Source organism: Miniopterus schreibersii, assembly GCF_964146895.1.
Source record: "Miniopterus schreibersii genome assembly, chromosome: 14".
Classification (NCBI taxonomy): domain Eukaryota; kingdom Metazoa; phylum Chordata; class Mammalia; order Chiroptera; family Miniopteridae; genus Miniopterus; species Miniopterus schreibersii.
Window position 1 is genome coordinate 1,611,682 of NC_138114.1, and position 72,089 is coordinate 1,683,770.

The 72,089-nt window shown below is 44.8% G+C and overlaps 1 protein-coding gene across 1 annotated transcript; it reads left to right on the forward strand.

The window, feature by feature from the left end:
• The first annotated feature begins 32,971 nt into the window (after nucleotides 1-32,971).
• GHITM (growth hormone inducible transmembrane protein) lies at nucleotides 32,972-50,909 on the forward strand. The gene is made up of 9 exons (XM_081158438.1): nucleotides 32,972-33,095; nucleotides 34,331-34,493; nucleotides 35,465-35,564; nucleotides 36,995-37,106; nucleotides 37,942-38,083; nucleotides 41,103-41,211; nucleotides 46,003-46,191; nucleotides 46,637-46,808; nucleotides 49,695-50,909. The coding sequence occupies exons 2-9, from the start codon at nucleotides 34,365-34,367 to the stop codon at nucleotides 49,777-49,779; spliced, it is 1,038 nt and encodes a 345-aa protein (XP_081014564.1). The 5' UTR covers nucleotides 32,972-33,095; nucleotides 34,331-34,364; the 3' UTR covers nucleotides 49,780-50,909.
• The last annotated feature ends 21,180 nt before the right edge of the window (nucleotides 50,910-72,089 follow it).

The window sequence follows — 72,089 nt, forward strand, 5'->3', positions numbered from 1 at the left end:
TCTGGCAATACTTCCAAATTCTTTCAAAAGGGGCTTCCTCTCATGAACTAACAAACTCTCGAGATAGCAGATGCCTCACGTGATACTTTCAAATTCTCTCGAAAGGGGCTTCCTTGCCCGGTACTGCCCAACTCTCAGGACACTGGCTGCCTCCCCCAGAACTGCCCAACTCTCAGGACACTGGCTGCCTCCCCCAGTACTGCCCAACTCTCAGGACACTGGCTGCCTCCCCCAGTACTGCCCAACTCTCAGGACACTGGCTGCCTCCCCCAGTACTGCCCAACTCTCAGGACACTGGCTGCCTCCCCCAGAACTGCCCAACTCTCAGGACACTGGCTGCCTCCCCCAGAACTGCCCAACTCTCAGGACACTGGCTGCCTCCCCCAGAACTGCCCAACTCTCAGGACACTGGCTGCCTCTCCCGGTACTGCCCAACTCTCAGGACACTGGCTGCCTCCCCCAGTACTGCCCAACTCTCAGGACACTGGCTGCCTCTCCCAGTACTGCCCAACTCTCAGGACACTGGCTGCCTCCCCCAGTACTGCCCAACTCTCGCAACAGCGGTCGCCTCTCGCGATACTAATGAGGTCTGGCCACAGCGGCTGCCTGTCTCTATATTGCCCTACTCATGCGATAGCGGCTGCCTCTCGTGATATTTTCCAACTCTCCGCGATAATAGCTGTGCCTCGCGATACTCCTCAAATCTCACGATAGTCGCGGTATATCGTGACACTCCCCAGCTCTCGTGACAGTCCCCCAACTCTCGCGATAGTGGCTGCCTCTGGCCACACTGGCAGCCTTTCCCAATAGTGCCTGCTTCTCCCAACATTTTCTTTTCAGGATCCTGCCAACCCTCACGGTGATGGCTGCCTCTCCCAGCAGTGCCCGCCTTTTCTGGCACGTTCTGCTCTCAGGATCCTGCCCAACTCTCCCAATACTGGGAACCTCGTCCAGTAGTGCCCACCTCTCAAAATAGTTCCTGCCACTTGTGATACTGGCCGACTCTAGGGACCCTGGCAGAATCTCAGGACAATGAATGCCTCTCACAACAGTACCTGCCTTTCGAGATACCGGTTCCCTCTCGAGCTGATGGCTGCTTCTTGATGCAGCGCCTGATTAGGAAGCACTCTCTCGAATAGTAGCTGATGCTTTCCATAGTAGCTGCCTCTTGTGACATTGCACAGCCCTATGACCTTTGTCCTTGGACCCTTGAACTCTGACCTCTGACCTAAGAACTCTCCCCTAAGACCCTGGAATCGTAGTGAGAGAGAAACGCACTTCACACTTAACACACACACAGCCAGGGAAGCACAAACATTTGGAGCTTGTGCAAGTTTGCCCTGGTACTTGTTGCCTCTCCAAGTACCTCCTGGGGAGGCCTGTACTGGATTAAGAATCAGAGTTTGCTGAGCACATTCATGTACACTGGGTGTCACTCATTTAAACAAGCATTTTTAGGATACTTGAGCATTGAATTTGAATACAATGATCTCTCTGCTAATTACAAAAGCATGACTTATTCATTAATATTAGGACTCTGCTTGGTCTGTGTGGTCTGAGAATGATTGTACTGCAAAGGAGGAAAGCTACTTCCGTGCAAAGAAAATTTCAAAAATTTTACCCATTCTGACTGGATTCTTCCCAGTCAGGGTAAACAAGTCAATCTCACCAAATCTTTTTTGGGCTTTCCTTTGTGTCCTGGTGTCATTCTGTCTTCCTTTGGATACAGCTTTGACAACCATGTGGGCCTGGGTACCAGAACACCAAAAACATTTGGATGAGGAATGTAAAGGCAATTCATTAATATCATGTTCAGTCCATCCTTCTTCTGGTCCCAGGGTTCAGGTTCCAAGCTTCTGAGAGGCAGTGGCCCTCACTGGCCTGGGTGTCCTTTCACCATCCCTGCAGGGTATGCCTAGAGGTAGCAAAGTCCCAGAATAGGCCTCTGGGTACCATCATATCAGTTATTTATCTCCTGTAAAATGCTTTGGGCAGGAAGATGGACCAAGAGAGGTCCATACAGGCCAATTTCCCTGTGTGAACCGCAAGGAGCATCCAGCTGGTCAGGAGGAATCAACACCCACAACTGATAGTGTGTTCGCTTCAGATATCACCTAGGAACTGCATGTGGGTTAACTCTTTAGTAATCTCTGCATTATGCATTTCCTAGTGTGAGCACATGCATTCACTACAGTGGATTGTCTAGATTTCACATCCTCAGTTAGAGCACTATTTCTGGACTCCTGAGATCCCAGGGGTGAATCTTCAGGTTACCCATTCATCCTCAGTTATGTAGAAGCATTCCTCTCTACAAAATTGAACCTGAATCACACAGCTTTTAAAGCTCCAGTCACCGAAATGTGATCTATCCTGTCAATCCAGGTGGACTGATGACGCCCTCTCTACCCAACCCGAGTCCCAGCAGGTGTTCTCTTATAACTCACCTGGAGTCTGCACTCGACCCCCACACCATGATCGCCTGTGGTCTTTGTTCTACCTGCCTCACTTCTGTCTGCTCTGATACTCACAGATAGGGGTGAAACCCCTGGTCCTCCACCTGATCTCTCTGTTTGGGAAACAGCTCTGCTGAGCTGGGCTTTGAAGACAGGAGCCCAGTGGCTCAGCATGATGTCATTATGAGGAGGTGTTTCCTTCATCCATTCATGTGAATTCATCCAGTAACTGGAGTGAGACCCTGGCAAGGTCCATTGTCCTACTCGACTGTGGGGATGAAATTCAGTATGTCTGAAAACACAGAGAATGTTTCCCATTCACAGGCTCAGCTCTGAAATGGGACATGTTCCTAGCAGCATGGGGCCTAAAAGCAAGCCAGTGGTGAACAGATTCAAGTTCAACCTCAGAGAACCATTAAATACCCTGCTTTTCATTCAACTGGTACCCTTCACATCTACTCTTCACCCTTGTGTACTCCACTCTATTGTAAAATAGGCTCCCCAGACTCCACTGGCCTCTAGAGTCCAGCTAAGTTTGTCCAACCAGACGTACTGGCAGGAGTCTGGGACGACATAGAAAGTTTCTTTCCCACTCTGCTTTAGAGGATTCTCTGGAAGCTTCTGGGCCCTCTTTGGTGTGCTTTGGTGGATTCTCTGGAAGGGGACCTGAAGCTTCCAGAGAATCCACCACACCTGCAGTGGCTCCTGCTTAGAGGAGAGGCTTCAGCTTCACCAAGTACAACACATCTTGTGCCTCCCTCAGTCCCTCCAGACCCAGGGTCACTAGCAATCCCTTCATTATGCAGATACAGTCACATCCTTTGTCTACTTTTCAGCTTTTTCCTCTCATGTACCATAACCTGTGCTGAATTTACTGTTGAAAACCACATAAAATGGCTGATATTGAATTGAACCTGTTTAACAAAAATTACAATCATGGCTGCTTTGGGCAGACATCCAGGGAGGTGGGGAGGGCTCTCTTTAAAAGAGGAAACAGGAGGCAAATCAAGTTCACTGTCATTTTGAGGTAGTGATTGTTTGAGAGATAGGAATGAAAGGTACACACTGGGTTTTGATAGCTGAAGTTTGGAAGCCCATGCAGAGCACGTCCCTGGAGATCTCCAGGAGACCCTGAGAACATGGGGTTTTGGCTTCAAGGCTAGATTTCCTGGGATCAATTCCCATCTCATCTTCCACTGTGACTTAGGGTAAAGTACTTGGCTTTCTCAGCTGCAGGTTTTCTGATCTGTAAGATGTGGCGGTTGGAAAGTTTCCATGGCTTGTTGGGGGATGAAACATAGAAGCCATGTAAAACAGCTTCGTGCCTGGTGCCAAAATTCTTTACTATCTGGTGTTTGTCATCATGGTTACTACAGCTGTCCTGAGTAAGTCACGTAAAATGTGAGGTGGGATTCTCCACTTTGCCCCCTAAATGTTCTCCTTATTCAGGTGTGCGGCAAATCCTCAGAAAAATGAGGGCAGGAAAACAATTCTCAGCAAAAGGATTTAAATGGTATATAAAATTTAACTACAAAATAAAAATCTAAGGCCCTGGGTGGATGTTCGATTGCTTAGAGCATCATCCCGCCACAGCAACGGTGCAAGTTGGATCCATGGTCAGGGCACATACAAGAATCAACCAGTGAGTGCGTATATAAGTGGAAAAACAAATGATGTTTCACTCTCTCTCCTTCTCTCCCTCTGTCTCTCTCCCTATATCTATCTTCCTCCCTAAAAATTAATGAAAACATATCCTCAGATGAGGATTAAAATAATAAATAAAATAAAAGCCTAAGAATAAAAGGGATTTTTGAGTAAAGAACTCGATGAAGGGTAAATGACAACTACTTTACGTTATTAACTTGTTGCTATACATTCAACTGATACATGAGCTAGAATGATTTCTACTCCATCACAGTGGTCCAGTCCTGAGAGAGTGCTTATAGACAGTTGTAAGTGATCATTGAGTTCAACAGTGTGCTCTTTGGGCCATCATGTTGAATTTTGAATAAATATTTTGAATACTGCAAGAAAGTCAAAATATTTCTGTAATTTTTTTGTGTGGTTTTATTTATTTATGAATTTATTTTGCATTCTTTCATGAAAGTATTATTGAGAAAGTCTAGCTACTATGTTCATTTGTATCATGACCTTTTTTCAATCAATGCTATTTTAATCTTCAGACCTTGGTGCATTTGTTCTTGTGCAAATACACACTTATTCTTAATAATTAATGTGCTCTTGCCTCAAAATGTATCTCTGTGTAATATGATAAATATTTGGCACCATGAAGTCCAAACCTCACATTTCTGTGCTTCCTCTCTACAAAGAGATAAATAGTGTGCTCTGACCTGCCATCTCCACTGAAAACAAATTATCTAATGGTGGTATAGGGAAAATAGCTATCTCAACAAGGGCCAAAATGGTACCCAGAGAGGCCTAACCCACAGATGTGCACTCTCTGCATCATCAACAGCATCTTGCTACCCAACAGAGATTTGGTGATGTGTGCTCTCTTGTCCTGCCTTGAGCATGTATATCAGTCAGCATCTGGTCAACCCAACAACTATGTCTGTCTTCTGTGGGGAGAGTGTGGGCCACCTTCCATTGTGTCCCAAGAGGGGTTCATATAGGCCACTGGCCTTGTGTGAGCCAACAGATGCCTCCAGTTGGTCAGGAGAACCCTCTCCCCACAACTGATAGTGTGTTCACTTCAGATAACACCTAGGAACTGCATGTGGGTTAACTCTTTAGTAATCTTTGTATTATACATTTCATAGTGTGAGCACATATAGTCACTACAGTGGATTGTCTAGATCTCACATCCTTAGTTAAAGCACTATTTCTGGTTTCCTGAGATCCCAGTGGTGAATCCTCTGGTTACCCATTCATCCTCAGTTATGTAGAAGCATTCCTCTCTACAAAATTGAACCTAAATCACACAGCTTTTAAAGCTCCAGTCACCGAAATGTGATCTATCCTGTCAATCCAGGTGGACTGATGACGCCCTCTCTACCCAACCCGAGTCCCAGCAGGTGTGCTCTTGTACTTCACCTGGAGTCTGTCCTGGAATCCCACACCATGATTTCCTGCAGTCTTTGTTCAACCTGCCTGACTTCTGTCTCCTCTGGTATCTACAGGTAGGTGTGCAACCCCCCTTCCACCTGCCAGCTACGTTGAGCCAGTGTGGAGACTGAGTGAGGTGGCTCATGGCATAGCTGACCTGCACATCTGGCCTAGCCACTGCACAGATGTAGATGGTAGCTTGCTTATGTCCAGGGCCCCAAGGCCATGTCTTAGTCAACCTGGGCTGCCATAACGAAAATGCCACTGAATGAGTGGCTTGAAGAAGAGAAATTTATTTCTCACAGTCTGGAGGCTGGCAGTTCAAGATCCAAATGCCAGCTGATTTGATTCCTTGTGAGAGCTGCCTTTCTGGTCTGCTGGTGCTACCTTCTAGCTGTGCCCTCACAGGACAGAGGGGAGAGGTCGTTTCTCTCCTGTCTCTCCTTATAAGGGCACTCAGCCCATTCCTGAGGGCTCCACCTTCATGACCCCTCCAGATGCCAGCACCTGGGGGCTGGGCACTGACGTGATGTGGAGGGCACAAGCATTCAGCTGTGACAGACTGTGTGGATGGCTGATAGAGGCTGTGTGCCACTCCTTAGAGACACACACCATGATGATGGAATACACTATACACTCCTAAACAGACACTACCTCAACAGACAGCCACTATCTTGAGAGGGAGCCAGTATCTGGAGAGGCAGCCAGTATCATGAGAGGTATTCATTATCCTGACATTCAGCCACTATCACGGAAGTAGGCCAGTATCGCAAGGGGCAGGCACTATTTTGAGGCAGGCACTATTGGGAGAGGTACCCAGTATTGGGGGAGTAGGCCCCTCTCGCAAGAGCCGGGACCTGTCTCGAGAGACAGGCACTATCACGTGAGGCAGCCAATATCTTGAGAGTCAGTAAGTATCAGAAGAGGCAGCCAGTATCACAACAAGCAAGCACTATTGTGAGAGGCACCCAGTATCCTGAGAGTAAGCCAGTATAGAGAAAGGCTGGCACTATGGGGAGAGGCCAGCATTATCGCAAGAGGCAGGCACTATCCCGAGAGTCACTCAGTACCACGAGAGTCAGCCAGTATCGAAAGGCCGGCACTATCGTTAGAGATGGCCAGGATCATGAAAGGCAGCCAGGATCTCGAGAGGTGCAAACTATCGCTAGGGTTGGCTAGTATTTGGAGAGGTAGCAAGTATCATGAAAGGCAGCCAGTATTGTGAGAAGCTGGCACTATTGGGAGAGGCAGCCAGTATCCTGAGTGGCAGGCACTTTTGAGAGAGGCATGCATTATCACAAGAGGCAGCCAATATCTCAAGAAGCAGCCAGCATCACAAGAGGCAGGCACAAAATATGGGCCTCCTTGAAACCTGGAGGAGTTGGAAACAGAGTCAGAGGCATCCAATCCAACTCATAGAGGCCAAGGAGTCCCCTGCCTAGCCCACACCTAACACATGGGCACCAAGCCTGTATGGGAGCTGCCTCAGGGATGGGAGCCTACTACCCACCAGTGACTCCTCATGCACCCAGCACACTCTGGGTATAGATAGCTCTGTTATTAGAAGGATCTTTATTCCATTGAGACTGAATGTAAGAAAACATTCAAACCTGTAAAGATTTTTGTGAGATTATTTCAACCAAATTGTCCACAAATATCAGGAAACAGAATCTCAATAAATTGAATTTATGACCAAAAGGGAACTCTATGAATAAAAGGGACCCAGTGCTAACCTGAAAAGCTCAGGCAAGGACTGCTTGACAGCCTCGTTAACACCAGAGATTCTGGCCCCCTCAATCCTAGTGCTGAAGCCACTCTGCCTTGCACTCAGCAGGAAGGGAGTGCAGAAGTGGGTGAGGACCACCCCCAAAAAACCAAACAAGCAGAGCCGATGGACTCCAAGCTTGTTGTAGCGAGGAGTCTGTGTTGAGGGGCTTCCTGTGTGCCCTGATGGGAGGCTGTGGGCCGGGGAAGCTCGAGGCAGGCTAACTGGAAGCAGGACACCCTATGTGCTTGGTGTGGGCACATTTGACCTCCTGTGGTTGATCCTGAGTTGAAAGCAGAGACATAAAAATAGGAGCACTGGCATCATTGACCAAGTCCTGCCCATCCTGGGGCAGTTGCTGAGAGGTTTCTGCTCAGGGTTCTGCTGTCCTGTTCGGTCTTGCTGCTGTCCATTCAAACACTCCGTCTCTTGAGAGCAAGTGGGAGCTGGGGCAGCACAGGTCTCTTCCTTGGGCTTGTATCTCTGTACGGTGAATGGTGCCTCCCAGGTTTATGCCAGTGCGGGGGGTTACTTTTGCTCATATTGCCCTTGAGTAGAACTCAGTCACTTGGCTGCATTAGTTGCAAGGGAAGCCGGGATGCACAATGGTGTTAGTCTTGGTTCCTGCTCCTGGAACAATGAGGATGAGTGCCACACCTGCAGATTCTTACCCTACAAGGTAACAAACTGAAGTCATGTGATACGGGGCACAGGGAGGAGAGCAGGGACTTCCCTGGACGAAGCGACAGATCCCCTTTTGGAGATGGGTGGTATATGGCAGTCTGACATGCCCTTAGGGCACAATATTTACAGGTGGGATCAACTGGGACCAAGGATTAGGGCACTGGGCTAAATTCTGGTCACTGGATTGGACGCTGGGCCCACCTACACCACACTCAGTTTTTCCCCAACTTCAGAGTGTACCTCACACCTGCCTACCTGGTCCTAAGGGCAGAAATGCAGACTCACTCTTTTTCCAGGAAAAGATGAGCCACTAGCCCACTTAGACTCCTGGGACGGATGTAATTTCCTCACCCTCCCACACCCCTCGCAGCACCCAGCTCCCAGCACCCAGCTCCGAAGACCTGAGTGAGGAACCTATTCAGGTGGTTAAGCAGGTGCCCCAGTGGGTTCCTCACACCGTGACAATGAACCTGGCTCTTGGTAAACATAGCTTCCTGGAAAATAAGGAGAACATGTTGCTTTTATCATTTGAAAAAAGAAAGCATATATACCTCAACCCCCAAAACAAACTTGGGAAAAATTTATTCCATTTTTCTAGTGAGAAGTGAAATATGAATGTACCACTTAGGAACTGTATTTCTAACTGCTTTTTACTAACAGTTGTGTCTTAAATGAATTAGGGATTTATTGTCTTGAATGGAAGAAGTCAGTTGAAAAGGCCTTGAGCTGAACAGCCCAGGTCCGGTACAGTGGTAGCTCCATTCTATTGCACCAGCAGGGACTCAGGCTCCCTTTGTCTTCCTGGCACATCAACCTTAGTCCCTGGCTTTCATCCTCATGGTTCAAGACAGATGCTGGTGCTCCAGCCACCACACCTATGCTTCAGTCAGAAACAGGAGGGAAAGAAAGAAGTCAGGAAAATACTCCTCTTTAGCAAGTCAACCCATTTGAGGATATTGTCCGGAAATTCTGCCCAGTAATTTGTACCTCCATCTCACCACTTCTGCCTGAAAGGGAGGCCAGAAAAACCCAGTCTCTTAGCTGAACACATAGTCTCCCTGACAACCCAGGATTCTGATGCTCAGGAAGGACAGAGTGGATATCGAGAAGGCAATTAACCTTCTCTGTTACAACGAAGCTCCAGCAATTTGAAAAAGCTGTCTCTTAGATTATCAATATTCCCCAATCAATCTTCAAAATGTCTCCAGTACCTCCCATGCGTGAGACCTCCAACTCGTCTCCCTACACTTTCCACCAGACTTCTCAAGACAGATGCCCCAGGAGGAAGTTCTTCCTGCATATCTGAATGCGAGCCATGTCAAGCTACCCCAATGCTACTTCACTGAGTGCAGGCAGGACACCTGCAGAGTCCTGAATGCTCTCCCCTGCAGCTGCACCTCCAGCTCTCAGGAGTCATCTGGAGCTGCTAGGCACACCCTGGGCCATCTCCCACCTCCCTACCCCCGAGCCCACACACATCCCAGAGCCTGCACACCTCCAAGAGCATGAGTCAGAGGCCTGGGGCTTGGGATGCACTTGCCCTTGGTGCTGGGATTGAACCTATGATCTGGGCTCGGGACCAAGGGCTTTGCACACCTCTACGGTGAATCAGACTACAAGTCACCTGATGCTGTGAAGAGGTCCTGTCGCTGCATTTAATTCACCTAAAGTCAATTATGTTCTGTTAGAGAGAAGAGAGAGGTGATGTAAATCATATGAGTAGTTTTATCCGACATCTTACCCTGTGAATGTATACCCCAGGGACCAAGACAAGGCCCCACAAACCTTTTCTCCCCTCCACCCCTGCTGCTTGTCACAGTGTGAGCATTTTGCTTCAGTTGTGATTCTAATGTTGATTATCACTTATTTTAAAAAACTCCATGGCCCCTAAGCACAAGCCAGCTCCTTCCACAGACGCCCAACTGGGTAAATAAATGAATCCTTAGCCATGGCCAGTGGAAGGGTAGTGCTGGATCCAGGGGATTTCTCAAGACCCTTCTGCCCTTGTCATGGAGCCTGCGGACTTTACAGCCCAGTGCCTAAGTGAGAGGCAAGTCCGCTTTATTTGCCCCATCCTGTGGCCTCTGCATCCTGTGTACACAAATACTCAGTATGCAGCAGAAAGGACCAGACACGATGGAAAGTGAAAGAGTAAAGCAGGAGTGGATAGAAGGGCTTCCAGTGGCTTCTTAGTTCCTGCCTCGCCCTTGCTCCTGTCTGCTCCTGTGGGCATGCAGCTGACGCATCCACACTCAGCCGTGCTTCCTGGAAACGCACGGGTGTCATGATGTTTACATACTTATCTGTGCACCCTGGGACTGGAGAGGGGGCTGTGTGACTGACATGTGTCCTCCTGGTCCACATCTGGGCAGAGATGATTGACTACATGTGACTAGTTGGATTGTGGCTGCCTGATGCCTGCCTTGTGGGAATGGCAGACCCAGCACCTCGGCCTGGAGCTCCTCTGAGGAGCATCAGTCTGAGTGACACATGCCCAGTCTTGCAGTGGAGCTGGCATCTTGCCCCTGCCACAGGTGTGCAATTCTGCCCTCAAGCTTCTGGGAAGGGGCTCTTATCCTTTCTAGGCCTGGAGCAAAGGGTGGGTGCATTTGCAGTGTGGCTGCAGCTGCTCACCATCCCCGGGCCTTCCTTCCCTGCCCGGCATTTGACTGTCCTGGAGCCCAGAACAGGCCCTGCAGTTCCGCCTACCCAGGTGAGCATAGTTTCATGGATTCAGTTCTCAGTTCCTCAGAGGCTTTAAAGGCATCTCACGCCACTTCAGAGCCCAGAACCCTCTGGGGGAGGGGTTGGCTTGGCTCCTTGGGAGAATGGATGAAATGGAGCTGAAGGTGGAAACTCATAGGGAACCATGGATTGCTTAGAATTTAGAATTTTACGAATGGAAATAGCAGCCTCAAAGCACATCTTAAACTCTAGCAGCCAGGCATGAGTTTCTGGCATAGCCATCTGATCTCATTGTCCAGGCAGTGGTGGTCCCTTGGGCCATCGGGCAGGCTGGTGACTCAGGCCCTCCTCCCGGCTGGCGGAACACCAGCTTCGGGAAGCCAGTGTCTTCTGTGGGACAATGGGACTGACCTACTTCACAGGACATCAGTGGAGGGACTGGGATGCTAAGTGGAAAGGTGAGCATTCATGACCGAAGGCAGGTGTAGAACCTGCTTCCCACCCTGATGAAACAGCAGACAGCCTGCTGTGATGGGCACACGCTGCAGCCTGAGGGCTTCTGTGCAGAAGGAAATATCGAATCAGCCTAGAGGTTTCCAAACCAGCACAGCTCCCGTTGGGCCTGGACAATGGCTTTTCCATCTGAACACTAGCAAAGCCATCAGTAGCCAATATGATCACCCTGAAACTGGCCTGTGTGTGGAGAGGCCCCTGGCCCTTTGTGGAAGGACAAGCTCTGGGGTCCCAGGATGAGGACCTCTCTGTTGTCTACCTGCCCCTTGAGGGTCTCACCCTGTGGCACAAGCCCACGTGCCTCCTCTACCGATGCCGTCTGTCTGCTGCGCACATGCTCAACACCATCCTGTGCCCTGCAGGACTAGCTTTTGTTTCTGTTTGTCTTACCTAGGACTGAGACAGAGATGCCAAATGGCAGAGCTATGACCCACAATGAAGAAAGAACCAACCTCCCCTGTCTGCACCAAGTCATCCTCACTGGGTGCACGGGGGACCCCTCGCTAGACAGAGTCTATGATGAGAGCGGATGACAGCAAGGAACCTGGGGCAAGATGGGGAGGCTCAGGCACCAGTGGGGCTCCTGTCCCTGGGTCACAGCAGCTGGGAGTGGGCCTGGCAGGAGCCCTGTCCCATGAGCTGAAAGACAAAAGCGGGTTCCCGGAGGACTTTCCCCTTGCAGGGACAAGTGAATTAACTAACTCACAGGGCAGCCAACAGCACCAACCCCAAGACATCATGGAAATTCAGGCCGCCATAGAGGAGCAGTGGGAGCAGGCGAGCCCAGAGCCCAGGAAAATGAATTCCGGGACAGAGTGGGCAGTGCCAACTGGAATAAAGGCTGGCAGGAGGGCAGGAGATACAGGCTTCAGGACAGGAGTGTGATGTGAGATCATTACGGGCGGCTTGCTGGGGACAGCCAGCGAAGGCGTGACTGTGGCAGGAAGGGGACTCTGTGCATAGAGAGAGTAAAACAGACATTCACAAAATCATAATGTGATTCTACAGACCTGAAAAGCAGCAAGTAAGCTTAGGATATGAAGGTGTCTTAGAGACTACAATGGACTCTATAGCATCTCCCCAGCCCTCCTCTCCTGCACTGGGCTGTTGCCATGGAAACCAGTGCCTGGGGGCAGGTCCATCTTAACAGTGGGCACCTTGGACTTGCCCCCAGGCACTGCTTTCTTACTTCTTATTATTTTTATTTTTTGTATTATCAAATTTATTTTTGTATGTTCCTGACAGTTAATGCATGAATTAGTTTATGACATAACAAGAATTCAACACATTTGTACATGCTCATAACAAAGACTGAGTAGAAGAGCATACTTTTAGTGTTTCAATTTGCCTTGAATTGTTTAAGCTGGAGTGAAGTTTCTGAACACACCCAGAAAGATGTACACAATACAGATGTAAAAAAGGGTTTAAGAGTATGTGTCACGTCAATTTAAATTTACTGACTTTATTTTTGTGGAGTCTATCTACTTGCCCACATACCAACCTCTGCCCACCTCCAAACCTGCCAGCTTTGTTCAAGAAAGAACTTCAGAGAGCATACTGTGCATAGCTTACTTCATTAATAAAATTAACATCTATTATTTTTCAGACTCAAAGAAAAAAATGTAAACTCTTTAGTAATGGCACGACAACACTAGGTCTAAGTTTTTTCTGCTATAATATTTTGTTAAATGAATTTAAGACACAGTTGCATTCCGTGTGCATAAGAACAGGTGTTTATGGAGACCCAGACTCTGAATGACACAGTTCTACACTGTTACATGTCAAATAAAGTACAAAACTTTTAAAATGCTTGTTTAAAAAGCTGGTTAGAGGTAATTTATCTTTCAACAGAACTAATGATTGAAAAAGTAAAATCATCTTTATAGACAATGAGAGTTATAAAATCCAGCACTATAAACTTTAATAAAATAGGATTTGACAAATATTTTAACATAAGACACATACTGAAGTGTAGCACTCCCATCCTTCTACCCTTACAACTGCCATCCTGTAGACAAGCTAGAGCAAAATGTATCATGTAGAAACAATGACCTCCTCCCCTTCCCTGGCACTTTCCCACATATTCTAGGAAATAGCTAACCGTAGGAGGTTAGTTAAGGCTTATCTTAGCCTCTGTCTACCGCTTCGCTAGCCCTCCATTTGCTCCCCCCTTAACCAACCAGGATGTGGTTTTTGCCTTTATATTCTCCCTGTGAAGGCTGTTCAGGGCTGTGAGTTTGTTTAGGGCAGGACCCTGCTCGCAGTCACTGGCTAATAAAATTCCGAATGGTCAATTCGGTCTCGATGTGAATTAGTCTCTTGTAAGTCAGGTCTAACAATATATCTCAGCCCCAAGACAATAATGAGTGAAAATCGTTTATAAGTAATAAAAGAATTTCATAAGATATCAAGGTATAGAATTAATATAAAGAAACCAATAGTTTAAGAGGATATAATGGAAGAAACTACATTTAATTAGCCAAAACCAAATATGAAGCATCTAGGAATATACTGAAGGTAAGATCTGTAGAAGAATTTTTAAATACACTCAAAAGTTCACATAAGAAAGCGAATACAAGCAGAAAGACTTACAGTGTCATTCATTAGGAAGAGTCAACATCTAGAATGTCAATTTTCCCAACTTGTTTTATAAATTAATGCAACTTCAATAAAAATAATACAAATACATTTTTTCTGGATCTTTGGGCTTTATTTTGTTATTATGAGCTGAGGACGAGGCAATCTGACTCTAAAGTTCATGTAGAAAATCCTGTAAAGAAAGAGTTAAGAGAGGGAGGCAGCCCCACTAGGTCCCAAATCATATAATGGTCCTAACGAGAACACTGCTGTGCTGGCTCATGAGTAGACATAAAGAACAACAGACAAACACAGAAGTGCAGGCAGACACAAAATACACGGGAAATCAGTACATAATAAAGGAGACATCTCAAATAAGCAGTAAAAAAAGACTGTGATAAATGGCATTAGGACAACTGAGTCACTATCCAATAAAATAAATAACAAAAGTTGCAACCATATCTCACACTGAACATCAAAATAAATTCCAAATAAGTCAATTATTTAAATGTTAAAAATAAAATCATAAAAGTACTAACAGAAATCATGAGCAAATTCCTTTATTACTTTGTAGTCAAGGGAAGGCTCTTTTAATTAAAACTGAAAATTCAAATGCAGTAAAAGGATTTACAGATTAAACTACCTAAAAATAAAACTTCTGCATGAAAAACCTGCCATCAGCATATTTATAAATCAAGATAGACAATAGAAAAAAAAATATTTTACCTCCTGTCACAACGTGTAACTTTTATATGTAAAGAGCTCCTAGAAATCAATAAAAAGACAAAGGTCAACAACCCGATGAATGGGCTAACACTTTAACCAGACATACCAGTGGAAAAAAATACAAAAAGATACTCAACCTTATTAGTAGAAAACCTATTAGACTGGCTAAAGTCAAAATTTGTTATAATACTTAATGTGATTGGAAATAGTCATTTTTATATATTAGGTGAGTAAATTTTATAACCCATTTGGAAACAGCTACAAAATTACAAAGGCACATATCTTTTGAGCAATTTTACTCCTAAAAATCAATTCTAGATATATGTACAAAATGACAAATATCAAGCCTTTTAGTGCAGCATTATTTGTTATAACAAAAGATTTGAAACAACTTAAGCGTCCATTAATAGAAAACGTCCATGCAATGAAATACTCTGCAGCTTTAAAAATGGAAAAGTTCGCCTGGCCGGGCGTGGCTCAGTGGTTGAACATTGACCTAGGATCCAGGAGATCTCCGTTCAATTCCTGGTCAGGGCACATGCCCAGATTTCGGGCTCGAGCCCCAGTAGGAGGTGTGCAGGAGGCAGGCGATCAATGATTCTCTCATCATTGATGTTTATCTCCCTCTCTCCCTCACCCTTACTCTCTCTGAAATCAATAAAGATATATATATATTTTTAAATGGAAAAGTTCTCCATGCACTACTGTGGGAGATTCTCCGATATATACCATTAAGCAAAAAACACAGTACATATAATGTGCTACTCCTTGTGTAAAAAACAGAGTGAAAGTGGGCATACACATTTATATTTGTTTACATTACATTAGGAAACTAAGGGTACACAAGAAACTAATCAGAGTGCCCATCCTTCACATACAAAGAGTTCCAAAAAATCAATAAAAAAGAATTTCTTACACAGAGGGATGTAGAGAAACTGGGCAGAGAAGGAGAGCAGACTTTACAATGAATACCTTTTCAGGTTTTTTATTTCTAATTCATGTGAATTACTACTCATTCAACAATTTAAATTTAAAAACTAAGTTTTAGAGGATAAATTAATTTTTTTATTTAAACATTTTATTTTGGGGTCATACATAATAAATATTACTATTTTCCAATTAAGCAGACTGCCACTGACTTCATAGACCAGTCATTTTAGCGCTATGGAGAAAAAAGTTAATGTAAACATTATGTGGTTTGTATTTATTATCAGTTAAGTCAATAGGAAGTCTTTTCAAACACTGCAAAGTGTATTTCTTTATGATGTGATTCTGTTTTCTCGATTCTGTTTTTCCTCTCTATCTTACTGATATGGACTCAGCAAGATTACTTTAGCAGCTAGTTCCTTGGAACCCAGTGTCTGATCACATCCTGCAGAGCCTAAAGTAACTTTATCTACCATCTCTGCAACACCAAAGGCCTGGTTCAACAGGGGGAAGGTAGCTGAGCCTCTCCTGTCATCATCCTCAAGCTGCCAGCCAGGCGTGGTTCTGAGAACGCAGGGATGAACAGACCCATGAGTGCAAGGAATCTGACAAACCAGCACTCCTGCTGTGGAAAGATGGAAGGCTGCAGATTTCTGCTCGGTGGGAGAGTCTGCATCCCCCACCTGCTGTCCTTTTCTGTCCCTCTGGGCCCCTCAGAGCTGCTCTGACCCAGACATGAGCAGCCTACCAGCTCCTTTCCTGGAGCCAGAGTGTGGCCAGCCTGTAAAAGATCAGAGCTATCCACAAAACAGCGCATTTTGGAAATTTGTGTTAATCCCAGGAAGTCTGACACTCAAAACCCTGCAGTGCTGACCAAGGCCGCTCCCTGGCCTGGCCAGGCTCTGCCTGTGTCCCTGTCGCTCAGATTTCTCCATCCTCACACTGCCTCGCAGGCCTTGGCACCCAGTTCAGGAGCTTTGCCAACTCCATAGCCAGTGTGACCACTGGTTTCTCAGACGAGTCTGTGCTGAAAGTCCCACCCGACCAGCTCTGGCTGGCTGACTTGCCGTGGTCCTGACCACCATGGGTGGCAGCCACCGTGTGGGATTGGAGTAAAGATCAGCTGTGATGAGTTCAAATGACATATAAGAGGCGCTGGTGCCAACAGGAGCCCCCAGCCTGGTCACAGTGACAACGCGCCTGCCCTTGCTCCCTGGGCCTCTTTCCACGTCTTGCCTTCAGCCCGGGTGGGCTCTGCTGGAACCCACAGCTGCTGTCCTTGTCCCTGACTTTGAAACACACCCCTGGTTTCAGAAGCCAGCCTAGCCCTGGGCTGCCAGCCAAGCTCTCCAGGGACCCTGCTTCTGTGTGCTGCCATCTCCCCGTTTCTGCCCCAACCCCCAGCTCCGCCTCCTGTCACCTGGATCCCTCTGAGAACACTTGTGGTCTCACTGCCCTGACATACACAGAGGGAACAGCACAGACTCAACTGCCCCTCACCTGCTGCAGTGGGCGCCTGGACAATCAGCATTCACCTGGACCCCAAGAAGTCCTGGGACCTCGGCTGTCCCCGCGGTGAGATCGTGTGAAGTACAGAGTGGTACCCCTGGTGAAAGAGCTCACTCTCTGCGAATGCAACTCATGTCAGAGCAGCTGAGCTCTCAGCACCCAGGTAGGCCATGGTGACTTCTGTTGTCTCTAAGGAAACCAGGCCCACTGTTGGTAAGTTCTAGAATGGGTGGGGGTGGGGGAGAGAGTTCTGATGGCCACAGGGAAGATGCCTGGGGAGGGGTGGGGGGAGAAAGTTGCTGCATCCAGGATCTGAACCTCACAGATCCAAACATTCATTCATATTCCCACATGCCAAAATTACAAACAGTATGTTAAAATCATGTGTACCATAACTTTCCCTAAAAATAAGTGTTTCTTTCAAAATAAGAATCAGAACTGCATCCAGGTACTCCTTCCAAAACGTGGCGTGAGCCACACACTTGCTGAGCATGCGCCTCAGCGGGAGCACGGGCTTCTCCCCCCACCGCTGGCTCCACTCGGAGGAGGCAGCACCTGCAGGAACACGCGAGGGGCAGGCCGCGGGCTCCGAGCACAGCCGCACTCCCAGCCCGGCTCTGGCACAGAACACGGTTGGGATGCAGATGCTGCAGAATGCAGGAAGCAGCTGGGCCACTTTTGGGTCAGACCATGACTCCGTGGACATGTTCTATTGCCATCCTCCTGTGGCCTCAAGCTCGGACTTGCTAGACTGTAAATCCTGGGGGGGCGGGGGGGGCAGCTCGCAGTGTTTTTAGTCACTAGTACAATTGTTAAACATGGGCAACTGTCCTCAGATAGACCAGCACCGGCACAGAGATTATGGAGGTGCATCCAGTAATTCCTCCCAGGGAGCAACGGTGGACGTTCTCAGTCTCCGCAAACACCCACCCAGAAGCGAGCCCTGAGCCGGGGGATCGCCCCTCTTCCTCTCCACCCCCAGGTCCCTCCTCACGGGCCCAGCAGCTGCTCCTGGACCTCCCCTCCAGCGGCCTGGCGGACTGAGGCTCCCGGGCAGCAGTGTGGCCCAGGTGGAGCTCACCTGGCTGCCAGGCAGCAGAGGCCGGAATCGAACTTCTCACAGCTCAGCGCCTGAGAGGAAAGGGCTGCGTTTTCCCGAAGGTTTTACAGTGAAGTTCTAGAAAACATGTTTTTACATTGGTATCTATGTTCAACCACTTCCTAGAAGACGTTCCAGGTCTTACATGTGAAAACTAGGCGGTGTGGTCAGTGACTCATTCTAATCGCAGACAGAAGGGCCAGAGAAACTGCCAGCGGGCAGGGGCAGGGCACCCACGGGTGGCTGTGAAGCTTGACTGCAAGCTCTCCTGACACCCCTCGCACCAGCACCGGGGGCCGCGTCTCCCCTGGGCGAGGGGCTGGCTCTAGGGGGCGGCCTGCCACCCGGAGGTCAGAGGCAGCGAGGCCGCTGGGTGGCTCCGGCCAGGGCAGAGGGTGGCGCTTCTGCGGTCCTTGGGCCACAAGCCCTGGGTGAAGCCCCGGAGGCCTCGCCCAGCAGCAGGGCCAAGTGCCCAGCACCAGGCTCTGCTCTCCTCCCGTGGGGCGCCGGCCCCCAGCCGCTCCCGGATTTCTGACCCTCAGGAGCGCAGGCCCGGGAAGCCGCTGTGGTCGGCGCATCGGGAGGGACGGGAAGGGAGGGCGCGGGGCGGTGGGACGGCGGGGCGGGGGGACGGGCGGCGGGGCGGGCGCGGGGCGGCAGGACGGGCGGGGCGGGGCGGGGCGGGGCGGGGCGGGGCGACGGGTGGCGGGGCGGGCGGCGGGACCTGCCGCCGGGAGGGCGCGGGGCGGGGAGGGGGGACGGGCCGCGGGGCGGGCGCGGGGCGGGGCGGGGGGACGGGCGGCGGGGCGGGGGGGTGGGGACGGGCCGCGGGGAGGGCGCGGGGCGGGGGGTGGGGACGGGCCGCGGGGAGGGCGCGGGGCGGGGCGCCCGGTGCCGGAGCCGCCTTCAGCGGACGCCGCTCCCCGGGGCCGTCCTCGCTCCCGGCCGCTCTGGGCGCGGCTGTCCCGGGGCGAGCGCCCGGGTCCTACGGGCGGGGGCCGTGTCCCCGGAGAGCTCGGGCCCCAGGGCGAGCGACGCGGCCCCGAGAACGCTCCGGGGCAGCGCTGGCCCCGCCCGCAGCCTGCCTTTCGGGGCGTCGTCCTGCAGAACCGCCCGCGGGGGGCGTCCCGGCCGTGGGAGCCGCCCCGCCGCCGCAGCGCCCCCGGCGTCTCGCGCGGACCCCGGCTTTCCTGCGCGGCCGTCCCCGGGCCTCTCCGAGCCAGCGCCTGCTCCGACCGTTACAGTCGGGAGAGGACCCAGCCTTGCCCCGCGGAGCGCCTCCCCCTCGCGCGGGATGCAGAAGGCGCCGCCCGCAGGCGCGGTGGGGGAGCCGGGCGCAGGGAACACCTGTAATATTCTCAACAAGAAGGAAAGAAGAAATACCTGGGAGGGAGGAAGGAAGGAGGGAGGGAGGGAGGGGGCAGGGGGAAGGGAAGGGAGCTGGGACTTCCAGTCCCACCTCCTAATTTCCTGGGGAAGGGGCTGAAGACTGAGTCAATCACCCATGGCCAGTCAGTCAGTCATGCCTATGTAGTGAAGCCTCCATAAAAACCCGAAAGGAGAGTCTCAGAGAATTTCCAAATTGGAGAACCAGAATGCTTCCGCCTGCTCCTGTGCCGGGCCCCAAACTCCACAGGGATAGAAGCTGTTTTGTTCAGGAGCTTGCACTGTGTATCTCATCAGGTCAACTTGTATACTTTAATATCCTTTATAATAAACTGGTAATCTAGTGAGAGAGAGAAAGAGAGACACTGTTCACATTAGCAGCAGAACCTATCACATTGCCAGAAATAAATCTGTCAAAAAAGGTCCAAGACCTATATAAAGACAATGAGTAATGTCTTCATGGAAGGACGTAAAACAGTCCTACGTAAATGGGGAGAGACACTTTTGGTCATGGATGGGAAGAATCAATTTCATAAAGGTGTCCATTCCCTCTAAAGTAATCTATAAATTTAATGAATTCCTCTCATAATCCCATCACAGTTTTCTATAGGCTGTGACAAGCCAGTCTGAAAATGCATATGGAAGAGGGTATATGGCCAAGAATGGTTAAATGATTTTCCAAGAGGAATCAGAATGGAGAAGTTACCCTAACAGATAGCAAGACTCACAAAGGTATAGTAATTAAGGGAATATTTTTCAAAACATAATAGAGTAGGACTCTGACCCTCAAAAATAGGAGGACTTTCTGTTTGACAAAAACAGCATTTTACAACTCAACAGGAAGATGGATTTCATCACAGACAGTGCTGAGATGAATAAAATCCATAGAGAAAAAGAAAAGAAAAAAAAAAGTACTACCCAACCTACTTCCTGGCAGGAATGCTTAAAAGTTTGCTTGTTTGCTTTAATTTGTAAGTTAACAAAAGCTGGTAAAATGAAATTGACATGCTTCATCACTGACAAACACTGTTACCCATCCTGGGTGAATGATTACAACAGACTGCTGAGCACTTTCCAATAGTCACCCGCTTAGTATAAAACACACCTGACAAAACCCGTACTACCATTACTTCACCTGCTGCACGCAGAACCTGAGGCTCAAAATGACTGAGCGACTTGGCCAAGGCTCTGCACCTAAACCACCAGGCCATGCCACATGCTGAGCAGCACTCAAGGCTACGCGCCTTAGCCAGCCGGCAAGGCCATGCACCTGAGCCACCATGCGAGGCCACGCCTCTTAGTGACACTCTATGGCTAGAAAGCCAGACCTGCTGACCCAGAAGTCCGCCTTGATGAGGCTGGACATGGAACCTCTGCAGCAGACATGAACTCACCTCTCCCCCAAATTGCTGGCATGCAGCACACCTGGTTTTTAAGCAGAGCAGCTGGATGGAAGTGGGCACTACAGCCTCCAACAGACTGACCAATGATTTTATTGCTGACAAAATAGACATAAATTACCACAACTTTCAGTTAGGCTTCTAGTTTTGTTCTATTGAATTTTACATCACATGAAAGTCCCAATTTCTCATTATTTCCCTTCATATAATTTGGTTCAGCTATAACAAAGTAAATTCTTCTTTAGAATTGCTTTGAGATAGTAGTCAAGTCATAACCAACAAAATGATTTTAAATGAAGCCAATTAACTGTGATAAATTTTAAAAGCCACATCCACTCTCCACAAATTAACAAAACTAGAAATAAATGAGAAAAAATCCCAAACTTTGGAAAATTTCAGGTTCTCCTAAAAAATATAGTAGAAATTTAAATGTTAGAAAACAATACAACTAAAAGAGAATTACATAGGTCTAAACATAAATGTGATTGCTAAACATAAATATTGACAAAAAAGTAAAAACATCTTTATTTGCAGCTGATATAACTGTAACTAGAAAACCCAAGTCGGCTAATGAAAAATTAATAGGAACAGAAAGCAAAGTTAGCAAGTTGACAGCTGATCAATTTCAATAGATTTCCTACATATAATCAGTAAGTACCCAGAATTCTCAATAGCACAAAACTAATAATTACAATAGCTAGACATAATTGAAGAATACTTAAACTTTCATTCACTCAAATTCCTAAGGCCTGCACAGCAGTGAGTGTCTTGAGCCCAGTACACAAACCAGACAAAAATGTGCCCTCAGGGGGTCCACATTCTAGAAGGGCAGACAAGACACACTTGGTAAAGGTCAGTGATGACAGGAGAGGACCTGAGGTACATGCTCTAGGGTGATACCCCTGGAGGCTCCTGAGCAGGGAAGGAAAGGTGAGGCCCATTCTACCTGCTGTGTTGAGTACAGCACCCGTGAGAAGCCCTGTGAGAAGCCGTGATATTGCAGGGGAAAGGTTAGGGTGGTCTGCCAGGGGTGGCATGGGAGGTGGGGGGGAGACACAGACTTGACATGTGTTTTTCCAGTAGAGGACTGCATGTGGAAGGTGAAAGAGTGAAGAGAGGAGGCTCCCCGGCCTTGGGCCTAACAGCCTCCTGGGGGAAAGACGCTGCCACTCAGATGGGGAAGCCAATGGAGGAAAAGCCTAAGACATGGAGACACTGTGTTAGGGAGTAATGTTCAATATTGTAAACATTGTCAGTTATCCTAAATGAACCCATCAGGAGCTCATTCCTTTTTTCTTTTTTTTAAATTTTTATTTTAGAGACAGGAAGGGATAGGGAGAGAAAGATAGAAACATCAATGATGAGAGTCATTGATGGGCTGCCTCCTGCACACCCCTTACTGGGGATGGAGCCTGCAACCTGGGCCTGTGCCTTGACCAGGAACCGAACTGAATGCTCTCTTGGTGCATGGAGCGATGCTCAATCCACTGAGCCCTGCCAGCGGAGCCCTATATATTTTAAAATGAATTCCTAAGGACTCTCGCTTTCTACATTTTCTATTCTTGTTTGAACTTTTAAACAACTTTAACAATAACTGTTACATGTATAATCTTAAAAAAATAAAATATCAATAACATTCTAATCTAAATTATTTAATATAATAAAAAAGTTTTATACTCTTTGGTTCTTTGGTTTGCCATTTCCCAATGCTGTTAAAAACAAGGGCAAATGTATTCTTAAGAAATGGGTTAAATTATTTTAGATTACATTGAGTACTACTGATTTGTCATAGAAAACACATGCATAAATGGAATCAACTCACAATGATTTATCTAACAGACTGATGAATCTCAGTGGGAAGGCAGGGGTGGGGGAGTGGGTGGGGAGAAATTAATCAAAGAACTTACATACATATATGCATAACCAGACACAAGCAATAATGTGGTGACCCGGCTGGACATGGCTCAGGAGTTGAGCGTCAACCTAGGATCCGGGCGATCAGGGTTTGATTCTCGGTCAGGGCACATGCCGCGGTTGTGGGCTGGATCCCCAGTTGGGGGCGTGCAGGAGGCAGCTGATCAATGACTCTCTCATCATTGATGTTTCTATCTCTCTCCCCTTCTCCTTTCCGCTCTCTGAAATCAATGAAGATATATTAAAAATAATAATAATAATGTGAAGGCCTGGGGGGGTGCAGATGTAGGGTGGAGGGAATCAATGGGGGGGGGAAGTGATGGTAAATTAAAAATAAAAATAAAAGCTGCAGCAGGCTCAGTTTTTGAATAATATACAGGAGAAAACAAGTGTAGTTGAAAATGTTAAATCCATTAATTTATTATCTGAAATTGATGGAAAAGGTCATTCAGTGTTACTGGTGGTATAACACCAGGGTTTCTATATGACTGCAGTCTGAAAACCGTTATTGTAATCAAGGCTCCATCTTTTATTGACACTTTAACAGAAAATAATTTTTCCGAGGATACAAAACTGTGTAATGATAGAGGTGAGACTAGAAACTGTGTTCTCATCCACTTTTCTGTAAAGGTTTCTCTTCACACCTACTAAAACGAGAAATAATGGTAGTGGGGAAGGGCATGTAATAAGAATAGTGCCACAGATGTTTAATAATCATTCACCTTACTAACTATAGATAAGAAGTTTTTTCACAGACCCTGGGAAACTGGAGGGTGAAACAAGGCTGTAAAAAGATAAGATGCCTCAGTAGGACCATTACTCAGAAAAGAAAGAAATTTTGAGAACAGACCAAGGACAGAACATGCTTTGATTTGGATGCTGTGCCTGGACTCTGACCCCCTCTGGGAGTTTGTCTCAGGAACGCTGACTGTCCACTGGTCCCAGGAACATGCTGAGCTGTTTGCAACATCATAGAGGATTAGACACCTGGTTTTCAGACTTTGAGCATCTGAAGGCTGGATTGCAGATCCTCCTCTTCCCTTTCTCTGTTACACTTGCTGCTCACAGCTGCATGGAGTTATCCTCTCCCTCGCTGGTATATAATCAACCAACTGCAAGGGGGTCAGAGCAGAATTTCCAGGGTGACCGGCTGCTCTCCATACTGCTGGCATGACTGGAATAAATGCTCATCGTGATTCAACCCTGTCTCTACTTAATTTGGCTCAAGTAGTGACAGGTGTCCTTGAACCCCTTGTGTCCAGTTTCAATAACACTCAAAACACTAATTTTGAAGATGCTAAAACATTTCAAACAAGAGAATCCTCAAAAAAGTCATGGCAACATTTCAAAAGTCATGGCTAATGACAGCTCTGTGGTGTCTGCGTTTTGCAGAGGAAAGAACAAACTAAGGGAGGGAAATCGGCCGAGTTCACACACTAAGAAAAGCAGCAGAGCACAGCTAGACCTGACTCTGTTGTAGTTTAACATTCATGCTCCCAGAAACTCTGCTATATTTCCTGGCAATGAGTCTGAGTGCCAGATAGGTTACCTGCAGGTAATGAAAACTTCTGTAGTATTCTGAGGCAGACAAAATCGAAAGCTTGCCTTTTGTTGGCTTACTGCCTGCTAAACATCTGAAGTGGCCGTGAGAGATGAGTAAGCCTGAACCCCCAGGAGGAGATGCACAGGTACACTTGGTACATAGGCCCAAATCCAGAAACAAGGGGACAGAGACCAAGGCAGTCGTTGGTGATTTGATATGGATATGATCCATCATAGCTGTCTTTAAAATCTAGGGGTAAGAATTTTGAACAGATTATTAATTGGGAAGAGACTAAGAAAGGATTCCACAAATGCTCACTAAATGTACCTGAGGACAGTGAGCACACTAATAAGTCATTTCTAACTTGCAGGTAGCTGATAATTCCCATGTTCCCGAGCCAAGGAAAAATTAGAACACACAGTTTAATCAATATAAACATCTTTTGATTTTATCCATCCTTCATCCATTTTTTTTTCCAGCAGTAATACCTCAATTTCTATTTGTAGAATTAACTAATTCCCCACTGGGCAGCGTTTTGGTGGAACTGTCAGTCACTTTCCTTAACATTGTGAAGAGGAGACCAAAACTAGGTTAATTAGTTGAACTGTTCCTTCCAGAGCTGGGAAACACACTGTTATTCCTTTCGAGTTGCACTTTCCGCAGCCTTAATTTAGCTTCAAATGATTTCACATTTGAAAGCAGGGAGCTGAGACGCTGGTTGGGGCGCTGCAGCTTGATGTTCAGCTCTGAGAGGTACTTGGTGATGTCCACCATGACGCTAGATCCCACAGCCACTTGCTGTCATTGAGTTTCCCAGCAGGTTTCCCTCCATGAACTGCTTGACTTCATCCGGCAGTTTGTAAAACCTCATGAGCACGTTCCTGCAACTCAGCCACTGTACTTCACAGTGATAAACAAGATTACCATTCTCAGAGTCAAGAACATCAGTAACTCCTTAAACTGGCAGCAGTTACGCCCTCTGCTTTTGACAAAATTTATGCATGACACTCCTGTTGGCATCACATTGTTGAGCCACAACAACTGCACAGACTTTCTTGGTATATGATGCAGTGGCATATAATTAAATCACTTGGATCAAGACTGAGATGAGTCAGTATTTTCTTGACAAATGCAATTAACCCTTTCTGTGAGCCAACCATGGCTGGAGCTCCATCTGTAGTAAGGCCACTTAACTTTCCAAATGTTAGCGCAAGCTTTTTCATTGATAAAACAAGTCTCTGAAACCAGTCCTCACCTCTTGTAGTGCCATGCAAGGCTTCCAGTGACAGCAGGTCCTCTCCTGTGTCAAACTGCAGTTATCCCACAAACAAAAATGGACAGTTGGGCAGTATTTGTTATGTCCATTGTCTTGTCACAAGCCAGAAAGAAATATTGGAAACAGTGACTCTAAATGACACACTAAATCAAATAGATTTAATTGACATTTACAGAACATTTCACCCCAAAGTTACAGAATATACACTCTCCTCAAGTGCGCATGGGACATTCGCAAAGATAGACCACATGTTAGGACACAAAACAAGTCTCTACAACTTCAAGAAGATTGAAATCATATAAAGCATCTTCTCAGACATTTACACCATAGAATACTATGCAGGTGTAAAAAAGAAGGATCCCTCACACTTTGAGACAGCATGGTGGGACCTGGAGAGTATTATGCTAAGAAAATAAGCCAGTCAGAGGAAGACAAGTATCACATGATCTTACTCATATGTGGAATCTAATGAGCACTATAAACAGATGAACAAAAAAAAGAAAGAAAATCACAGAAGTAGAAGATGTAATTTATAGAAGAATTAAGCTTAAGAAAGAAGTTATAGAGGCACAGAAAGGGTCCTTGGAGCTTAGAAGTGAGAAAGATAAAGGTGATGCACCTGAGGGGAGGGAAGGAGAAAGGTGTGGGCATGGTCCTGGGAGGGAGATCGCTCTGGGTCTGCATCCTAAGGGTTTTAAGGGTGGAATTTTTAGGGGAAGATCTCAGTAGAATATTTTTATTGAGAGATATTTTATTTATTATTTCTTTATTTTTAATAAAATTTATTAGGGTTAATATAATCATGTAGGTTTCAAGTTTGAGTTTCTATGTTCAAGATCTGTATATTGCACTGTGTGCCCACCAACCAAAGGCAAATAATTTTCTGTAACCATATATTAGGCCCCCTTCACCCAAGACACCCCTGACCTCTTCCCTCTGGCCACCAAAACACTGCTGTTGTGTCCATGAGTTTCAATTTTATATTCAATTTTATATGAGTGTAATCATATGGTTCATAGCTTTTTCTGCTTGACTTATTTCACTTAGCATAATAGTCTCAACGTCCATCCCTGCTGTCACAAACGCAGTGTTTCATCTTTTCTTATGGCTGAGAGTATCCCACTGTGTCCATGTCCCACAGCTTCTTTATCCTGTGCTACATCGCAGGACACTTGGGTTGTTTCCATATCTTGGCCACTGTGAATAATGCCGCACGAAAGATAGGGGTGCATTTTTCTTTGTGAATACATGTTTTCGAGTTTTTCAGGTATATACCCAGAAGAGGGGTTGCTGGGTCATATGGTAACTGCATTCTTAATTTTTTGAGGAACCACCAGACTGTTTCCCACAGTGGCCGTACCAGTCTACGTTCCCGCCAGCAGCGAGGGAGGGCTCCCTTCTCTCCACAGCCTCTCCAACACTTGTTATCACTCGTCTTGTTGATAGCAGCCACTCTAAAAGGTGTGAGGTGGGATCTCATGTAGTTCTGATTTGCATCTCCCTAATTGCTCATGAGCTTGAACATCTTTTCATCTATTTACTGGCTATTTATATGTCTTTTGGGGAGAGTTGTCCATTCGGGTTGTCTGCCCACTTTTTGATTGGGTTGTTTGTTTTTTTGGTGTTGAGTTTTATGAATTCTTTATATATTTTGGAAATTAAACCTTTGTCAGAGCTACTATTTGAAAATATCATGTCCCTCCTGGCCGGCGGCCTCTTAGCTTTGTTGTCAGTTTCCTCTGCTGTGCAGAGCTTTTTAGTTTGATACAGTCCCACTCATTTTGCCTTTTACTTCCCTTGCCTTTGGGATAAAGTTTATAAAATGTTCTCTACCACCAAGGTCCATAAGTTTAGTACCTATGTTTCAGGTCTTATATTTAGATCTTAGATCAATTCTGAGTTAATTTTTGTACATGGGGACAAATTATAATCCAGTTTCATTCATTTGTATGTGGCTGTCCAGTTTTCCCAGCACCATTTACTGAAGAGGTTATCTTTTCTCCATTGTGCGTTTCTGGCTCCTTTGTAAAAAATTATCTGTCCATATACAAGTGGTTTTATGTCTGGGCTCTCAGTTCTTTTCCATTGGTCTGTGTGTCTGTTTCTCTGCCGACGCCATGCTGTGTTGATTGGTGTAGCTCTGTAGTGTAACTTGAAGTCAGGAAGTGTGATACCTCCAGCTTCATTCTTTTTCCTCAGGATTGCTTTGGCTATTCGGGGTCTTTTGTGGTTCCATACAAATATGGTGATTTTTTTTTCTGTTTATTTACAAATGACATTGGTTTTTTGATGGGGAGTACATTAAACCTGTATATTGCTTTGGGTAATATGGCCATTTTACCCACCTTGATTCTTCCAATCCAGGAACACAGGATATTTTTCCATTTTGTTGTGCCTTTCTCAAACTCTTCGTAGTTTTCAGTATACAGGTCTTTCACATTTTGTTAAGTTTACACCTAGGTATTTTATTCTTTTGGTTGCAGTAGCAAAAGGAATTGTTTTTTTCATTTCTTCTTCTAAAGTTTCATTGTTAGTACACAGGAAGGCAGTGGATTTTAGTAAATTGATTTTGTATCCCTCAAATTTACTGTATTTGTTTATTGTTTCTAATGGTTTTTTGGTGGAGTCTAGGTTTTCTATATACAGAATCATGTCATCTGCAAAAAGTGACAATTTTACTTCTTCCTTCTCTAGTTGGATGCCTTTTATTTATTTATTTTTGCCTTATTGCTCTGGCTGGGACTTCAAGAACTATGTTGAATAAGTGGTGAGAGTGGACATGCTTGTATTGTTCCTGATCTTAGAGGAAAATATTTCAGTTTTTCACCATCGAGTGTGATATTAGCTGAGGGTTTATCATATACGGTCTTTATTACTTTGAGGTACTTTCCTTCTATTCCTATTTCATTGAGTGTTTTAATCTAAATGGAAGTTGTATCTTATCAAATGCTTTTTCTGCATCTATTGATAAGACCATATGATTTTATCATTTCTTTTGTTAATGTGGTGTATTACATTGATTGATTTGCATATGTTGAATGAACCACACTTGTGCCCCTGGAATAAACCCCACTTGATCATGACGTACTATTTTTTATGTATTTGTTGTATTTGATTTGCTAGTATTTTGTTTAGGATTTTTGCATCTGTAGTCATCAGAGATATTGTTTTGTAGTTTTCTTCTTTATTTTTAATGTTTTATTTATTTCAGAGAGAGGAAGGGAGAGGGAGGGAGTCATTGACTGGCTGCCTCCTACACACCCCGTACTGGGAGTCAAGCCTGCAACCCAGACATGTGCCCTGACTGGGAATAGAACAGGGATCTCCTGGTTCATGGGTCGACTCTCAGCCACTGAGCAACACTGGCTGGGCTGTAGTTTTCTTTGCGTGTGTGTGCTATCCTTGCCAGGTTTGGGTATCAGGGTTATGCTGGCTTCATAAAATGTGTTAGGAAGTATCACCTTTTCTTCAGTATTTTGCAAGAGCTTGAGAAGTGTAGGTTTCAAATCTTTGAAGGTTTGGTAAAATTCACTGGTAAAGCCATCTGGTCCTGGACATTCTTTGGGGGGGGGGTAGTTGATGGTTGTTTCAACTTCCTCACTGTTGATTGGTCTATTTAGATTTTCCATTTCTTCATGATTCAGTCTAGGAAAGTTATATATTTCTAAGGACTTGTGCATTTCTTCTAGGTTACTGAATTTGGTGGCATATAGTCTTTCATAGTATTCTAGTGTGATCCTTTCTATTTCTTTCATGTCTGTGTTGACTTCTCCTCTCTCATTTCTGACTTTGTTTATATGGGTCTTTCTCTTTTTTCCTTAATGAGTCTAGCCAGGGGTTTGTCAATTTTATTAATCTTTTCCAAGAAACAGCTCTTTGTTGTATTAATATTTTGTATAGTCTTTGTGTTCTCCAGTTCATTCAACTCTACACTAATTTGTATTGTTTCCTTTCTTCTGCTGACTCTGGGTTGCTTTTGTTCTTCTTTTTCTAGTTAAGATGTGATGTTGGGTTGTTTACTTGGGATTTTCTTGTTTCTTAAGATATGCTTATAATGATACAAACTTCCCTCTTATTACAGCTTTTGCTGCCTCCCAGAAGTGTTGATATGTTGCATTGTCATTCTCATCTGTCTCTATATATCTTTGGATCTCATCTTTTATTTCTTCTTTGACCCAGTCATTTTTTAGTAGTATCTTGTTTAATCTCCATATATTTGTGGGTTTCTTTACTTCCTTTTTACAGTTGATTTCTAATTTCAAGGCATCATGATCAAAGAATATGTTCAGTATGATATCAATTTTCTTGACTTTGTTGAGGTTAGTTCTGTGACCCAACATATGGTCTGTCCTTGAGAATGTTCCATGTGCACTGGATAAGAATGCATAACTGGATATTCTGGGACAAAAGGCTCTATAAATGTCAATTATGTTCATTTGGTCTAGCATTTCATTTAAGCCCGATATTTCTTTATTGCTTTTCTGTTTGGTTGATCTGTGTAGAGCTGTCAATGGAATATTAAAATCCCCAACTATGATTGTATTTTGATCTGTTTCTCCCTTTAGTTTTGTGAGTAGTTGCTTTCTATATTTTGGTGCTCCCATAACATATTAAAAAGTATTTGTTTTTTTCAAAAATATATATATGTATTAATTTCAGAGAGAGGAAGGGAGAGGGAGAGAGAGAGATACATCAATGATGAGAGAGTCATTGATTGGCTGCCTCCTGCCCATCCCCTACTGGGGATCAAACCCGCAACCTGGGCATATGGCCTGACCAGGAATCAAACCTCAAGTCCAAGGGGTGGCAGGGCTCTGTGGTTCCATTTCTTTGTCTGAAACATGGACAGCCACATGGTAGAACCCCTGTTCTCTGTCCTCACCAGGTGTCTGCTGGCTCAGTCACTGTTCGTGCTGCTTGCCCTGCTGGACTGCCCACTACAACTCTCTGTTCCTCCCAGCAGAAGGAAGCACTTGGTACTACTAGCTTTCTCTGGGCCAAGCTAAGAACTCCCAGATGCAAGACTGTGTCTGTGGTCACCTGAACTTTCCTCCCTTCTCGATTCCCCATTTATTCCCAGTTACCCACCTTTAGATGCTTCAATGCACGGTCTCTCAGGCATGCCTCTATATTGAGCAGGGAATCCTTTGTTGAGTTATGGTTAGTTAACTTGTTGAAATTTTAGGGAATGAGGCCAAGAGGATCTCTCATGCTGCCATCCCTGTGACATCACCTCATAAGAATGTTGAACTCAAGTACCAAAGTTCCTGAATCCAGGTTCCACCAACACTGACACATCCTGGTCAGGGATCCAAACCAAGGTCTTTCTGAGACAGGCTGGCTTGTAAGTCAGGACAAGCAGAATAGGGAAACTGAGACATGTAGTTAAATAGTTAAATAGCTAAGCAGTTTACAGCCATCTAGTAACCGCGGGGAAGCTTTGAAACCTATATGATGAAGGGTATAAAACTCTTGAACACCCACCAGTTGCAGTCCTCAGACCAGCTGAGTTGCCTGCTTGTGCTTTATGCCAAGTGTATTTTTAATAAATTTGCTTGCTTTGCTTCATTAATAAATTCACTTGCTTTGCTACAACACTTCTGTCACTCATCTGAAATATTTCTTCTGAGATTGACAAGAGTCAAGGAGGGGACAGTCCCCCACCCCTCCAACTCAGTGGCTATCCACTAACACTAGGTCAGTGCTTGGTATAAAGTGAGGCTTGTTACAGGTGCAAGGTTCATGTGCCTGATGCTTCAAAAGAAAGGCCAATATTCAATGCATCAGAGTTTGGAGTAATGAAAGGTTTATTGATCAAGACGGCCTAGCTTGAGAAGATGAGAGTGTATTAAGGCTTCCAAAAATCCATCTAAGACAGCCCTAGATTTAGGCATCTTTTATTGTCAAGGGAAGGGAGGAAGGGTAAGGCAAGTGGTGGGTGTGGGCAGCAGACAGCTAATCAGCTAGGTGTCTAAAGGGGTCCAAGGATAATCACAAAATTTCTTAAGCCAAATCCCTCTGTCCTTGGTCAGTCTGCCGACTCCTGATGATTTAGGGTTCTAGAGCCCTTATAAATCTTTGAAAAACAATTACTTTGTGCACATTTCCCCACCTCTTTGCTGACAAGGGGTTACTCAAGCCTCAGGCAAAATTCCTCTAGTTGATTAGCGTCATTGCAGGAGCTGAGTCTGAAGGCCAACAAAGAGAGCATTTCACTGTTACAGCCTCAGGAAATATTTAATGGGTAAAATAGTGAAAGAAAACAAGAACAAAAGACCTCCATGGAATAGGAGAAATAGCTTTTCACTTTACAAATTATGTATAATAAAAATATTACAGGGCAGTGAGAAGCTAGGAAAATTCCAGGGCAAGTGGAATAAGGAAACTGAGACAGGAATATTAAACTAGGCCAAAAAATGTGGGAAATTTGTAGCTGGCCTGCAAATAACAAGCCATTATCTTCCCCAGCCAAGGACACTTGAGAACAAATGGTTAAAAGCCTCCTTAAGGAGAGAACGCAGGAAAGGAGGGGGGAAGGGGAAAGGAAAAGGGCAGTTTTATTTTTGTTTTCTTCCTAACAGAGAAACCAGCAGTCTCAAGGCTGGCAAGATAAAATTGCCAGGTGCTTCTCCTGAGTTCTGGGAAGGACACAAGAAAGTAAAAAGGGACCTTACCTATTAATCTGTACCAAGATATTCAGCAGGGGGATTTTGAAACCTAGAGAGAGGAGGGTATAGTGCTCTTCAGATTAGCCGAGAGCCCACCTGCGCTTCATAAACCAGATGTATAGGTTTGCTCCCCTTGCTTCTTTAATAAATGTACATGTTTTAATTTTTAAATAAATTCACTTTAAGACAATTGCAATTATTATCTGGAGTCACCCATTTTAATTCGTTCCTGGAGCATGGCAAGAATCCCTGCGGCGCAGCCCCGCCCCCGGCTCCAGGGGCTGCGACACCTGCCGGCGGCTCCGAGAGGCGAGCGCCCCGAGTCAGGCCCGGGGCGACCCTGCCCCCCGGCGCCCGCACCCCTGAAGCTCCACCGCGGGCCGGAGGCTCACTCGGCGGTGAGAGCGCCCCGCAATCCGACCAGGTCGCTCTCCGACCTCCCGTAACTTAGATCCTTTTCTGGATTTTAGGAGCTAAACTTTGGCATCAAACCCAAGCAGCCAGTTGGCTCCTGTGTGACTGTCGCCTTGGCATGCTGTTTATCTCGCAGTACGTTCTTTAGGACGCCCACAAAGGCGACAAGGGTAAAAGATCAAAGAGAGAGAATAATTTTTAATTCTCACACCGTCTTTCAATTTTTAAATAATTTGCCGCAAGTGAAACCGCTGAGCGCACTCCCGCGGCCGAGCGGCCTCCGCGGAAGCCGCGCTGACTGTGACGCCGGCCCGCCGGCCCCGCCCCCAGCCGGCCGCCCCTCTGCCCGAGGCCTTATGATTGGCTGCTCCAGTGTTGCGGCATCTCCGGACGTTGCGTCACGGTGCGGGCCGGAGGACAGTCGAGGCGGGCGGCCTGGAGTGTGCTCGGCGTTCGGCGGGCCCGGAGGCTGAGGCGACCGGTGACTGAGGTACGGCTCCCCCGGCGGAGGCCGCCCGAGGCCGCCGGGCTCCTCGAGCCGGCCCGGGGCCCGCTGGGGGCGCCCGGGGGCTGGAGGCCGCGGCGCGCCGGCTGCGTCACCGGCTGGCGGCGCGTCGGGGCCGCCCGGAGACCCCGTGAGCGCGCGGCCGCCGCGGGCCCGGGGGAGGCGGGCAGGGCTCCCCCTCGCGGCCCCTTCTCTGGCCGGCGAGCCGCCGAACCGGCCCCGCCGCCGGGCCGCCCCGCAGTCGGGGCCTGAGGCGGGCGGTGTCGGGGCGCGCTGACTTTGGGAGGCCGGAGGCCCGCCGCCGTGCTCTCGCGAGATTCTAGTGCGCCGGGCGCACCCTCCCCGGCCGGGCGCCGGAGCGCGGGGGCCGCGGGGAGCGCGCGGCCCGTTTCCTCTGCCGGTGGCCGAGAGCCCGAGTCCCGGAGGCCGACCGCTCGCCCGGCCGCTCCGCTGGGCGCCGCCGGTGAGCCCCGGGGCGGCGCGGAGGCGCGGGGGGAGCCGGCGCTGCACCCCTGGCGCGCGCCTCTGGGGGCGCGCGGAGACTGGCGCTTTGAAGCAAGGATTCCTAGCTTTGGGGGTGCTAGTTAAAAACACTATTCCTGTGTCCGGTCCCTAGAGGTTGAATCATTAGGACTCAGCGGGAGTCCACGCTTAAGGTGCATCATCCCCGGTGGCTTCAGTAGCTTGAATATTTTATGTCGTACTTGAACAGAAGTAAGTTTTGGCATATTTGGCAGAAATTTGTTTCCATTGATGTTTTACACCCTTGCAGTGCAGTGTGACCTTGAAGAGCTATTCTTTTCTTTGGATGACGTTTTTCCTCTGTTCAGAAGTTATAGTCGCCTTTTAAATTTCCCCATTGAATGCTGGTACAAATCTTAAGTCAAAACCGCAGTTATAAAAGCAGTCACACACCCTGTAAATTCTCTTAAGATACTAGCGTCCAATCTGTATAGGCCGCATAACTTACAAAGTCATGTATTTTGTTACTGTTCAAACTGGGGTTTAAACCTAATTTAGATGATCCATCTCAAACTGGGTTTCGTAGGATCGATTTCTTGAATTAACGGGACAAGCAGAAGATTTATCATTAACATTTAAAAGCTCACTTTAATTCACCTTTTCAACTAAAAGATGATTGGCCCCTTCTTGTCTCGGGACTCCCCATGTCGTTTCCTCGGCTGTTTAATGGGTTATTTTTTGTGTTTGTCTCTAACTAGCTCTTAGACCTGCTTGGTAAGCCCGGTACCCACCATGCTGGCCGCCAGGCTCGCGTGTCTCCGGACACTGCCTTCCCGGGCGGTCCCCCCGCGGCTCCCCGCAGCGCCCCCTGCCGTGAGGAAGTCCTTCCGCAAGGACCAGTGGCTCTTAACACCCAGCCGGGTAAAGATAATTCGAATGTGTTTATAATGCCTCTCTCTCTCTGTGCCCCATGACCTTCTTTGTGGGGGTTTTTTATGGTATGAACCTCCCTACTCTACCATTAGTCATTTACAATTAGCCCTGATAATGTGCCAAATTAGCTCTTTCTCCCCATTAATTTTTCATTCTGTCCTGTCTTTATCTCATGTGAAAGAGAAAAGGAACTGTAATTTGTCCTTTATTTATAGCTCTTACAGTTTTTCATTTAGAGTAATTGGTGAAATTGAAAGAGCTATGTTATAGAGATCACGGAGCCTATAATGAAAAACTTAAGAACCTGGGAATATTACCATTGGCCAATAGGTATTACTAAATATGTCATTTCAGCTCTTATTTAGAAAGTAGTAAGATCTCTCAGGTAAGAGAGAAACCCATTTCCTTTAATAGATTTCTCCTCTGGCATTCAGAGCAAAAGTATAAATTTTGAAATGTGAGGTAGATAAAGAAATATACAGAATCTAGAAGAGATGTTTTACCTTTTAAATTAACTTTCACTGTTGAGGAGCTAAAATAGAGGTGGGTAGTAGTCATTCCTCCCTTTGGCTTTGTGTTAAGGAAAGAAACTGTCTTGAGCCTATATCCCAGATGAAAAAAATGTAGCTAATACTGAATGCATGTTTTTAAAAAGTTAGTGTTTAAAATATAATTTTAAAGATATAAATAAAACCTGTAGTTTATGAAATAAACAATTCTGAAACTTTAAGAAGTTGTAATGAATTAGTAAGTTACTTTGAAGATAGAGCACAGTTATCTTAATAATAATAAATTAATTATTTAGTTTGGCTAACATTCTTCCATAGTAAAATTACATACATATAAAGTACCAGCTTGCTTTATATAGAGTTATCTAGTGTAAGGAGATTCTCTTTCATTATTGTTACCATTTCTGTTTTGTTGCAAGCGTTGTATGTCTTTGTTTTCATGTATATCAGGAATATGCCACCAAGACAAGAACTGGGGTCCGGCGTGGGAAAACTGTCCAGGAACTCAAGGGAGCAGCATTGGACCCATCAATGGAAAAAATATTTAAAAGTAGGTGTCAGTTTAACATTTTTAATGAGGTCCATAATCAGCAATTTCCTAGAAATATATGCATACTTGCATCTGTGTGTTTTCTGGAAAGAAAGGCAGTCATTTTCATAATCCCCATGGATCTGGTGACCTGGAAAGATGGATTCTGCACACTGGGCACAGTGGTTCCCAGTTACAGCTCATTCAGAGAACATTTTACTTTCACCATTATTTTTTTAAGGATTGTTAGTTAAAATGTCATCTTTAAAAGGTATAGCCTGTTAAGGAAGTTCATTTGAAGTTGCATAGACTCTTCATTCAAGCATATATTAGTGTGTGTTTCAGGTCAAGAGTAAATTGCCACCCCACAGATGGTAAAAATCTAGCTGCTCAGGAAGTGTCCTGTTAACTGGCTGCCCCTATAGGGCCTCGCAGGAAGCAATACCTTTGGTTCACAGTTTGGATTTCAGCTTTGCAAGTTCAGAACCTCGATTGTTAATCTACCCAAAGCCAGTCAAAGAACACTACTGCTCCTTAACCTTGCAAAATGTCAATATATTATAGTGGGAGACAGCCCTAATTGGTATTCCTCAGGATATTTCTGATCAGTAAGTTGGCCCTAGAAACCAAATTATATGAATCCTATAGCAAAATAAGTAATGTTGTTAGTGAACAAATTTAGACTAAAGGGAGTAAGATGGTCTTTATGAATACCTTCATCCAATTAGAGTTGATAAGTTGTTTCTTTTCAGTACTAAAGCAAGAGCACCCTCTCCTTTAATTCAGCAGCATAAACATGGGTTACATTTTTCTTTGGCTCCTTTTTTTACTTGACTCCATATAAAACACCGTCTTTGCTAATGGCACTTTAGACTTAATGTGATATAACTGTTAACATTTCTTTCTCATTTTTAAAATTTTTTTCATTGATTTTAGAGAGAGGAAGGGGGAGAAAGAGAAAAAAACATCACTTTGTTCCACTTACTTATACATTATTGGTTGATTCTTGTATGTGCCCTGACCAGGGATCGAACCCGCAACCTTGGAGTATCAGTACGACACTAGCCAACTGAGCTACCTGGCCAGGGCTCTTTCTCATCTCTACTTTCTAAGTGTCATGAGAACACACCCCAGACTCTTAGGAGTAAAATAAGGTATATCACAGAAGTCTCCCCACGTCTACAGATACACTGCCTCCAGTTTTGTTGGAATGAGATTAAAGGTTAATCAAAGGTTTTTGTGCTGATGATTATACCTATGTTTAAGCACTGTTCTTTTTTACTAGTCCCCTAATTTTAAGGCCATTTCTATATATATTAATTATAGCTATTACAGAGAAGTATGGTGTATAGTTTATTTCGCTCATGTAAATATCAGGAAGGGCTTACTACCAGCATTTTAATTTAATCAACATGACAGTATTAACCTGCATTTCCTCCTGTGTTCTACAGTTGATCAGATGGGAAGATGGTTTGTTGCTGGAGGGGCTGCTGTTGGTCTTGGAGCATTGTGCTACTATGGCTTGGGAATGTCTAATGAGATTGGTGCAATTGAAAAGGCTGTGTAAGTAAATTGTTCCCAAACAGTAATAGCCTTAAAGGCTCCAATTTTCTTCTCATTCTTATCTTTTGCCACTTTTGGAATGATTTATGTCTAGTTTTCCAACTGTGTAGAATATACATGAATAAAGATAGAAATCTCTTATTTCCTTGACATGTATTTATTCAAACCTAAGTAAAATTCTTTTTCCAAGGTTCTTCAGGTAAGGAGAAAATGTGTTGCTTTGTATATGAGCCAAGTGCTTATGTGTCTTTTTTTATTATTATTAAGCCAATTTAAAGTTCACCCATTATGAGTATACAATTCAGTGATTCTTGAATTTATGGAGTTTTAACTATCACCATAGCTCAGTTTTAGAACATTTCCGTCACCCCAGAAAGATCCCTAATGCCCAGTTGTAACACTTCCACCCTCAGGAAACCATTAATCTACTTTTTGTCTTTATAGATTTGTGTTTTCTGGACATTTAGTCAGAATAAAATCATGCTGTGTGTGGCCCTTTGGGCCTGGCTTCTTTCACTTAGCATGTTTTTGAAGTTCAGCCATTTTGTAGCATATATATGTATTTCATTCCTTTGTTTCTTTTTTCTTATTTAAAATTTTTTTCCCCATCACCATTTATCCCCTCTATGCCCTTTTCTACCTCCACCCACACCCCTCCCCTGTGTATGTGTTCTATCACTTTTTATGATAACTTCAATGTATGCATCATTTCTGTGGTAAATGAGGTAAGATTTAGAGCAGTAAAGTGATATTTCCCAAGGCTTCCCAGGTCTTCTGATTCAACCAAAATTCACATCCAGAATCTTATAAATTAACCATATTGTGCTTTTTACAGAATTTGGCCTCAGTATGTGAAGGATAGAATTCATTCAACCTATATGTACTTAGCAGGAAGTATTGGTGTAACAGCTTTGTCTGCCCTGGCAGTGAGCAGAACTCCTGTTCTCATGAACTTCATGATGAGAGGCTCTTGGTTGGTAAGTCAACCTTTTTGTTTACCTTTTCCACTACATATCAGAAAGTTAGACAAAAAATATTGGGACAAGGTGTTAAATGGAAAGAATACCTTACTAAACTGAACAGGTTTTTGTTAAAATAATATATGAATTATTAGTTCAGCCTGACACATTGTAAGGTATGTCAGCTATTAGTCTTAGTTGAATACGTATTTTATAGTGGCAGAGGGGTTGGAAACCAAACTTACAGGAATGTCCTATGTATCTAGCAGCAGATATCAAACAGCCTCTATTTTATATATTTTATAGCAATTTACTAAAAATACGGTGGACCCAAAACCATGTTGGAGGTCAGTGAAAATGCCTATTACAAAAACCCAAACATTCTATACTATTAGGAGTAGAATAGTGCTGCAACTATTGTGAATTTTCTTGACCCTATGTAAGCTATATTGAATGAGTATTTCTTGTGCATTTGTTATTTTACTAGACACCAAAAACTGATTTGAAATGTGCTGCCTCTTCTTCTCCTCTCTGGTTGAAGAGATGAACTGGGGTAAATGGTAAAGAATATACAATAAAAGAAAGTTTAAAGTCAGTTAAAAGACTGTTTTGTCTTGGACTTGTAGGGAAGTTCCATGAAGGACAATTTTATCAGGGCCATTGAAGTCTTGCATTTTTTATTTTAGGAGAGGGCAAAGGTAGTCCAAGTTTGCAAAACAGCTTGAGCAAAGGAGGTAGTCATTAAAAGTGGTTTTACAATTCTGTTAGCATATTTGAGGGCTGGAGTGTGAAGAACACAATTAGGAAGGGGATATGTGACTGCCAAGCTGAGGTGAGTGCCTAAGCAGTGAGTGGCCATTGCAGATACTGAACAGCAAGTCTGATGGGCATTTGAATGTTACGAAGTACTGTGGAAGAGACAAGCAGGTGTGCTAGCCGTGCCTTTGCAAGATCTGAGACGAGGGATGGTAATGTGAACTAGAGCGATGAGTGTGAGACTGGGTGGGAAGGGAAGATGGGAGAGTTTATGTAATACAGATGTCCTGTGGCAAACCAGGTCTCCCCACAGTTAACCCCAGTTCATCTAGCTTCCACGTCTGTAATATTTCCACTATCTTGTACATCCCAAAAGGAGACCCATTTACAGTAGCAGCCATTTGGACAGTCCAGTATTCTTAGGATATTGCTTCTTAGGTGGGTGTCATGAATTGCCTAGCCTAGAGGTTCATGAAGACAGAGAGTAAGCATGGTGCATTCTCACCAGGAATGTTAGTTTAAAATAGTGCTTTTTGTAATAAAGCAGTCATGGCTATATGAGGAAGATTAAAATATGCAAAAAAGTTTAGCCCTTAAAATAAGACTTCAAAGAAGTTTTGTGCATGGGTCATATTCTCAACTCCCTGTGGGCATAAGATCACTTGCGTGCTATTGCTCTCATACTTAAGTAAAATAGTTTGGAAAACCAGACAGGTGCTATAGTGATGAAGATGTAGCCTTGGGGTGGGGGTGACACATACACCCAGATAATGTCAAAGTTTGTACTAACTGTTTTTGGAACAGAGGAGAGTCATCTGACACCTTGTGGCAGCCGGGGGGCCTACCATAAAAACTTTCCAGACAAAGGAAACCCTTGAACAAGTCAAATAGGAAGAGTTCTTAGGCACAGTGGACAGAATTAAAAAGGCATGAACCTGGGGCATGTTTGCAGCCCTGCTAGTTAAGTGCAGCTGGAATGTACAGTGTGGAAAGCTGAAAGGCAAAAAATGAAACTGGATCATGAAGGACCTTAAAAGAAAAAAATGTATTTTTGGTAAATAACCTGAAAATGCTTTGCACAGAGATACATGTGGGGTGTGTTTTTTTAATATTTTTATTGATTTTTAGAGAGAAAGGGAGAGGAATAAAGAGAAAACATCGATGAGAGAAACATCAATTGGCTACCTCCTACATACCCCCTATTGGGGGTCAAGCCCACCATTGCTTATCAGAGAGAGAGGAAGGGGGAGAGAGAGAGAAACATCAATGTGAGAGAGGCACATCAGCTGGTTGCCTCCCGCACAAGCCCTGACCAGGGCCGAGTTACATGTCCCTGACTGGGGATCAAACCTGCTACCCTTTAGTGCGTCAGCTTACTCTCTAACCACTGAGCTAAACTGGCCAGGGCTATGAAGTAGTTTTTAGTAACTGTTTGTCCATTGGAAAATGGTAGAGTAGAACCCCTCATGCTTTTCTGTACTAATATGAATGAGAACAGCAGAGGTTGCACAGGGAAATGCAGATGAGTGAGGCAGGCATCGTAGGATGCCACACGGGATTATTAGCACCTAGAGAAAAGCCTCAACCAAAAGCACTCACATTCAGTTGGTTTTTTGAGTAATTGGTCAAACAAAATACCTGCTGCCTGACTGTCCAAAAGCTACATGTTTGCAGTTTTTCCTTTAAGTTTCCTGAAAATTCATTATCTTTCTTCCATTACCTATATTTCTTCCTTATTGTATACACAAGGAATCTTTAAATGTCCTGACAATGGACGTCTAAGGCAAAGAAAAGGGAAGTGGACCAAGTCAGCCAGGAAGTCGGAAGGATAGAAACACAGTCTTATTTCTCATCTTTTCCATGTGCTTTTTGATTTTCAGGTTTTCTTTTAGCAGATGTCCTTATATGTATTCTAATTGGTATATCATGACCAGTTTTTTAAAATGCTATTAGTGCTATACTAAAATAAATAAACTTAAAAATAATTATTTTGGGGTTTTTAAAAAGATTTTGTTAAACCATTGTCTAAAAAGAATCAGGGTTTTAGAAGATGATGTTATTAGTCAAAGCTTAATTCGTTCTCTATGGCAGTAGGAGCACTCTTGCTAACTTGGCCAACCTAAAGTAAAGGCCTTTAATGTGCTTGAAAAATACAGGATTCCGTTTGTTAGCCTTCATCTTTGTAAACAAGGTTTATTGGAAAGACTAAAATTAGAACTTGTGGGTTTCTACTTTGCGGTTGTTTAAGGATAGAGTTTTCTTAGTAATATGTGTCTTTCAGACAATTGGTGCAACCTTTGCAGCCATGATTGGAGCTGGAATGCTGGTGCAATCAATACCCTATGACCAGAGCCCAGGCCCAAAGCATCTTGCTTGGTTACTACATTCTGGTATGTTCTAATTTTCAATTTTTATTAAATCTTGAATACTACCTCTTTGGTGGCTCTTCACAATCATAAATGCTTTGTACATAATTTAATTAAGCTTCATGTTTAGAAAACACAATTTTCAGCTGTTTCTGCTGATTATATGCTAAGGTCATGGACACCCCCAGATTACACTTGCCTCCCGTGACAGTGTAGTACATGCAGAGATGTTCTTTTGCGTGTTTTCTGTCATACCAGGAAGATTTCAGACGTGATACACATCACTTGAGAATTGTTTTCGTTGTGTGTTTTTAAAAAAAATAAAAAATGGTTAAAAGAAAAAGAAGACAGGTGACAGGAGAGGACGCTTCTTCAGTAGAGCATTTGGAGAAGGAAAGCAGTCAGAAAATTTGGAAGCGCACGTCTGTGTCCAACGTGTTCAGCTGGAGCAGTGTTAAGATAGTTCTTGGCACAGGGTTACATTGGGCAGGGCAAAGGCTGTTCAACCTGCTACTGCAGGGCAACTTTCATATCCTTTTAGGTATATGTTACGAATTTTTCCTTAATTTTTGCAAGACAAATATTTGAAAGTTCACACAAAGTTTTCCACCTCAAATATCCTGGGATATTTTTGTCTTTGGGTTGAATAAAGAACCAACCAGACCCAGAAACAAAAATGCTTATTAGATGCATGTTTTCTACCACAAAACAAGACATTTTATAAGCATTTCCCTGAAACTTCCAGAGAGACAGACTCTCAAATGTCCTAACATGGTTAGTACATTTGGAAAATGTACTAAACCAAATGGAAATTAGGTTTTTAACCTCAATAACAACAACTCTGATGTGAAACATGTCATTTATATTATTCACGTGCTATCTTTATTTTGGTAAATGTGAGACAGCATGATTTCCCAACCTTGGTTTTCAAGCCTCTTGCATTAGTGTTAGGTTACTCAGTCATAGGTGTTCTCCATGAGCTTTGCAGGACAAAACACGGTTCCAAGGGAGATGGTTCCTTTTCTTCTATTACCAATGACCTGCTTTTAAGAAAAAAAAATTATTTAGATTAATAGTGTGTGCATTTGCTAAGAATGTATTTTTTAATTGAAAACACGAAAACCCTCACCATCTGAAGTTTAACATTTACATTTATGCGTCTAAATCTCTGGATTGTAGTATCTTGGCAACTGAGTAGAGTTCTGCACCTGTTTCCCATTTTAGACACTGAGTTCCTTGAGAAAACAGGTTCAGTGTCTCTTTATCTCTGATAAATAGTAGATACTTAGTTACTTGTTGAATTAAAATAGCTATGTAGTTTTAATTTAGGTTTAGAGTAAGTAAACATTTCTACCAGGTTTTCTTAGAAAACTCCTTTTAACCTAATGTCATTGTAGCACAAAAATTAATTGAGTTTGGGGTATTTCATGTGTGCTGCAGGGGTGGGGTCCCTAAGACCACCAATTCATTTAATGATTGATTTATATTCAGAGCTAAGATTTACTGCAATGAAAGGATGCATGACTGGATCAGCAAGGGGAAAGATACAGGCAGTCTGGAGAAATGCACAGTCTTTCAGTGCTCCTTCCTGTGAGGGAGGGGGCACCAAGAATGGGAAAAGTGCAGTAATGGGTGATTTTTCTGCCCAGGGAAGCCCAGTAGAGACTCAGTGTCCAAGGTTTTTTTGAAAGCTGATCATATAGGCACCCTCCTGCCAGCTGTCAACCAGACTCCCTGACCTGGCTGGTGTGGCTCAGCGGTTGGAGCATCGGCCCTCACACCGAAGGGTCTCAGTTTCAATTCCCAGGTCAAGGGCATGCACCTGGGTCCAGGTTGGAGCCTGATCCCTGGCCCCTGTTGGGGCATGTTTGGGAGGCAACCGATTGAATTCTCTGTCTCACATGGATGTTTTTCTCTCTCTCCCTCCCCTTCCCCACTTGAAAAAAAAAACAATGGAAAAATATCCTCGGGTGAAGGTTAACAACTACAACAACAAAAAAACAATGAAAACAAACCAGACACCCTGAAGGAAAACAGCATAACTCACCGTGTTTGCACAAATAGCCTAACCCTATCAGTTAGTGAATGGCTCAGGTGCCAGGTTCTCAACTAAGAGTCAAGGACTAACATGGCAAGCGGGCCTTTGTAAAGACAGCCTCAGGTCTGCTATGTTAATCCAGTTCTGCACAGTATAAAGGCCAATTTCTTTTTTTTTTTTTAATTATTCAAAATTTGCTTTATTTTTTATAAATATCTTAGGAAGCTGGGCAGACATTAGCGTATTCCTATTTCAGAATTGAGGAAACTAAGGCTGGGTGAGGTTCTCACAAAAAAGGAAGCACCAGAGTCAAGACTGATGCCCCAACCTTATTTTTTAAAGTCCTACACTCTGCCTACTTATTTATTCACTGGTGTGATTGAGATGGGACCCAAAGGGGATATAAATGATCCAAGGGCAACTACTCACAGCATCAGAGGGACATCAAAACTGGCTTTTGACGGTATTTGCACCCGGTTATATTCCATTTTCATTTTCTCTCCAGATGTTTAGCACAGCTATGGTCTCAATCAGGACCAAGTGATACTTCGCAGGAATTACTGAAATGCTCATTGAAAAACTATTCTAATTGTGTTATTCCCTCAGCTTTATTGAGATAAAATTTACACATAATATTGTATAAGTTTAAGGTGTACAGCACTGATTTGATACACTTATGTGTTGCAAAATTATTGCCACCATAGCATTAAATAACACCTGCATTCCATATTCTCCACTTCTTTTTTCTGGTGGGAATATTTAAGATCTACTTTCTTAGCAACATTCAAGCATATGATACAGTATTATTAACTGTAATTACTGTCAAAAATTCAGAAATAACCAAAGTAAAACCAGTGAATTACTGAAATAGTAATGAGTAAAACTTTATTGTACACACACCAGAATGACAGTGTGCAAACTGGGAACACTTAACCAGAAATATGGATTGAGGCTCGGGTATATTATTGTAAAGCAACTTATTTAGTAAGAAAACAGTGACTGTTCTTCACAGTGATTGGTTATAATAGAATTTTCTGTGGTTATCTCATATCAGCCTTGGGAAACATTTCAAGTTTTGTTTATGATTTCCAGAGGCATAAGCAATAGAGAACCCAGTCAGCTTAGTCTTGCAAAATAAGCTCAATTGAGCTGCATTTGAATGACTAAACTGGTTTTGTCTGCTCAGGGAAAGTTCAAGGCTGGTCTCCATCTGTTTATTTTAATGTCACCATGCTGTACATTAGATCCTCAAACTTGTTAATCTTATAACTGGAAGTTTATACTCTTTGACCAATGTCTCCCTATTTCCCCCATCTCCCTCCCGACTCCTGGTAACTATCACTCTACTCTGTTTCTCTGAGTTTGACTCTTAGATTCCATATATAAGTGAGATTATATGGTATTTGTCTTTCTCTTTCTGACTTACTTCACTTAGCATGATGCCTTCTTGATGTTGTCAAGAATGGCAAGATTTCATTCATTTTTATGGCTGAATGATATATGTATATACCACGTTTTACCCAATTATCCATGGATGAACACCAAGGTTTTTTCATATCTTGACTACTGTGAGTAATGCTGCGATGAACAGGGAAGTGCAGCTATTTCTATGAGATCCTGATTTTAATTTCTTTTGATATAAACCCAGGAGTGAGATTGCTGGGTCATCAGATAGTTCTAGCTATAATTATTTGAAGAACCCCTATACTTGTTTTCTATAGTGGCTGTACCAATTTGCTGAATGCCAGTTTTCATTCACAGTAATAATGAGCTGTCCTTGTTAGTTTTAGAATTGATTTGTTCTTAAGCAGCAAACATCTATTACCACTTAAGATTTTTTTCAGAAAGTATCATTGAAAAATCTCTGGATAGTCTCCTTAAATGTTTTGATAAAAATTTTGTTGTCAAATACAAAACTGACGGGAATCCTAACAAAAATATCATAGAGGAATTTTTATCCAGTATCTTTCCTAGAGCAAAAAATATTTTAAAATTATTCATCATCATGAAATACAATTAATTTACCTTGCCACTTGATCTAGAAATGTTATTCTCACAAAAGAAACACACTAGTATTAAAATTTTAGTTTGAAGACACTGTGTGCCTATTCCTTGAGTTAAACTGTGCACATTTATTGTTTAAGAAAAGGGTACCTTGTTCTACTCACCACTGAAATCATGCCTTATCTAAGATTTATTTTTTAGTTGAGTTCTATTTCCCTTTGATAATTATATTGCTAACTTTTACTGTAATTTTTATGAGGATGTTTATAAATAGCTGACATTTTTTACAGGCTGTAATTACATTCCCTGTTATGCATTGTTGGAGCGGTGTCCTTGCGGTGTCTGCATTAGCATAATAAACTCATTTTCTCACGTCGTTTCCTTGTGGCCGCAGGAGCTTGACCTTGACTTACTTATTTTGAGCCATTTTATCTCAGTTCTCACATGAATATTGTTAAAAAGACTGTTAGGTTCGGATCCAAAAACTGAACTACACAGAATTTCACGAAGTCACTGAAAACTTGGATTAGTGTTTATACTTGTGAGTTGTGACTGTTTGACTAAGAATAGTGTTGCTGTTGTGATTTTAGAATCTAGATAGCCCCAGGTTTTGCTTGTAGAATTATGGGGGTAGTATTACCCAAAAAAAAGGGAAGACTTTTTGTATCGTATTGTTTAACAATAAAGTATAACATGTTCAAATGGCATGTTTGTTAGAAGTGGCATTTTCCCTTTGTTATTTAGTAAAAAGGAACCACTTGCTCTTTTTCAAGGTGTGATGGGTGCAGTGGTGGCTCCTCTGACGATATTAGGGGGGCCTCTTCTCATCAGAGCTGCGTGGTACACGGCAGGCATCGTTGGCGGCCTCTCCACTGTGGCCATGTGTGCACCCAGTGAGAAGTTTCTGAACATGGGAGCACCCCTGGGAGTGGGCCTGGGCCTCGTCTTTGTGTCCTCACTGGGTAAGCCACTGTGCTTTGACGGTCCTTGGTTCACGATGTGCCAAAAGTATCTTATGTACTCAGGTATCCTACTGGAGGGAAAATATTTAGTCATTTTAAAAAATTGTTTAAAAGATTGGTGCTAATTAACTGGATTTTCTTATTTGACATCATAGCAAATCATTACTGTTGGTTTTACCAAATTAATCTAAAATGGCAAAGTTGGTCTGGAGAACATGAAAATTGCTCTGATGCAAGAGCCTTCCTGTAATGTGGTCAAGTGACTCTTTGCGGGAATGAGTATCATGGATTTTGAATTGAATAAAATTAGACCATGCATATACTCAGATGTTTTCTTGTCTGTGCAGTATACCAAAGAAAAATTTTAAAAGTAGCATTAATTATAAATAAAGTTATAGAAAAGTCCCTTTTTTAAAAAGAACTTTTTATCCCATTTTGATTTCAGGATCTATGTTTCTTCCACCTACCACTGTGGCTGGTGCCACTCTGTACTCGGTGGCAATTTATGGTGGATTAGCTCTTTTCAGCATGTTCCTCCTGTATGACACGCAGAAAGTAATCAAGCGTGCAGAAATAGTACCAGTGTATGGAGTTCACAAATATGACCCCATCAATTCGTAAGTAACCTTTATATCTTCGTTACAAAGACATTTGCTTTATTTTGTCTTATTTTGTTTTATGGCTATATTCATTTCTTAAGGCTGCCATAACAGATTATACAGACTGGGTGGTTTAAAACAACAGAGATTTATTCCTTACAATTCTGGAGGCCAGAAGCAAAGGTGTCCTCAGGGTTGGTACCTTCCGAGGGCTCTGAGGGAGATCTGTTCCATTCCCCTCCTAGCTTCTCGTTACAGCCAGCATTCCTTGGTTGTAGATACATCACTCTAATCTACCCCTGTGTCTGTCTGTTCTCTTATGAGGACGGGGGTCATATTTGATTAAGGCCCACCCTCTTTAGTTTTCATCTTAACTCACATCTTAATTATATTTGCAAAGATCCTGTTCCCAAATAAGGTCCCATTCATAGGTAACCACGGATTAGGACTTCAATATACCTTTGAATTCAACCCACAACAGTGGCTTTGTCAAATTTTACTATTTTATTTCTTTTGCTGTTTGGTCTGTTCTCTCTCTCTAAGCTGTGTATCCATGGAAATTTGATTATATTGAAGCTAAGTAATATTTAGTTAATTAAGAATATTTTTAATTAGCCTTATGGTGTTCTTGTTGGTCAGTTTATTCATTTAACAGACTTTAGAACTGAAGAAAAGATGTATTAGTAGGATATTCATTGGAAAGTGTAAATAATTGACTTAAAATGTTTAATAGAAAAGCCTGTTTTATTAAACATTAGAAACACCTTAGTATGAAATTTTAATTTTGGAGATACTCAAATTTAACTGATAATAAGTGTTATATAATAATGCTTTTTTTCTTTTCTTGGCATCTCCACCAAAGTAGGTTATTTTATTTAAACAATTTTGTTGAGTTTCATAGTGTTACCACATTTTTTAAAGTAATTTGTTCTTTTTCTTTTTAAAAAAACTATTTATTGGGGTGACACTGGTTAATAAGAACATAGAGGTTTCAAGTGTACATTTTTATGATACATGATCTGTTTATTGCATTGTGTGCCTATCAACCAAAGTAAAATCATCTCCTTTCACCATATATTTGGCCCCCTTTACCCTCTACCATCCCTCACCCCTTCCCTATAATAACCAACATATCATTATCTGTCTGTGTCTCTGAGTTTCAGTTTTGGTTTTTTAGGGGGGGGTTGGATTTTTGAGAGTATCATTTTGGTCTCAAGGTAGGGAAAGGTGTTTTTATTTTTAAAATATATCTTTATTGATTTCAGAGAGAGGAAGGTGGGAGAGGGAGGGAGAAAAACATTAATGATGAGAGAGTCATTGATTGGCTGCTTCCTGCATGCCCCTCACTAGGGATCAAGCTCACAAACCAGGCATGTGCCCTGACCGGGAGTCGAGTTGGAGTCGAGCGCGATCTCCTAGATCATAGGTAGTTGCTCAGCCACTGAGCCATGCCGGCCAGGCTCTGAGTTTCAGCTTTATATCCTACATATGAGTGAAATCATGTGGTTCTTCACTTTTTCTGACTGACTTATTTCACTTAACATATTATTCAAAAGGTCCATTCATGTTGTCACAAATGGCAGTATTTCATCTTTTCTTATGGCTGAGGGTATTCCACTGTGTACATGTCCCACAGCTTCTTTATCCTGTCCTACATCGCAGAACACTTGGGTTATCTCCATGTCTTGGCCACCGTGAATAATGCTGCAATGAACATAGGGGTGCATATATCTTTATGAATAAATGTTTTCGAGTAGATACCCAGAAGAGGGATTGCTGGGTCATATGGTAACTCTGTTCTTAATTTTTTGAGGAACCGCCAGACTGCTCTCCATAGTGGCTGTACATTCCCAGCAGCAGTGAGTGAGGGTTCCTTTTCCTCCACAGCCTCTCCAACACTTGTTAATTACCTATATTGTTGATAACAGCTACTCTAACAAGTGTGAGGTGGTATCTCATTGTAGTTTTTATTTGCATTTCTCTAATAGCTAGTGGAAGCTGATCATCTTTTCATACATCTTTTGGCCTTTTGTATGTCTTCTTGGGAGAGATGTCTGTTCAGGTCCTCTGCCCATTTTTCAGTTGGATTGTTTGGTGTCTCCATGTACAAAAATTAATTCAGAATGGATCAAAGACCTAAATATAAGATCTGAAATAGTAAGGTACATAGAAAAAAACAGATACTAAATTTATAGACCTTGGTTATAGAGAATATTTTATGAATTTGACCCCAAAGGCAAGGGAAGGAAAGGCAAAAATAAATGAATGGGACTATATGAAACTAAAGAGCTTCTGCACAGCCAAAGCAAAGCAAAACAAAACAAGAAGGCAGCCAACCAAATGGGAGATGATATTTGCAAACAGCAATTCACACAATGGATTAATATGCACAATATGTAAAGAACTCATACAACTCATTTTCTTTCTTTAAAAATGTAATTGTTTTTAAAATGCTGCTATAATGCTTACTGATGTGTAGGAATTTCTTTGTGTGGGTGAAGTGGGGGTGGGTAGGGCATTAAGGGGGTATATTATATTTAAAAATGCCAGATTTTTGTCTAACACATTTTTGTAAAGGTGGTTCTTTGGTTTTGTTTTGATTCTTGTATTGTCTAGCACCCATTTTCCCCCACAAGAAACTATACTTATAGTAGAGTGTTAGGGGATAGAATAATGATTTTTAAACTGCTCTTTACCATTTCAAAGATTAATGTGCCAGAAGAAAATCTTGACTGTTTTGTCTGGAACTTCCTTAGTTGGCATCTTGTTTTTTTAAAATTTCCATCTTCTATACCTAGTACAAAAAATTAGTATTGCTTTTTTTCTTTTCTAGATTAAGAAATAGTTTTTATCATTGTTATTAGAATTACATCATATTTAAATGGGCATTATTTTCCTTTCTAGGATGCTGGGAATCTACATGGATACATTAAATATATTTATGCGAGTTGCCAGTATGCTAGCAACTGGAAGCAACAGAAAGAAGTGAAGTGATTTTGCTTCTGACATCCTGAATGTATCAGACACCTCGCTTGTCCAGTAGGGGCAGGTATTCACTAAGTAGTGTGTTCCAGCAGCTTCTGTGGAAGGTGGAATGTAGAATTTGTCATCCTGTTTGAAATGTCCCAGTAATGTGATGCTTCTGGGGAATAAATTCAGTAGTTCTCTGCCAAATAAGCACACACGTTCAGTTCTCGTCTTTGAGTAATTCTGAAATGTTTTAATGAATGTGAACACTGAGGTTTGTGTTGTGAGAATTTAAGTGTTTTTTAATTTTTTTGGTTAAGTGAAAATTAGCAAGCTTGTGTTTACCTGTATATATTTTGGAATGCAGAATACTAACAAGTAATGTCATGAGTGGATAGAGGTTTGGTATAGGGACCACAGAGAAGGAAAGGGTCACCTACAGTCTTTCCTTGAACACCAACTTTAGGACTTGGTATTTGGAAACAGATCATCACTTTATACATTTGTCTGTTGAACTTATCAAAAGCAATGAGCACAAAACAAAGATATAGGTGATACATTTTCCTGCTGTTCCTTTTCAGTTCTTTTTACAGTGTAGGTGTGATCATGTTTGACATTGTTAGGACACTCCAGAATTTAAATCATATGGAGAGTTCCTGATACATGACGTGTGTGTAAGTTTTACTTTTGAATATTCTAGAACAAATTATTCCTTAAAATTCCTTCTCAGGATAAAATATTCAAAGAATAGAAACAATATGTTCATAATTGCTGAATTTTTGCATATTTATTGAAATGTTTAATAGAATATGTGCTTGCTTTTCTCATCTCTTCAACCTTTGAAACTTTCATTAGAAAAGCCTGTTTGTGCCTTACACTAGACACATGAAAGCAGTTTTTCTCCTGAAACTTGGTTGCTTGTGTTCCCTCTCAGACAAAGCACTAAAAAAGGGGAAGCATGGCTGCTCTTCCTTCATGGACTGTATCAATCAGAATCGTGATGGGCAGGACGCTTCATTAGGGTGTCCTCGCACGATTTTCCTTCTTTCCTGCATAGACCGTTGCTTAACTCTTCTGACATTTGTATTTTGATAAGAGTTATTTTTGGTACATAGGATGCTAACTTTTGAAATATTAAAGGTTCCAGCCAGATGGTGATTGGTCTGTAATTTTTCCAGCCGAACCATATGCATATCATTTGAATAGGAGATTTGTTCAAGAAAGGAGCTTATTCTCTTACCAGTATAGTATATATGGTGCAGTGTGATTATGACTGTGGTCCTTAGAGCTAGACTGCCTTTATTTGAACCCCAGCTCTTCCACTTCTTTTTTATGTGACCTAGGCCTTACTTCTCTGTGCCTGTTTTCTCATCTCTAAAATGAGGGTGAGAGCAGAACCTACCTGAAGGTGAAATGAACTGCCACTTAGTAAACACTATGGAAGTTTTAGCCACTCTTGCTGGTCTGTTTTGGGTTTTTCCCCCTAAGAAAAGTCTAAGTGTCAAACTTCTATTTTTTTCCTACTTTAGTACAATGTTGGTGTGACCTTAAAGTGAAATCTTAAAGGTCCTTTTGTCTTCAGTCACATTTTGAAACCCAAAGTTTATATCTTTATGTTTGGATGGTATTACACACAAAAAACAAAATTATATAATTTCAAGCATGAGTATTAGGTAGAAGCTTATCTAGAAAATCAAGGGTGTTTGTTTTGTTTTTTTAATTTAATGACTGAGTATTTTAATTTTTTCTGACTGCTAAGACAGTGAAGACTTTTCAATAAAAAGTTACATAAAATGTGAATACTTGTAAAATAGTATACTAGATCTTCAGTAATACAAAAATAATTATTGGTTTTTTGGCTCCTTTAACATACCACTGGGATTTATTCCCTCACATCACTCAAGGAAGAGTGGAGGCCTGCAAATTGATAGTTTTAGGCAAGAAAAATATATCCATTTCTCATTTTCTAAAACATTATCTGAAGTGTTAGAAGATAACTGAGATGTGTTAAAAATAATCACACAGGGAGTGGAAACAAGATGGCGGTGTAGGTAACAGCTGTACCCACCGCCTCCCACAACCACATCAAAATTACAACTAAAACACAGAACAATCATCACTCAGAACCCTGAAATCTGGCTGAACAGAAGCCCCACAACCACGGATCTGAAGAAGCATGGAGACCAGTAGAAGGTGCAGAGATGTGGGCGGATCGGGGGTGGATCCCAGAGACGCGGCCGCGGGCCCACATCCGGTGCCATGGCTTAAACCCGGGAGGGACATCTCAGTGGTGGAGGTTTCCCGGAGGAGTGAGGGGTCCTAGCCCCACATCAGGCCCCCCAGCCCAGGGTCCCAGGGCCAAGAAGAGAAGACCCCACAACTTCGGGCTGTGAAAACCAGCGGGGACTGTCCCTGAGGGTCGCGGAGGGTGTGGGAGCCCCAGGCAGCTCCTCCTAAAGGACCTGCACACGGACTCACTCAAACATGCTCCCTCTGAGCCCCAGCGCCGGGCAGCAGCTTGAAGGAACCTGGGACGCTTGAGGAGGAGCTAACCTGTCTGAAATTGGGGCGAGAGCTGGAGGGGCAGCTTTTTCCCAGACAGAGGAGCTGGCAGAGGCCACTGCTCCTTTGGCAATTCCTCCCCCACAGAGCCAGCAGGCAGGCACCATATTGGAATCTCCAGCATCTGACTCACACCTACCCCCCCCCCTTGATTCCCTGAGGCCCCGTCCCTCCCCACCTGCAAGTTCATCCAAGCCATTTCCAGTGGTGCTTCTGTGCAAGTGGCTTCTCAAGCCTCATGCTTAGGACTTTCCAAAAATATCTCAAACAAACAGCAGCTTGCCCCATTTGGCTTGATAAGTGGCCCCAGGCTTCACCCTAGTGGCAGCTGCATTGGTTCATAGCTTAGCCTCTCCTGCACACCTCCAAGCCCAGCACAAGTAGCAGCCAACTACACAGTTTGATGTGTAGCTCATGCTGGGTGGCCCTGGGCAAGGCACTGGCACAGGCTGACTTTGCACCTCCTGGGAGGCCCCAGAGACAGTGTACCTGGTGGTCAGACTCGACCACGCTGGATTACAACCCTACCACATCCACGGGTGACACACTCAAGGGGCGTACTTGGTGAACACCAAAGCCCCACTGAAGCAAATCCTGCTCCATAGGGGTGTCTCCATCACAGCAGCTCTCTGGCTGTAGTTGTAGCTGGTCCTCACAGCCAATTGGCCTGGGAGTCAGTTCCTCCCAGTGATGCCAACAGCAACCAAGGCTCAACTACAACAGGACAGAGCACAGCCCACACAGGGAAGCACCTAGAAGGCCCAGCTCAGGTGACTGGGGAGGCTGAGCCACTGAACACTACAGGACACCTACTACACAAAGGCACTCTACCAGTTCCAGGAGACATAGCAGCTCTACCTAATACATAGAAACAAACACCTGGAAGCAGCAATATGTGGAGGCAAAGAAACATGTCACAAAGGAAAGAACAAGAAATCTCTAGAAGAGGAACTGAATGAAATAGACCTAAGCAAGCTAACAGATACAGAGTTCACAATTTTGTTTATAAGGATGCTCAAGCATATTGTTACGAAAGCAACTGAAAATTGATGACATAATAAAGTACCAATTTGAAATGAAGACTACACGAACTGAAATAAAGAACTTACAGGGAATCAACAGCAGAGTAGAGGACGCTGAGAATCAAATCAGCAATTTGGAACATGAGGAAACAAAAAATACCCAACCAGAAGAGCAAAAAGAAAAAAGAATCCAGAAATATGAAGATAGTATAAGGAACCTCTGGGACAACTTCAAGAGGCCCACCATGCGTATTATTGGGGTGCCAGAAGGGGAAGAAAGAGAGCAAGAAATTGAAAACCTATTTGAAGAAAAAATTACAGAAAACTTCCCCTACCTGGAAAAAGAAATAGTCTTGCAAGTCCAGGAAGCACAGAGGGTCCCAAACGAGAGGAGCCCAAAGAGACCCACAGCAAGACACATCATAATTAAAATGCCAAAGGTTATAGACAAAGAATCTTAAAAGCAGCGAGAGAAAAGTTACCTACAGGGGAGCTCCCACAACTGTCAGCTGATTTCTCAACAGAAACTTTGCAGGCCAGAGGGAGTGGCAAGAAATATTCTAAGTGATGAAAAACATGGAACTACAACCAAGATTACTCTACCCAGCAAAGATACCATTTAGAATTGAAGGTCAGATAAAGAGCTTCACAGATAAGAAAAAGCTAAAGGAGTTCATCACCACCAGACCAGCACTACAGGAAATGTTGAAGGGTCTTCTTTAAGAAGAAGCTAATGAACAGAAGAATCTGATGAACTAAATAGATCCAGAGACACTGATGCATGCAACAGACGGTCATATTTCAGAGGGAAGAGGGAAGGGGTGTGGAGGGTGGGAAGAAATTAACCACAGAAGTTATATGCATATGTGCATAACCCATGGACACAGTCAATAATGGGTGAAGGCCTGGGGAAGGGGTGGCATAGACACAGTCAATAATGGGGTGAAGGCCTGGGGAGGGGGTGGGAGTGAAGTGGAGGGGGTCAGTTGGGAAAAAATGGGACACCTGTAATACTTTGAACAATAAAGATAAAAAATAATAGCAATTACACAAAAAAGTAAAGGCCCTTTAGTTTACCTAGAATGGTATCTAATGAACATTCAATCAGAAAACATGAGTGTCTAACAAGTCGGTACCAGGCTCGCTGGACCCAGGGGAGATGAATAAAAATTCCCTTCTAAAGAGTAGCACCCCCGTGTAAACAACCATAGTCCATTGTGATGAGTGTCACTATGAGAAGTGAACAAAGGAATACGTTTCCAAGATGTCCCAGGAGGAAGTCTTCAAGTAAATACAGTAGTTACAGTCCACAGAAATATGGGCGTCTTCACAGGCAGAAGTATGATGGAGGAAAAGTAGGGATGTGGAGAAAGGTGGCAAGAAACGAGCAGTTTCCTTGGAGCCTAGTTTCCTGCTCACAACAGGTTTGTGTTCTGTGCTTAGAACACAGGACCCTTGGGTATTTTCTGTGCTCTTTAATATGTTAGAATCATGTTTTTCTTAAAATTGTTCCTCTGAATAGAGTGTGTCCACATTAGAGTTCCTGAAACTAAGTGGTACCCAAGATTTGTGTCAGTCCAGTGAGGTAGGAGGATCCAGATAGGCTAATGATTGGATTGATATATTTTTTTGTATTGTGTGCTAAGCCCTTTGCACAAGTGATAACCTCCTTTGAGCCAGGCACTGCTGTCTTCATTTTGCAGAGGGGTAAACTGAAGCCCACGTTTAAGTTTTGCACACGATCCTGTGGCTGGGAAGGAGAAAGTGGTAAAGCTGAGCGATCCTCCTAACCCATTATACTGGGATGTTTGTGATTTCCGCCACAGGGCTAAAATCCTGTATGAGAATCAGAAGCACTGTACCAGTTAAACAGGCAGGTTTGGGGATTCTGCTGAACATACCTAGAACATTAGAATTTTAGTTTTTATCAGAAGGAATTGACCTCAGTCAAATGATGATCATGTTCTACTTCCCCAGGTCCTGTTTTTTACGTAGAGTACCAGAAAGTCCCAGTCCACTTACAGCTACAAATGAGGCCATTTCTTTAAGGTCAGTGTAATCAGTAAGATGGACTCCTCCCTAAATGTACTCAATTTAGCTGTCACTCAAAATTGGAAGCCAATTTTCAGGAAACGGAAGCTATGTATGACCTGAGGACTTGGTGTTCTACAAAGCAAGCAGTTCAGGAAGATGGAGGAAGTTCCACAGTATTAACACTTGAAAACAACAAAAGGAGCATTTTGTGTCAGAAGCAAAGTTGAAATCAAAAGCCTGATGGGGGTGGGGATAATGTGGACCATTCTGGCCAGGATCTCACAGGGCTGCTGGCCACTCAGCATGAGGGCAGGCCCAGCAGTGTCTTCCCAGCCTCCGTGTTCATTCTGCCTTGTTCACAGTGTGTGCTGGTCTGGCACCTAGTGAGGTGTCAGTCCTCCCAGGGGCCTCTCCACCTCCACCTTTCAGCTCAGAGGTCGATGGGTGGTGGGGTGTTAAAAGCCTTATTGGATGCAATGGGGAGCTCCTGAGTCCCTGGGCTACACCCAGAAATACAGATTGATATTTTCTGGCAGGACCAAATAGACATTTTTTCTTACAAGTGGGCATACAAGTCTAGAAACAATTTTTAAACATTTTTTTAAAAAATGTTCTTCACTGAGCACTTTGTAAAAGCTACCCGATCACCTGTAAGTATGGGGCAGCTGGCCATCATTCCTCCAGAATATCCTTACATGTGTCTGGAACACAACCACTCGCCTCTGTACCCCAGTGTGGTTTTGCACAGTCACAGCTTGCTGAAATTAGGTCCATATGGCAATGTCATAGGAAGGGTGTTACATGTTTTAGTTTCATTCAGTCATGTTACCTCTATGCTAAGATGCAGTATTTATTTTTCATGCTTTATTTCTGAAATGTTGGTTACAGTTTCATGATTTTTTTTTTTTTTTGCAAAATGAAATAACACATCTTAAAAGCAGTGCCATTTTAGAATTGAAGAAAAATGGTGTTTTCCGGTGATTTGTTTTCCATAATTTCCCGGTAGTTAATTGTCCTGTAAGAACTGGTATCTAAAAGATAATCTTTTGGTAATTGTCAGTAACAACTGAGGTTTACCGATGATTCAGGGGGAATCTTTCACAAGAACGTACAAACCCGGCCCTACCCAGTTATGTACTCATAAGGGTTGAGTGCAGAATGACTCGCACACAGGAAGACCTGTGTGGAAGCTGAGAGCAGGAGTGGTTCTGTCTGAGCTACAGTCACGGGAAGAGGAAGGGCTTGCTAGGTTGTTTCAGCCGGATGCCCTGAAGGAATTAACTCTCCTCACCAGCTGTGGGGAGAAACGAGGATGAACCCCCTTTCTGCCCTCCTGTCCTGCGCCATTGCCCGGCTAGAAACAGGCGAGTCTAGAAGACGGCCTCTGGTGGGCAGAGGCAGTGAGTGCAGCCAGCAGAGATCTAATGGTGAGAGAAGGGTGGGGCGCAGCTAGCTGACCATAGAGCAGGGCATGCTGGGGTCAGAAGCCCTTACTCTAGGTGGGGAATTTGGGGTCCAAACGTGTTGATCACCATGTCACTAAGAGATCAAGTCAACAGGTACATATTCGGTTGTGTATCAGATACCACACACAATGTGAGAAATAGCAACAAAAGACCCAAGGTAATTATGAAATAGTTATATAGAAACTGCAAAAGACTAGTTGCTACAGGAGTTTAGAAAAAGGGGACAGTTAGGCCAAATGCCCACAGGAACACAGGTGTCCTACACACCCCAGCACCGAAGGGTTGGTGACCAGGGGCTTTCTGCTTGGTGGGAAGGGGATGTCTGGGACACCCCCACGTCGCGGGAAGTATCATGACCACTTTGCAGAGGTCCCAGTCTTTGCTTACAAACCAGATGTGTGTGTGACTCTGCTTGTGTGCTCACAGTTAACGTCACTCTCACCATACTAGGTGCCTCAGAAAAGGTATGCATGTGATCACCTACGTCATTTAAGAAAAGTCATTTTAAAAGAAGTTGGAAAAATTATGACAAGATCTTCACTGTTAATCGTAAGTGGCAGAAAAAATGGGCATTTGGTAAGAAGATGAGGTATTTGGTATCTTTTTCAGTATTTATAGCTGCCCCCAAGTAACTTTTTACAAGGAAAGTACATATGGAGAGAAGGTACATTGAAACACACTTTTTGAAAGACCCAGGAAAGCAGAACATCTCTCTACCCTCTGGCCTTTCCACATCTCATCTCTGAGTGGAACTGGACCCAGAGCCTTCGAGATCCTTACAGTCCTGACATGCTTTTTGCAATGACAACAGGGTTGAAGTTTCCACGGGACTGCAGAGCCCTGGCTGCACCTCACACGTCCGCCCTGTCCTGGTGGTGCTAGGTGTGAGGGTGGTAATATGGAAAGCGGACACCTCTTTTTCTGGGAAGCCTGCTGTCAAACTGGAAAGAACACACAAGATCCATCCAGTCCTACCTGTGATTCTCCAGCTCTGAGGGCTGGCAAAAGACCTTGGCATTCCCCTTCTCCCTACCGCCCAAGTCTCTCTCACTTGCCCTACTGGTCCATCCACCCTTCTCCATCAAAATCCACATTTGTGAATGGAGCTGTATCAGTCATTTAGACCTGAATTTTAGTGTGGATTTTTTGGGGTCCTGAATTGTATCAAGAAGACCCAGTCGTTCTACATTAAAGAAGCACCATACATCCTTGAACCCAAGTGGGAAGTTGCTATTTTTTGGAGACAGGTTGCTGTAGAAAAGATTGAAAGCTATGCACCCCACTTCTAGCAGTCGAGCACCTAATATAACAAAAAATTATCTTCAGATAAGGCACTTTAGCATTACACTCACCAAAAGGATCTGTTCCTCTCTAGCTTCAGCTATTGTTTTAATGAGGAACAGAAACTCAGAAAAAGTTGAGCAACTTCTGGGTCACACAGCTAAAACATGGTGCTCCGATTATGTTACAGGCAGCCCAGAGACCCCAGAAAAGGTTATCCAACAGCCCTGAGTCAGAAGGAGAGACCTGCCCCCATCCCAGTTATTGTCAGCTGGTATACATGAATTTAAACAAGTGACTCTAGATTGCATTGCGCTAAAGCCAATTTATTAAAGCAATTGAAGCAGGCACATTTATTAAAGAAGCAAGGCAAGCAGGTCTGTACATCTGGTTTATGAAGCACAGACAGGCTCTCCGCTAATCTAAAGAGCAAGTTAGGTAGGGATTTGAGGTGTTACATACTCTCCTGTCTATAGGTTTCAAAATCCCCCTGCTGAATATCTTGGTACAGATTAATTCTTTTTTTTCTTTTTTCTAAATATATCTTTATTGATTTCAGAGAGAGGAAAGGAGAGGGAGAGAGACAGAAACATCAATGATGAGAGAGTCATTGATCGAGCCCACAACCCGGGCATGTGCCCTGACCAGGAATCGAACCCTGATCGCCTGGATCCTGGGTCGACGTTCAACCGCTGAGCCACACCCGGCCGGGCAAATTCTTAAGGTCCCTTTTTACTTTCTTGTGTCCTTCCCAGAACTCAGGAGAAGCACCTGGCAATTTTATCTTGCCAGCCTTGAGACTGCTGGTTTCTCTGTTAGGAAGAAAAAATAAAACTGCCCTTTTCCTTTCCCCTTCCTCCCTCCTTTCCTGCATTCTCTCCTTAGGGAGGCTTTTAACCATTTGTTCTCAAGTGTCCTTGGCTGGGGAAGATAATGGCTTGTTATTTGCAGGCCAGCTGCAAATTGCCCACATTGTTTGGCCTTGTTTAATGTTCCTGTCTCAGTTTCCCTATTCCACTTGCCCTGGAATTTTCCTAACTTCTCGCTGCCCTGTAACATAGCCTGGGTCAAGTGGCTCTAAAGCCTGTCCTTTTTAGAAGTGTTTGGAAGGTAGGGAGACAAAAGACCTGAGTCCCCCACTCCAGGCTAAAACCATGGGGTCAGTGTGAAGGTGTAGGGTTGAAAGGCCAGAAACTCCACAGAAGAGTAGAAAGCAGAAAACCAAGGCATTCAGGTAGTGGCCTCCCAGATGCTCCAGCACCAGCATGGGAGTGGCCACAGGCTAGAAAAGACAGCACCTTCTAGTCTCCCCAGGTGCCTTTGTGTCATGGAGGAGAAGGTACCATTCCAGCATGACCCTCAGGAGGAGCTCACAGTTATGGCTGTGGGTAGACAGCCCCACCCAGGGGATAGAGAGATGTGAATAACAGTGGGAGGGTGCACAACATCAGTGAGAACCAGCAAGGGCAGGGTGGAGGGAACAGACAGGGATTTACTGGCCTTGACTCCAGCAGCAGATACCCAGAGGCAGGCTGGAGGCTTCTGAGGAAGCTCAAATTAATTGCAAAAAATAGAGGAAGCCTTTAGTTTTTTGCATAATTTCAGGGTGGTGTGTAAGCTAAAATTAAGTGTTGTAGATTATTTTCAATCTCACAAGCTCTTGTGGAACCAGTGTCAGCAAAGAACCTCAGCTTTAGAGTCACACCTTGTTCTAAGTGAGAAGCTGCCTTAACGTTTCTTTGTGAGGCAAAGGAAAGTTCACTTTCCCTTGTTACAAGATGAAAATTAAATGCCTGGTCTCTGAGGCTGGGGAAGAATTCAATGAGAAAAGAATTGAAAGGTCACTGGAGTGATCACTGGAGTCTGACCCTTCCTTCTATTAAAAATTTATCTAGAGTTTCCTAAGCATATAAAGGAGGCGAGTCATTTCTGATCAATTACAGGGACCATAAAACACCCTTGGAAGAAGAGCATGGTGGCCAAGAGTGAAGGCAGGGACGCAGGCCAAAAATGATCTAACCTTAAAGGGTGGGGACACTTCAGGTATTTTCCTAACTGACCTTATAAATCACGTATTTGACTTGAAAATGTTTTCTTCCTTGTAAATTCCCGGTGTTTTTGTTAGGTGTGTCTCTGGAGACTTTCTCGGGAAGACTGCCAAGTGTCAAAGTCATCTTTGGAAATTATTCAAAGCCTCAAACTTTATTATTTTTGTACCCAAACTACGTATGTTTAAAACGAACAGGTGTTCCTGTTAAAAATGCTTCTCATTTTCACCTCTCAGCTCAACATGAGATTTCAAATATGCTAAAGAGCCAGAAATGTTTCTTCCTTTTTCAAAGTAAGATGCTCAGCCCTCTGTCTGAAATGTTAAATACACAGATGGAAATCTGGGAACAGGGATTTCTGTGGGGAGGGGGGTTTTGGGTAGAACTTGCACTTTATACCCTGTGCTATAAAATTAATGCAGGCAGAGATTGCTTCAGTAATTTTTTATAAACATTTAAAAACAAGGGGAATTCTGACATCTGAATCTATCTTTCCCATCAAACACGTGGTCCTAGGAAGCTCTGCCTACCTGTGGACGGTGTATGTGATTGTGTAAGGAACAGACACCCTGAGATGGCCAGTTCTTCCTGCTCTTAGATCTTCAGTGCCCCATGGCTCTGTCCTATGGAGACAGAAAAGCTGTGTTGAAAACCTGACATCTATTTCTGACTCAGTGGCTGAGGGGCCTGCAAAAGTACCCAAGTCCTAGCTTAGCTGGACAGTGGAAGCAGACAAGTGATTCTCTTCACTGGCCAGAGAGTCTCTCCTAATTTCTATACCATAGAAATTAGAGTTCAAGTTTAAGATTTGACCTAATTGTCCCCCTCTCTACCAGGTAGGTTGTTCTTTTCCCCTCTGATAGTGATTTGCCAAAAGTAAAAAGAACCATGCCAATACAAAGAGTACCTGTTACAACAGGTAATGGGTGAGTGGCAGCCAAAGGTATGCTATGGCCCAGAGAACTTGGTGGTGGCACCCCACATTACCCCACATAAAAATAAATAAAATAGTGGCAATAATTCTTGATATAAGCCATGGATGTGACTCTAACCTCAGGAAGCACCTGTAACATGTAATTTAAGAACAGCCTACTGGCTGGCAGGTGCAGCCTCAAAGCAAGTCCCACCCTCCTCCTGACCATCAACAACAGCAGCCCCCAAGTTTCTCCTGGGCACCAACTCAGCACAGCTATCAAGATTCAGAACACAGCTTGGAAAGGAAATCAGGCTGGGTGGGTGACTAACAGCATGACATTCGGTCCTCAAGCCCAGCAGCCCCAGCCTGTTTCTTTGTGTGGATTGGCTTTAAGATTTTTATAAACACCCAAAAGCATACAGACTGTCAAAATATTCCCTGGACACTGATTTGCTCACTGAGCTATCTGACAATGTCTAAATTGTTTCTCTAATCTCCAGCAACAGAGGAGGGCCAGTGAAGGGCACCATTGGCCAGTCTTGGGCAGCAGGAAATGTCTGAACTGGCTGCCAGGAAGCAGGGAGGCCCTGGAGGGCTGAAGCAGATGCCGCCATCTTCCCTCTAAGGCTGGAATAGAGCCTGTTCTTTGGTTAGAAGGGCATACTTATTAGGGCAAAGGACGGAAGGACATGATATCACAAAGGGAAATGCAAATTCTGTGTATCTGCATGGCTGCCTTCACTAAGAAAACAGTGTCTCCCGTGTCCCAAGGGCCAAGCACACAGCCTCGCCATGGTATATGTCCAGTGAACAGGTGACAACTGGGCCTCCTGCATCCATCACCAGGTAGATGGCTTCTCACACATGGCTTCTCATTTCACAGATTGGAAGTAGACTCAGAGACATTCAGCCGGCAGTTCAAGGTCAACTACTATGTCGCAGAGCAAAACCTCAAACCCAGGTTGTCTGGTTCCTGACCCTCTGCTCACTGAGTTTCACTCGTTGCTCAATACTCTCCCCAGAGGCTTTGCAAAGGGTTTTGTGGCCCTCCTGACACATCTAAGGAATGAGCAGGAAGATTGTATTTGATGGAATTATTACTGACACTAAAAGTTAATGTTCAACCCTGGGAAGTGGCTCTTCCCTGGCAGAGTTTCCTGCTCTGACCCCCGCCCCAGGCCCCACTTGGAGCTCCTTGGACTGGGGCCTTTATAGCTCTGTTTACAGTTCACCAAAGGCTCTCAACTTCTTGAAAAGCTGGTTTTTTCCTTTTGGGAGGAGCTGACTCTACCCTATATAAGGATTTCAAGGTTGCTACTGCCCTGCCCATGTGGAAACACCTCTCCCAGTCATTCTGTAAAGGTCTGTGTCCTTAAGGGAGGACTTCTGTGGCACAGCTGCCTCGCCAGGACGTGAGATCCAGCCCCCACCATGAGGTTTCTAGTCCTCTCCAGCCTGCTCTGTGTGCTGCTGCTTTGCTTCTGCATCTTCTCCACGGAAGGTAGGGCTGTCCCCAGGGTGCTGGGCCAAGCGGGGATTTCAGGGTCGGCATCAGGAAATTTTGGAGGGCAGGCTCCTGGCAGACAGTCCTGAGCCCGTGAAACACAGGCTCTTCCTCCTGAATCTATGTAGCACGTCACCCGCAGTGGTTGCACCAAGGGTGGCTTGGAGATTTCCATCCCATCATCTCTATTCCCAGCCCTCCCGAAGGCACGTACAAGCTGAGTGAGAGCAGTGTGCTTCCCATGCGGACACACGACCTCCCAGCTAGATTGCTTCATGCACCTAACCCGACCCAGCCGGAACCTCGAGAGCCACCTTGCCATCTTGTATCCTGCTTGAAGTACAGTAAATGTGTGCTGAGTAAATGAATAAATTCATTAATAGATTATCTGAGTCTGAACATCCCCAAAACTCATGCACAATAGACCCCTGTGGCAGATGGAATGAAAATGTGTCGTAGGGGCATGTTTGTGTGTGTTTAGAAGTGGGAGAGATGATCCTTGTACCTCTGTGGATATGAATATTTATCTCTCCTGCCTTTTTCGATCAGATAGCTGAGTATTTTGAGCTTTTTCTCTTGCCTAACCCTCTAGAAACTGCCTACATTTCTTCTTGTTTTAGTGGTTACAGTTATTTTAACACGTATTGGAGCTGAGGATAAAGTATAGGTGGGGTTGAAGACACTCGTCATTCCATGATGCAAGAATAGCCATGTTCAGCATTTTATTCTTTTCAGTATTGCATGCAAGCATATTTTGTAACTGATAAATCTCTGTATGTCAATGTTGTATCTTTTTTACTTATCAACTGCATCGTTATAAACTCACCAAAAGCATCTATGATTGGAATTCTTCTGGAAGCATTTATACCAGAATGTCAACAGCAATTATCTCTGAACAATAAGATTATAAGAAGTATTTGTTTTCTAAAGTTTCTGCAATGAACACTGCTGTATCTATACTATGGAAAGCAGTGATTGGGATTCCTCGTGAACACAGCCCACAGCCATGCAGACTCACCTCCGATCTCAACATGGGAGAGGCTGCCGCTGTTACCTTATTGATGGTTTAATGAAATGAATACCTTTACCCGTGAAGTGTCCTGTCCATTTGTTTAGCAGTATCTGCCAGATTCTCCAAAGTAGTGCCATTTAACTAATATTTTAGGTATAACTTGCCATCAGGTGAATGTGCTAGGGTGGATTTACACTCTCAGACATTTACATGGTTTACAACTTTGCACTATTTTAAGAATGTGTACATAAAATATTTTCTATATTTAGAATTACTAGGCCAGAATGTCAAGGGGAGAATCATGGTGTGTCAAAAGGCAGACACTTTTTTAAATATATCTTTATTGATTTCAGAGAGAGGAAAGGAGAGGGAGAGAGCTAGAAACATCAATGATGAGTCATTGATCGCCTGCAGCCCGCAACCCGGGCATGTGCCCTGACCGGGAATCTAACCCTGCTCACCTGGATCCTAGGTCGATGCTTAGCCGCTGAGCCACGCCTGGCCGGGCGAGGCAGACACTTTTTTAAAAAATATATCTTGATTGATTTCAGTGAGAGGAAGGGAGAGGGAGAGAGAGAGAGAAACATCAATGATGAGTCATTGATCGGCTGCCGCCTGCACGCCCCATACTGGGGATTGAGCCGCAACCAGGGCATGTGCCCTGACCGGGAATCGAACCGTGACCTCCTGGTTCGTAGGTCGATGCTCAACCACTGATCCCTGCCAGCCGGGTGGCAGAAACACATTTGAGAGAACTGTTTCTCAGATAAGAATACGAGGAAGACACCCTGGGGGCAGAGAATCCCTCCACACCAACTTTGCTATTCCTGAAAAATAAATCACCTCAAGGTCCATGCTTCACCTGGGCCCTTCCATAGCCTGGCCCAGCCTGAGCTTTCTTGAATAAATATTTCTGAACCCTGAGCCTTGAGAATTGAAGCTCATGGCAGTCATTTCTACACAGACCAACCTCATGGTGCCTCTGCCCCTCTGTCTACCCTCAGGAGGAAGGCATCCTGGGCATCCTGCCAGGCCCTGGAAAGGCAAGCGCTGCTGTTCCCAGGCTCCTGATCCTGTCCTGAAGACCCGCAAAGGTGAGCACTGCACCCTGCTGTGCAGAGGCAGGAGAGGTTCCGAGGAGGCCACAGATTGGCCCCTACAGTGCCTGGCATCCGGTGCTGGTATGGAGGAGCCTAATCAGATATGGTCTCTGCCTCATGGAGCTTCTGGTCTAGTGGGAAAAACTGATCACACACCTCCAAAGTCAACAAATTAATCATTGTGAACTGAATATTTCCGTCAAAAGAAAGAACAGGATGCAGTTAGGAAATGGGGACAAAGAGGGAGGCGGGAGAGGGTGTGGCAGAGGAAGCACAGGCATGGGAATCTGAGGTGCACAGGAGGCAGGCGTGGAAGACAAAGGGTTGGGGTGTCGGGAGGTGCTCAGGGAAGCTAGGAACCCAGGCAGGGCTGGTCTTGTGAGCTGCACAAGAAGTCGAGCAGATGAGGCACACAGGTCCAGAGCCCAGAGGCACAGGCAGGCAGCAGAGCTGAACTCATGCCAGGGTGGGGTTTGGCAGAGCAGAGCTGCCTTCTCTCGCAAGGCCTGGGGGTTACTGGGTAGTATGGGAGGCCCGCCCAGGGAGGGGCTGCAGGCACCCAGCTCCCAGCCCTGGAGCTCCGGACCAGGGAGAGACTGATGTATGGGAGCTGGCTGGCCCAGGGTGTGAGGGGAGGAGTGCTGGACCTCTCTGAGAGCCTGGGACAAGAGCAATCCTCAAGGGAGCTGTAGAGCCTGGAGCAAGCCAGGCCTGACTCAAACCCAGGGCTCCTGCCCCCCACTCTTTGCAGCCTAAGACCCCCTCTAGGGAATCTGAGAAGTCCCCAGCCCTACTGGCTCTTCTGGGGCCATGCCCATGACCAGAACTGGGGCTTCCATAGCCTTCCCAGCTCCAAGAGCCCTGGGCATCAAGAGGCAGACTGAGTGGCACAACCTTAGGCCACTGCCATGGAGAAGGTGACAGCCCCTTCCTCCAAACTGGCCTCACATCCAGCTGGAGCTGGGTAAAAATAGCCCCGTCGCACACACCTAGCCCAGGTGTGAGGCACCCTCCCAGCCTAGGTGGGGAGTGAGCACACTGACTGGCTGCCTGCAACTCTGCTCCCACCTGAGGCCCAACCTAGGGGAGGAGGAGTGTTTCCATGAAATAAATAAGGCAGAACCAAACCACTCCCTTCTCCCAAACCACTCCTGGGGATGAGCTTGCTTAGAGGCAGGGACGAGGAAAGAGAGACAATGTGTGCACCGGTACATACACAAGCACACAGTTCATGGGAAACAGTGCCACGGCAGTCACACCATACTTCAGAATAATCTGCATGCTTTGGATTTCTTTTAGTGTATATATATTTTAAATTCCACTGCAGAAATCTGCCAACTACTTAGAAAAAGAAGAGCGAAACAAGCATTTTTATTGGGTTCTTATTGTGCAATCTCATTTAAATCTTTGGAGCCAGCCTAGGGAAGCATTATCACTATTTTACAGATTGGGAAACTGAAGCTCAGAAAGAATCTGAGGCAGAGCCAGGAACCCAGTGTAGTCACTGCTTCCCACTACAAATGCCTCCTTGGTAGAGTGGTTTCCAGCAGCACATTTACAAAGACATGCGGTGCCTCCAAACTGCTGACTTCCAGGAAAGAAAGCACCATCATGGTTGGAATACATGCCCCACCACCTGCGGGCCACCTGGCTCTCCTCGCCTGCAATAGGGCATAATAGTACAATCTACCTCACTAGGCTGTTGTGAGGAGTCAGGAGGGTCATGACCATGAAGCCAGGCACCAGCTGGCCCCGAGACCCTGGAACATGCCCTGCTGTGTCTTGGGAGTAAATGTGAATTGGGCCAGGACAGCTGGGTCAGGAGACCATCGATTTCCACACTGAAAATGGAAGCCTGTGGGAAGACAAAAGCACCTTCAAATAGAAGAAAATATGGAAGGAAAATCATACAGATATTAGCACTTATTTATGATTAAGATGTGAAGCTATGGATAAATTATGATAACGAAATTTGTTTTTGATATAGCTAGTGGTTATGTAGAAATTACTGTGCAGCACTTACACCTGCTAACTCATTGAGTCCTTATAATCATCCTAAGTTAGGTATTATTACTATGTCCATTCTTACAGATGAGGAATCAAAGCACAGAGAGGTTAAGCAACTTGCTGAAGGTCACACAGCTACTAAGGGTTAGAGCTGGCTCTACCAAATGATCTGGCTCCAAGTCTGTGTTCACTGCTTCCACAGAGTAATCGTCTGGCAACAGGAGAAAAATGAATAACCTCGTTACCATAACTTAATAACCTCTCATTCGTGTTTCCTTTGTTTTTCATGCAAAATGTTTGCCTAGTTTTATTTTTTATTGACATCATTCTTTAATTTTTAAAATTAACATTACATCATAATCATTTTCACGTTGCAGTGTAGCCTTCACAATCACTGTGCTTTATCACTAGTAAATATGTCCATTATCATGTAGCACCTTTACTAATTAACCATTTTTCTACTGTAGGATATTCAGATTGTTTCCAGAAAATTTTTCTGCTATTAAAAACAAAACTCTGAAGAATGTCTTAGTGCATGCAGTTTTTCTTTTTTGTGGATTATTCCTCCCATAAATGGGACTGGTTTGTCAAAACGTAGCTTTGACACACACATTGCTGAGAGAGCTGTCTGGAAGGAGGTAGTTTGAGGCTGCAGGTGTATGTGGGCAAGTCCTCTACCCTGGCCCCTCAATTTCAGTGGACCCTGTTCTTGACAGAGCTAATGGAGCAGATAAACCACCTTCTCTCCATCTTCTGCAAGGGAGTCAAATCTCTCTCTTAGGGGACTGAAATAGCCTGGGCCAGTCACGTTGGCCAGGAAGGACCCCTTGTGCGCTTCTGGTGGGAGGCTGGAATTTGATTCATGCTCTGATTTTTTTTTTACAAAGTCTTTGTGCCTAGAAATTAATCTTAATGTGTTTTCCCCTTCTCTCCACCCCTGGCTCTGCCTGCCTGTCTGCCTCTTGCCTTGCCACATCTGCCCATTTCTCCTTCCCAGGACACCGTGTGAAGATCTGCAGACCATGCAAGTTCAAGCCAGAGTCCCCCTTTTTGATGGTGCCTGGGGCGCTTCCACAGGTTTAGTGTTTCCGAAACAAGGCTCAGTTCCTGAGGCACCCAGCAGCCTAGGTTCCCCCAGCATCCTCTCCTCGGAGCTGGGGCTGATGGCAAAGATCCTAAGACTTCTGGCCCATGGAAGCCTCTGCCCACAAACCATGAGCTTCCTCCCTCAAAGACACAGCATTTCTCATCTGCCATGTTGGACTTTTCTTACACTGCCTTTTAGAAAAGCCTGAACTGAAATTTTCTGAAAAACACAATATAGAAATAAGAGCTTAGAACACTTGTCTTTCTGTGTGTCCTTGGAAAAATAACTTAGCATCTCTAGGTTCATGTCAGCTTCATAAAATTTGGTGAGAAAAAAATGTCCAGGGGAGGCCCTTTAGTCACTGTTACCAAAGGCCTTTATTCACCTCCTCCGACCTTCAGGGCAGTGAGCTGGGATGTTGGAGAGCTTCATCTTGGGTAACAAGGGCCCTGGGAAAGTTCCAGAATTCCAGGTCCTGGTCCCAATTGTGCCACCAACCATCAGAGTTACTGTGAACCAAGCTCAGCCCACCTTGCCTCAGTCCTACCTGGCCCTCCAGCACTGATTCCACCATGACACATGGCAGCTATAAAGTCAGAGGCTTCTGAGCCTGCTGGGGTACAGGGCGACAGGCCCCCCAAGACAGCTGACCAAGACTGCAGAGGCCCAGCCCCTCTAGATCCGCCTAGCCCCTAACCATTAGCATCCAGTGGCCCCAAAGGAGTCCCTTCCTAGCTTTCTGATGAGTCTGCTGGAATGAACATTCAAATAAGTAATTCGTGAATGAGCAAAATGCATGGCATGTCCTTGCATGGGAAAGCCTGTGACAGGACCTGAGCCACAACTTTCTGCTAGAGGAAGCCCGTGCCCGGGAGCTCCCCTCAGGCCACCTCTTCATCACAGCACATCCAGCTGTGTGAAGGGAGACCGAGAAATAGCGATGATAGCAAGGTCTTCGTCCAACACCCAGGGTTCAAATCCCAGTCCTGTCCAGGGTTTCTCTGTTCTATGGAATAAAGGACACAGGACCTACGAGAGGGCTGACACAGGCTCCAGCTCGTAAATGGATGAAAAGTACCCACTCATAAGGGGCTGGCTCACAGGGGGTTTGGTTCAGGGAGGTCCTGCCCCCAACTCAGGGAGTGTTTATGCCCACAGTGAATGGAGACTGCAGAGCTGTGGCTGGGGGACAGGTGGCCCAGGTCTAAGAGGCTTATCTCTCAAAGCTCCCTTCTAATCTGATTCTCCCAGCCAGGTGAGAAGTCCCTCCGCACACCATCCCCACAGGCATGTCAGAATGCCAGGCCCACCAGGTGCAAACTGATGGGCAGAGGTTCTCTGGTACATGTGGGGACATGGCCCCTGGGCGGCCAGAAGTCCTTACCTTGTCATAGATAGGCCAGGACTTTCCCTTCCTTTCCCAAGCTTCATTCACAGGCTCACTCACACATCCCTTCCTGGGGTAGGTGTTGGTCAGACTGTGGGAGGTTCTGAGGCTCGGGTGAACAAATATGGTTTTTGAGGGCTGAGAAGCAACTATAGTTCCACACAGCTGTGAGTACTGAGGTAAGAGGGCCAGGCATAGGAGAGGGAGTGGGAAGCTGAGAAGCTGGTGCTTGACTGAGCTATGGGGGAGTTCCAGCTGGAGGTGTGTGTGCTTCTGTCTGTCTGTCTGGGGTGAAGTAGGGGTGCAGCAAGTGCCAGGCAGGAAAACATGAGTATTTGAGGAAAATTCAGCAACTGGACATCAAAATCAAGAGGCAAAGGAAAAGAGAAGAACACACTCTGGGGCCATGGGAGCACCTAGAATGCCATCAGATACTTAGTTTATCCTGAGAGTGATGAAGAGCCGGAGACGTTTGTAGGCAGGAGGGAATGCAGGCGGGAGGGCTGTCATGAGGGGATGGAAGGTGCTGGAACTAAGGCAAGATAGAGAGGGAAGGGTCAGAGGGGTCTCTGAATAGCCTTGCAGGCTTGGCAGCTGTGTGGGCCGTGTTGCCAAGCCTGCAGTGGCCACTCCTGTGCTGTGCAGGACTCACACTGAGAATTTCCTTGGTGAGGGGAATCCCTCATCTTCCATCAATGCCAGAGAGCCTAGGCCATGACCCTTGTCTCTCACCCTTCTCCCTCCTCTATTCTCCACCTTCCCCCCACCCCCAGAAAAGGTAAAGAAAAATATCTCACACAGAATTAAATGCCTGTACTCAAGAGTCGACCAGCAGGAACAATTAAAGGCCACGTGCCGGCCACTGAGCCAAGTCTCCCTTCATGCTCAGGAAGCACAGGGCCCGGGAGCCCCAGCCTGTGAGCGCGTGGTAGGGAAGGTCAGGCGTGCAACGTACACAGACGGAGGGAAGACGGCCTGCGGGAACGGAGGGGGGCAGGAATGCAGGGCTCACAGCTCCGAGCCACGTGGGAGATGGTGCCCTAAACAGACCAGTCCCAGATGGGATGGGCAGTGACTCAGAGGGGCCTTCCAGGGACACTGACCCCTAGCAGAAGCCCAGGCCAAAGGTGAGAGGCACAAAAGGGAGCTGAGGCTACTGTCCCTGCCCACCTGGCCTGCCCCATCTGTCCTTCCTCTGAGAAGAGGGGGGAAGCCTGAGACTGGTTCCCAAGCAAACAGAGGTGCCCTGTAGCTAGAGGCCAGGGCCAGGAACATTCCTTCCCCTTCTAACCTGCGGGAGGCCACCTCCAGAACTTGCCACATGGGTTTTTAATCTTGGTGGAAGAACTTCACCCTCAAAGGGTAGACTGAGTCTACAGGGGCAATCTTGTACATACGGCGATTCAAGGCTGTTGGGACCCTATGAGATTACAAGGAAACCCCAAACATCTGGAAGTGACTTTTAGTTAGAAAACTGGAATTCTCATGTTGCCCTAATTGACTCCTTGAAGAATCCAGACATGTTTGCAGATTACGGTGATGTCATTAAAGAAAGTGTGCAGTCTCCATGGCAACTAAAGGGGCCCACACTCCCTATGTGGAACACTTGTACTGTTAACAGCTTCGAGCTTCACAGGTAGAGTTGGGTTCAAATGATGGCTCTGTCATGTGTCCACTGTGTGATATCAGGGAGCTCAGGTGACCTCTCAGAGCCTCAGGTTTTCCATCTTTAAAATGGGTCTGAGACCATCTATCACAGAGGGCTGTTAGGGAGAGTAAATGAGAAAATGAGAAATGCCTGGGCTCTGAAATAGAAACCAAATGGTCACAGATCTGCTTCCACCAAACTACAGGGATCCAGGCCTCTCCCCAATCCCCGCCCCCATTCAAGACCAGGTCCTCTTGGACTGACTTCATTCCTAGCTGCTATGGAGCCTCCTGGTGGGCACCATGGGCACTTCACAGTCCTGTGTGCCCACCCACTCTGCTGTTTCATCTCCAGGCTTAGCTCTAGGCACTGTTTCAGGTAAACCTTTCTGGAGCTCTGCAGAGGCCATGTCCTCTCTGGTCAGTATTCATGCAGGACCCTATACATGACCCCCTGAATGATTCTGAAGCCATTGTTCCCTGCCTGGAAAACATCATAAAACTCCTAGGACCTGGGTGTGTCCAGGGCTTCAGTTTGGTCTCCCAGACTGTGGCTGGTCCTTGACTGTTTACTAGCAGCCTGCTAACAGGTGGACAGCTCCAGAGGAACTGGCAGACTTGCTATCAACAACTCCATCCCTGGAAAAGGTCTTTGGCTCACCTGCTGTTTAACCTGTCAAACTGCACTGTCCTTCTTGGGACCTGCAGAGTGTGAAACAGAGGGTGGGATATGTCAAGCTACAAGATGTCAGAAATAAAAAGGTTCTTTTCTACAGCAAAAGGCAGCCTTTTGCCTGCCCCACTCAATGTTTGACTATGCTGTGGTCTGAACACTCGCCCGTGTGCAGTGGTCTTGCCACTTGCTATTGACTTTCGCTCAGCCCTTTTCATTTCCTGGCATCTCAGTTCATGAAATTGGCTTGGCTGCTCGATCTGCCAACTTATGAATGGATGAGTGGGGGAGGAGCATGTCAAAGGCTGCAGAAAGTAGTTGACTCAGACCTCATATCAAGACTGACTGTCAGGTGCCTTTTCATTCATTCATTTATTCAGTCATTCATTCAACCAGTCAATAACTACCCACTAAAGACCTGTGTGACAGGCCCTGTGCTGTTACTGAAGCAACATATGCATGAAACACTGCCTCTTTCCTAAATAGTTCCCAGCACTCTGGGGAGACACCAAAACAGGCAGACTAGAGCACTAAAGTCCTTCATGGCCCTGTCAAGGTCCCAAGTAAGGACCAGTTCTGCTTGGGA

Excerpts from the sequence above, each read along its gene's own strand:
- GHITM (XM_081158438.1), top strand. The coding sequence starts at position 34,365 with ATGCTGGCCGCCAGGCTCGCGTGTCTCCGGACACTGCCTTCCCGGGCG. Across the intron at positions 35,565-36,994 it reads AATGGAAAAAATATTTAAAA|TTGATCAGATGGGAAGATGG; the intron begins GTAGGTGTCAGT and ends TGTGTTCTACAG. Across the intron at positions 37,107-37,941 it reads GGTGCAATTGAAAAGGCTGT|AATTTGGCCTCAGTATGTGA; the intron begins GTAAGTAAATTG and ends TGCTTTTTACAG.